The sequence below is a fragment of the Anomaloglossus baeobatrachus genome, chromosome 2, assembly GCF_048569485.1.
Source record: "Anomaloglossus baeobatrachus isolate aAnoBae1 chromosome 2, aAnoBae1.hap1, whole genome shotgun sequence".
Taxonomy (NCBI): domain Eukaryota; kingdom Metazoa; phylum Chordata; class Amphibia; order Anura; family Aromobatidae; genus Anomaloglossus; species Anomaloglossus baeobatrachus.
The window spans coordinates 380,268,669-380,340,757 of record NC_134354.1 but is presented as its reverse complement, the minus strand read 5'-3'; positions in this window follow the sequence as shown (position 1 = coordinate 380,340,757).

Below are 72,089 nucleotides of genomic sequence, written 5' to 3'. Positions count from 1 at the left end.
TATTGAGTAAAATGAAAAAAACTATATATGTTGAGCTCAGTGCATCCTTCTCTAACCCATGATGCCTTCAGAAATGGTAAGATACGAAATCTCACTTCACTTAATATGAGGAGTTGCACAAAGATAAGTCAGTATTTAAACACAGTTAAAATAATAATAAAAATAATAATAATAATAATAATTTATATAGCATCTGTCATGAAACCTGCATGGCTCTGCTGCTGCGGAACATGTGCAGGTATCCATTCTGGGAAGTGGGTCTCTGGGGAGTTGCCTGTTCGGGGTGGTCTCGTTCCCGGGTTACACTGCCATATCTGTGCTCTGCTACCTCCGGGATGCCACCAGTGATATTTCCGGCTTGGCGTCGTGCTACTCCTGTGAGAAGTGCTCTGCTCCATTTCCCTGCTACCCGGTACCTTTGTCCTGACCCTTGACCTGCCCGACTTCTAACTCTCTGGCCATGTCTGACCACTGTCCCACCTCCCCTGCCTAACCTCTGTCCCTCCAGCCTTGCCTGACCTCTGCTTTTCCTGCTTGCACCGTCCTCCATCTGTGTTGCCCAGTCTTACTTCTGTGTTCCCCCAGTTACCCGGTCTTCTGATCTCCCTGATGTCTCTCCTCCTGTGTAGTTTGTTTTCCGGTATCCAACCATGGCTTTATTTTTGACTGTGACTAGTTTTGCTCCCTGTTTCAAGACATGACATCCCGCCATTGACCCAGTTCTGTTTGACAACTCTGACTTGTCATTTTTACAACTTCTTGTGGGCTTCTGTAGTATTACATCCCGGTTAGTTTTCCTGCCTGAGTGTCATCGTCACCTAGTGGTAGCCTGACAGCGTTGACCTATTCGTCAGCGTTACAATTGACAGGGATCTTTACAGACATTAAAGATATTACAAATTAATATAGTTCTACAGTTACATGAGGAGTGAGGGCCCTGCTCGAAATCGTGCAATCTATATGGAGTCTTGAATTTTTTTTTTGCAACACTGCAATTTTCTGGTATTAATTTTAGGCCTCAAAAAGTTTGTTCCTGTCCCGCTTTTTGAAATCTGTACAGTGACAGCAAACTGCCTTTATTAGCTTGTGGGGATAGGATGATGGTTTTAAGTGCTTTGAAAAAAAGAAGGATGTGAAAATGCAGCCTGCAAGATAGATGGATGCCTGCTTTAGATGTTTAATGTAAGTGGAAATCAGGGGAATGTAAGATTATGCATATTGCAGAAAGATATCCCCATGAATACAGTAAAGTGTAATTTGTGTCAGTGAGGCCTCTGCAGAGAACATGACTCTGAATTATTGAATCATCAAAGAAACTGCTAAAACAAGAAGAACAAAAATGGATTGCACTTTTTATTTATTCATATTTGCTAGGATTTTTAAAGAGTCTAAATATGGAAAAAGAGGACTTCAAGAAAATCACATAAAGATAGAACATGAATAAATCATTATTTTTTGTAACTAGTAATCATCGATTGTGACTGTATGCAGATATAACTTGTGTATTGCTTCAAAATTTTCATATTTACATCTGAATGTTTATAGAATAAGCCATTGTTCTGTTGGACATGTCAGTGCAAGTGGCAGTGCAAACTACACTGTTCAAAAAGGATAAGGGAACAACGAAATAACATATCGGATCTCAATGAACAAAAGATTCAAATTAATCTTTACTGATATAATTGTGTAATTTTTAAAAGAACAAAATGTCATACCAATGGCCAACGAAAACCAATTTTTTTAACTAATTGATGGATAGCACTCGGAATTGAAAAGTAGAGATTTAAATCAGACAAAGGCTATTTCTGTGAATTTCATCATTTCAATTCCTACTGTGACTCATTATGTATGGCTCTGACATGACAGTATGCTCCCCCAGCAACATCTGAGCTTCCACCTGCTGAGGGGGCAAATGTAGTCCTGGAAGACAGAAGACCAGGGTATCAGTGAGTTCTTGGACAGTATGTTTTGGTACTTGGTCAAATTCACTGATGTCCCGAAGGTTTTCAATTGGACTCAGGTGTAAGGAACTTGAAGGTCAGTCAATGGCATGAATGCCTATATCATCCAAGAACTGCCTACATACTCTGGCCACATGAAACTGAGAATTGTCTTGCACCAGCAGAAATCCCAGTCAACTTCACCACTGTAAGGTCAGCCAAAAGATCCAAAATTTTCATCCCAGTACCTAACAGCTGTCAGTACTATTAGATACTACAGTGTAATATCTTCAAAGGATATGCCTCCCAAGATCATTATTGACCCATCTCTAAACTGGTCATGCTGGATGATGTTGCATGCACAATCACCACTCACCACAGCATCTTTCGGCTCTTTCAAGTTTGTCAGATAAGCTGTGAACCAAAGAGAATCAGGCATTAATGGCAGCCTTGCCTATTCTGTTTTTTTTTTTGTTTGTTTTTTGTTAAATGCCAATTGAACTGCATGGTACAGTGCTGTCAGAACAGGTACCATAATAAAGTTTGTGGAGCACCACTAGAAATAATTTTCTAGGACTCTGTCAGTACTACATCTGTTCCTTATAAAAAACAGAGCAGATACTGGTCATGTTCCTAGCTTGATGCGCTTATAAAGTCTTGTCCTGCTCATCTTGTGGAACAATTGCGTCCTGGTATGGACTCCAACTGCGCTTAAAGACAGAGCAAACCTTCTTATGATGGCAAACCGCAAACATGGATGTGCCATCCTGGAGGACTTGGACTAGCATTGCAACCTGAACGGGCTGTAGGTATTGCTTCATGCTACCAGCAGTGACAAAGGATACCAGCAAAACATGAAACTAGAGAAAAACCAGTCATAAAAGATAAGGAGCAAAGTCATTGTCTGATTCCACCATGAATTTTTTTCCCTTTTTGGGGACATCTACTGTTCAATAGTTGTTACTTTCATTTGCATCAAAGTAGATGAAATTGATTCACAATCATGTTTCCTAATTGATCCAATTAATATCCATGAATTATATTGACTTAGGGTTATTATTTGATGCTTAAATGGAACCTGTCACCAGATTTGGTGACTATAAGCTGCGGCCACCACCACTGGGCTCTTATATACAGCATTCTAACATGCGCAGGTGCACTTTGATCTGACCTGTGCAGGGCAGATCAAAGTATTGTAGTGTGACTGAGTGGGACCTCCATGCCCACCTGAATGCATGACGTAGGATGTGTCATGCACCCAGGCTTGAGAAGAAGGAGGACACAGATAGCGAAACAGGAGGTGCTACACCCGGAGAACGGAAACACTCATCTGACCCATCTGCTCCACACCGACCATTTAGGTAAGTATTATAAAGTCATTTTTACGCTCTACACAGCGGCCTGGGCTCTTATATACAGCATGTTAGAATGCTGTATATAAGAGCCCAGTGGTGGTGGCCGCAGCTTATAGTTGCAAAATCTGCTGACAGGTTCCCTTAAAGTGTTCTCATTTTTCTAAGCAGTAAAAATATATTGAAAAGGAAATAAATTTATCTTTTGCATGTAGGGGCATACCCACATGGCATTGCCTTACACAATAGTAATAAACAAGTATTGTTAACCTGATATCAACCAAGTGCTGTTAATTTACAGCGTTTGGACAGGGGCTTTAATCCCAAGCCATTGTAAACTTACATTACAGAATTAATGCTCCTGCAATATAGGAAAAATGGATCAGGTTTCCAGCTGTCATACACAGCAGGGAACTCCAAAAGGAAGACAAAAGCGGTTTATTAAGCCCTAGCTCAGTAGAGTTTCTGGACATCAGAATAATGAGGGGAGTGGACGGCTCTGTCGTGAGGGACATCTTTAGAAAAGGAACAGCAGTTAACTGCCTTCTTAGTGCAAAATCTTCTCATCCCCCACAAGTCATCAACTCCGTACCAACAGGTCAGTTCCTGAGAGCCCGTAGGGTTTGTTCGGACAATGTTCTGTTTGAGGGCCAGGCGGCGGACCTTAGGAGGCGGTTTAAGTCCCGCCACTATAGTGATAGGTCGATTGAATCTGGCTATGAGAGGGTAAGACATACCCCGAGGGATAATCTCCTCAAACCGAGTGTAAGAAGATCAGATCAAAAAGTCAGATTTATCACGGCCTATCACTCTCAGTGGAGGGAAATCAATGAAGTTGTAGCACGCTATTGGCCTATACTTATCTCTGACGGTGATCTAGCAAAAGCCATCTCGGCTTGGCCATCAGTTACGCCACGTAGGTCCAAAACAATAAAGGACATGATAGTGAAGAGCCACTATGTCCCACCCCCCTCTACATTTCTGGGTCTGACAAGGGGACCCAAATGGGGTTCTTTTTCTTGTGGAGACTGTGGGGCCTGTCCTCAAATGGAGAGGTCCTTTACGTTTCATGATACATCTAATACTAAGTCCTACAAGATTGTACATACCATTAACTGCAGGACAACATTTGTTGTTTATTGGGCAAAATGCCCTTGCGGATTAATATATGTAGGGTTGACCTCCCGGGAATTTAGAGTCAGGGTTCTCGAACACATTAGGGACATCAAAAAAGCTGCGAAAGTTGAAACAGCAGAAGAAATCGATGCCCTCAACAATATACCCAGGCACTTTCGGGAAAAGCACAGTTGCAATTGGCGTCTTCTTAAGTTCAGAGGGATAGATAGAGTTTATTTCGGTACGAGGGGAGGTGACCACAGAAAGGTATTGGCCCAGAAGGAGGTGAAGTGGATTACCACATTAGAGACCGTTAAGCCTCAGGGCCTAAATGATCTGGTTTCCTTTAAGCCCTTCCTGTGATCGCCTTCCCTGGGGATATATTTTTGTCCTGAAATCTTGCTCTAAACCCTGCTCTCATGCGTTTTTTGGTATATGTTGATTTTCCTTGTTTAATCATGTTCTGTGTGGTACTTACTGTCTGAGTCTGACTTGAGCTGCCTCTTTGGGCTTATTGCTCTCTGTTTGATTTTTATGGTCATTTTTTAATTTTCTTTTTTCTTTTGACTTTTATATACAGGGCTTGGCGAGAGCGAATTTCTGGAAGCCAGTTATGTGTGAAATGTACATTCTCTGCATATATGATGGAATCATACTCTAGGATTTATGTGCATCAATTTGTATATTAAACGTTTGAGCGACGTAATATGATGGAATTATACTCCAGGATTTATGTGCATCAACATGTATATTAAATGTTTGAGCGATGTAATCTAATCTTAGCTTGTATGGTACACATAGTGAGTGGTTTGGTTGTGGCTACGCAGCGCACGAGATGACCATAAAATAATAAATAATTTCTATGCTATAGATGGCTAAATAATGTCTTTTGGTATTTCTGTGTGCTGCGTTCTCCATAAACTTTCGGATTATGACATCTTGTATTCTTGTCAACTCTCTATGCGATAATGTATACTTATAATATGGTTATTGCTCAAAAAACAATATCCCAGCAAAATGTGTATGAGATTTTCTGATTTATGCTGGTTGCCAGTACTTTTGCCCTCATCCAAGATGGCGCTGGGCTCACTGATGCCCGTGCGCGCTCTGTGTGTTGGTGTCTGTCCCTCCCCTGCAGCCGGCGCCCAATGAGTGAAGCGATTAGCGCGCATGCGCAATGCGGCTTCCGGGACGCCGGCTGGAGTGGGCGGCATGGCCGTCGCCGCACACTGCGCGCCATTGATGGGCCTCAGGTGAGTCCTGCGCCATAAAAAGATGACCATTTCCCTGTCACAGCACCTCCTGACGAAGCGAGTGTGAAAAGCGCGTAGAGGTGCTGGGCAGTGTGGTTCAACAGGTAGTGGTCTCCAATAACTCTTAAATCTGCCTCCAGCAGTGTGCCAGGTTTTTGTCTCTCCCTTTTCCCCCCTCCCCCCTTCTGGGTGGCAGGATGGTATGGCATATATTTGGGGTTTCTATTTGCTGGCAAACCCTTACATGGGTAATGACTAAAATTCAATTGCAGAAATGTATGCTTTGACTTCTGTAATCCGCGGTGGTTCTTAACATGTACAATATGTATGCATTTGCATGGTGTGGTAACTCAAACATCAGTACCTAATTATGCCTGCTGGAGTGTCAGTTTTCTGTATGATTATTCTTGATGTATTTGTGATATATTCATACACCTTTTTCATGATTGCTACAGTATATTAGACTGTCGGTCTCATGAAATTACCCTTGATGTACTTTGGGGTGTATACATATATCCACTTTTTGACCACTACAACATACCAACTCTAATACCACACTGTCCCAGGATTGTTTTCTGTGTTTTTAAGGGGTAATGACTTTTTACTGTGTGTTTTTTGATATCCGTCTCTAATCATGTGATATACTGTGTTGTTGGTATCATGTTAATAAAATTTGTATACTATTTGAAATCTTGTGTATTATCTTTGATGCACTATGTGATTACGCAGGTCTAATGTAGGTTTATATACAGCATGTTAGAATGCTGTATATAAGAGCCCAGTGGTGGTGGCCGCAGCTTATAGTTGCAAAATCTGCTGACAGGTTCCCTTTAAGTGTTCTCATTTTTCTAAGCAGTAAAAATATATTGAAAAGGAAATCAATTTATCTTTTGCATGTAGGGGCATACCCACATGGCATTGCCTTACACAATAGTAATAAACAAGTATTGTTAACCTGATATCAACCAAGTGCTGTTAATTTACAGCGTTTGGACAGGGGCTTTAATCCCAAGCCATTGTAAACTTACATTACAGAATTAATGCTCCTGCAATATAGGAAAAATGGATCAGGTTTCCAGCTGTCATACACAGCAGGGAACTCCAAAAGGAAGACAAAAGTGGTTTATTAACACTTCTCCTTTTGCTTTTGCCAACTACAGTTCAGAGCACTTATTGAGCTTTACATAGTAAATTGATGCATTATCAATACAATAATTCTATTAAATCTGTTGATCACAGGATTGTCAGGTGTCTTCCTGGCAAAGCAGAGCTGTTAAACACAGGCAAACTAAGATCAGCTCTGCCAGTGTCTTGTGTCAGTGTAATGTACTGTTTTCCCATTTACATGAACCAGTTACAGTGGAAAAAAAAATGCACAATAATGGAAAAGAAAAACATGTTCCACAAGTTTTGGGGGATCACTCTGGGAATATATTTTGTAAAAAAAAGTAAAAAAAATATCAAAACAAGAAGGAAAAAATAAAAAAAACCCTGAAAAAATGAAGTATCTTTTTCCCCCAAAAAAATATGATTCTTCATATGAATTACACATTAGTACTAGAGTTGATTGAACCCACCAATATCCAGGACCGGCGGATCACTGCCAGATTGAAAAACAAATCCGGATCCGCCCAGTATTGCCACATCTATTAGATGTGACAATCCCGGTGCTTTACTAGCTCTTCTCGATTGCCCTGGTGCGATGGAAATCGGGGTAATAAGGGGTTAGTAAGCCCTAGGTTAGTGATAGCACAGGCGTCTATGAGATACCTGCATCACACTAACCTGTAAATGAAAGTAAATAAACACAAAGAGAAAAATCCTTTATTTGGAATAAAGTACAAAACACACACCCTCCTTCACCTCTTTATTAACCCCCAACACCCTGCAGGTCCGGCGTAATCCGCACGAGTTCCCACGATGCTTCACCCCTGCTACATACCACAGCCAGCGGCCATGGAGCACGACTGCTGGCTGTGTAAACAATGACTGATGCACGATGACTTCACAGGACGCAAATACTGTCAGGCTGGGGCGCTTGTGCCTGCAACCAATCACAGACGAGAGGATGGCCGGTGGGCGTGGAAAACACGGAAAGCTGTGTGTATACAATGCACAGTACAGGAAGTGAATCCGCGACTTGGAAGCAGTGTGTCTCCATGACACTGAGTCTTGGTAAGTATGAAACGCTGTTTTATTTTTGTTTTTCTTTATTATTCAATTATTTTCCAAAGTGCCAGATCCGGATCGTGCACCCGGACTTTTACAGTTCGCATCCGCTCAGCCCTAATTAGTACACATATCATACACTGACGAGCAAAAGGGTAGTAATGTTTTGAACTTTTGGCTTTTAGGCTCCATATCTCACATTTTACTACATCTTTGAGGTTGAAACTACTTTAATTTTATAAATAATCATCTTGGCTATCTCATACATAAATTTGACTTGTAGCTATTTAGCATATGATTAGTTATGCAGATTCTTATCATGTCACTGAATTGTAACGGTTTTGCTTCTGGTGGTAGAAAAATCTTTTTCTTCCTACATACTACAAATTATAACTTGTTCTCAGATTCCTTAATACATCAGTGTGTTATTAAGTTTATTCGTAAGTGAGAGGTCACTGATTTGAATCGAGGATCAACTATGAAAACGATTTCCCAAGAAAAGAGTAACAGCATCATCCAGTTCTTTGATAGAGGTCTCTCGGCCAAAAAAAATTGCCAAACTTCATCATGTAAATGACATGACAGTTGGAAGAATGCAAAATGAAGTCTGTACCTCCATTTAAAAAACAAGAGGTGGATGTCAAGGAAAAATATCAGAGTTAACAAATCGGCTCATCACAAGGTCTCTCATTTTTGGCACGACAAACACGGCAGTTGAAGCGGTTTGTATGCTTCATAATAGTGAGATCACAGGTGTCCATGCAAGTGTGAAGCCCCACAGGTGTTGTGTCGGTGCATTACCTTCAGGGACTCCACGTGGATGGGACGGTCTGGTTACAGGTTGGGAACCTTCTTTTAGGATTGTCGTGACGCCACTCTCGGTATTGCGGTCAGGATGACCGCCACTGCAGTTAAGGGATGCTTGGGGCTGATGGTGGGTGCAGTTAGTTGTAGTGGCCTCCCGAGAGTGAGGCAAGCCCCAGGGCCCTGTGTAAGTGTGTGGAACCACAAGGCGCAGAATGACTCAGGTACAGTCCAAACAGTCTTTCAGGGATTTTACTCACTGATGGTGGCAGGGTGAGTAACCCGGGCGTAGCTGAGATGAACCAGGCTGGAGCCAGGCGTCCTTCAGGCTGACTTGTGAGGGTGGCTACTGACTCGCCTTCTCTAGCCCTTCTGTTGTTTGTGATGACCCCGACTTGCAGTCCCTACGGGGGTCACCCAGGGAAGTTGCTGCTCCACTCGTTTCGGCCCGTTTGCTTGTAGCCAGGACCAGGTCACTTTGCTACGTGGCTGGGGACACTGTGGTGTTGTCTTGAGGGTCTGAAATGCCCCCTCAGGCAGGTTTGACAGAAGAAAGATGAATCTATCTCTGCACCAGGACCTGTTACCCTTTGCGGGCCTGGTACCTTCCCAGCAGTCCTCTTACTCTGCCACCCGTTTGCTCTCTCTTTAGCCTTGGGTGGATTTCGGGTGGCACTACAAGGTGACCGATCTCCCCCGTCAGTAGTCACTGCACGGACGCTGTTAGATTGCAACAGCTCAAGGGTCTGCTCCTCATGTCTGCTCTCCCTGAGCTGCACACTAAACTGGCTCACCCGTGGGTTCTGCATGTCTGCTCTCTCTGAGCTCCACTTCCCAACTCCTCACTCCTCAACACTCTGCTTCAGACTCTTGTTCCTCCTTCTCTTCCTCTTTTCTCCACTGTGCCTGCCTACGCCACCTAGCAACCAGGCTCTCCACCACACCCCTTGAGTAGACATGGAGGCCACGCCCCCTCCTGGAAGCTCTCAGGAGTCCTCCCAAAGGTACATGTGTGAGACCTGATTACTATGCGCCTGTGTAGTCACACCTCGGTCAGCCTTCTGGATTACCTGTATTGCACTGCCCCCAGCATGGGTGCAGTACTCAGTGGTGCCTGACCAGGTCAGGGGCGCCACACAAGCACTGTGCAATGCATGTTACACAAGTCTGTAAATGATGGCTTGAAAAAAGGTGAAGTAGCCTTGATTTCAATATTGTCATAAGAAGTGTAGGCTTGAGTTTGCAAAAAAAAATAGTTTAAAAAGTGGACAGTAGAAGATTGGAAACCAGTGATTTGGAGAGACGAGATGAAAGTCAATAGACTAGGCTCTGATGGGTGCATATGATTATGGACGAAACAAGGGGAAAAGGGGTTAAATGGTTGAGAAATTGAATTAAGTGCTGCCAGATTCGATGGAGGAAGCTTGATGATATGTGGTTGAGCCAAAGCGAAAGGCATTGGATACTTGACCAGGATCGATGGTGGTATCAATGCTCAACTATATGTGAGTATTCTGCAAGATGACTTATTTTGTTCACTTGAGTACTATGGGTATGAAAAGGTTGACATAGGGTTAAAGCAGGACAAAGACCCAAAGCATATGTCAAGATTGGCAAAGAAATGGTTCAATGACAATGAAGTAGAGCTGCTGGTTTGGCCCACGAAGTCCCCAGACCTCAACTCAATCAAAAACTTGTGGGTAGAGTTGAAAAAAAAGATGTATAAATACCCAAGTGAGTCGATCAGTATATACCAACATTGGGAATGTATAGAAAAAACCTGGGATCAGAATTCTGTCGAGACATTCTTGAATCTGATAATCTCATTTCACCACAAACTGGTCACGACCAGATGCTCCCTTCAAGATTTCTGACAAAGGAGTGAACATAATTATCGGAACAGATGTCCAAGAGCCAGGGATCACCTGTCGACAGCTACACAAAGACCTGAAATTAGCAGGGTAAATTGTTTCAAGGAGAAACCACCTGTGGAGAGCTACAGAAAGACCTGGAATAGGCAGGTACAATTGTTTGAAAGAAAACAATAATTAATGTATTCAACATCAATGACATGTATCCACGCCAACCACTCAAGACTCCAATGCTGAAGAAAAAGCATGTTCAAAAATATATAAAGTTTGCTTAACAACATTTAGACAAGACTATGAAATACTGGGAGAATATAGTCTGGATAGATGAGACTAAAATTAAGCTCTTTGCATGTCATAATATACACCATGTTTGGAGGCCAAAAGGCAGTGCATATCATTCCAAAAATGCCATACCAACAGTGAAGTTTGGAGGTGGGAACACCATGGTGTTGGGCTATTTATCAGCTTATGGTACTGTCAAACTTCATATAATCGAAGTAAGAATGAATGGACCAATAAACCTAGACACTCTTGATAAAAATCTTCATCCGTCTGCAAGGATAATGAAGATAAAAGAAAGTGGACATTTTAACAAGACAATGATTTCAAACATACAGTGAAGGAAACTCTTAATTGATTTCAGTGAAAGAAAAAAATCTGCTAGATGGCCCAACCAATCACCTGACCAGAATCCAAAAGAACATTTATTGAAGGAGCTAAAGCTCAGAATTCATAGAAGACAATGGAAAACTTTAGGATTTTAAAAGTGTTCGTGTAGAAGAATGGGTCAAAATCACACCTGAGCAACCACTTTCTCTATACAGGAGGCATCTTGAAGCTGTCATCATCAAGAAAGTTTTAAAAAAACTTCAGTAAGTGTGTGCAATACTTTTCCCTGTATCATTTCTCATTATTTTACATCACTAAATGTATGGACATCTAATGCTTGATTTTTTTAGCCATGTGTATTGGATATGTTGTCACCAACATCTGATGAAAAAAATCACATCAATAGCACCTTTAAAAATGTATTTACTTAGAAAATTACTCCTTTCACCAGCTATATATATATATATATATATATATATATATATATATATATATATATATATATATATATATATATATATATATAATATATATAAAGCTGAATGTGTGTATGTGTGTGTGTGTGTGTGTGTGTGTGTGTATGTCCGGGATTGGCATCTGCACCATCGCAGCTACGGCCACAAAATTTTGCACACTCACACTTCTGGACCCCGAGCATCATAGGCTATGTTTTGAGGGGGAAATTTTAACCCCGCGCTTTACAGTTATTCACCAAAAAACCTGCTTCCATTAAAGCGAATGGAGCTGGGAGCCACAGTGCAGCCAGAACTTCAGAAAAATGCACAGCCACGCCCTTATATGGAATGTTGGCGTGTCACAGTGCAGCCAGGGAAAGAGACAGACACAGACAGGGAAAGAGGCAGACACAGACAGGCTAAGAAACAGACATAGACAGGGTAAGAGACAGACACAAAGAGACAGACACAGGCAAAGAGACAGACTGACAAGGAAAGAGAGGGAAAGAGAGAGAGGTTAAGAGACAGACACAGACAGGTAAAGAGACAGACAAAGAGACAGAGACAGACACAGGGAAACAGACAGGGAAAGAGAGGGAAAGAGACAGACAGAGTAAGAGACAGACAAAGACAGGTAAAGAGGCAGACAAAGAGACAGACACAGGGAAAGAGACAAAGGGAAAGAGGGAAAGAGACAGACAGGGAAAGAGAGGGAAATAAGCAGACAGGGAAAGAGAGGGAAAGAGACAGACAGGGAAAGAGACAGACAGGGAAAGTGACAGAGATAGATAGATAGACAAGGAAAGAGATAGATAGACAGACAGGGAAAGAGATTGAGACAGACGAAGAAAGAGACAGAGACAGTCAGAGACAGACAGGGACAGAAACAGACAGACAAAGAGATAGAGAGAGAGACAGAGATATATATACACAGGGGAAGACAGACATTATAATTACATTTATATATATTTGTTTTGTGGTTTTTGTGTGCAGAATACATTTTTGTTAATACATTGTATTTTGTTAACAGCAGTTATTAACCCGGGCGAAGCTGGGTAGTACCGCTAGTATATATATATATATATATATATATATATATATATAATATGCTTTATGCCATATATGTGTATCTACAGTGTATATATATATACATACAAATATATATATATATATATATATATATATATATATGTATATTTATATATATATATATATATATATATATATATATATATATATATATATATATTTTGTGAAACAATGAAATGGATCCAGCAATAAGATCCGAAGTCCAAGTGGCAGTAATCATTTTTTTACTGACACCTGGACTTCAGATCATTTCATTGTTTGCATATATACAGTACAGACCAAAAGTTTGGACACACCTTCTCATTCAAAGAGTTTTCTTTATTTTCATGACTCTGAAAATTGTAGATTCACATTGAAGGCATCAAAAGTATGAATAACAGATGTGGAATGAAATACTTAACAAAAAAGTGTGAAACAACTGAAAATATATCTTATATTCTAGGTTCTTCAAAGCAGCCACCTTTTGCTTTGATTACTGCTTTGCACACTCTTGGCATTCTCTTGATGTGCTTCAAGAGGTAGTCACCGGAAATGGTTTTCACTTCACAGGTGTGCCCTATCAGGTTTAATAAATGGGATTTCTTGCCTTATTAAATGGGGTTGGGACCATCAGTTGTGTTGTGCAGAAGTCTGGTGGATACACAGCTGATAGTCCTACTGAATAGACTGTTAGAATTTGTATTACGGCAAGAAAAAAGCAGCTAAGTAAAGAAAAATGAGTGTCCATCATTACTTTTAGAAATGAAGGTTAGTCAGTCCGAAAAATTGGGAAAACTTTGAAAGTGTCCCCAAGTGCAGTGGCAAAAACCATCAAACGCTACAAAGAAACTGGCTCACATGAGGACCGCGCCAGGAAAGGAAAACCAAGAGTCACATCTGCTGCAGAGGATAAGTTTATCCGAGTCACCAGCCTCAGAAATCGTAGGTTAACAGCAGCACAGATTAGAGACCAGGTCAATGTCACACAGAGTTCTAGCAGCAGACACATCTCTAGAACAACTGTTAAGAGGAGCCTTTGTGCAGCAGGCCTTCATGGTAAAATAACTGCAAGGAAACCACTGCTAAGGACAGGCAACAAGCAGAAGAGACTTGTTTGGGATAAAGAACACAAGGAATGGACATTAGACCAGTGGAAATCTGTTGTTTGGCTGATGAGTCCAAATTTGAGATCTTTGGATCCAACCACCGTGTCTTTGTGCAACGAAGAAAAGGTGAATGGATGGACTCTACATGCCTGGTTCCCGCTGTGAAGCATGGAGGAGGAGGTGTGATGGTGCGGGTATGATTTGCTGGTGACACTGTTGGTAATTTATTCAAAATTGAAGACATACTAAACTAGCATGGCTACCAGAGCATCTTGCAGCTGCATGCTATTCCATCCGGTTTGTGTTTAGTTGGACCATCATTTATTTTTTAACAGGACAATGACAGGGCTATTTGACTAAGAACGAGAGTGATGGGGTGCTACTCCAGATGATGTGGCCTCCACAGTCCCCAACCTGAATCCAATCGAGATGGTTTGGGGTGAGCTGGACCGCAGAGTGAAGGCAAATGGGCCAACAAGTGCTAAGCATCTCTGGGAACGCCTTCAAGACTGTTGAAAGACCATTTCCAGTGACTACCTCTTGAAGCTCATCAAGAGAATGCCAAGAGTGTGCAAAGCAGTAATCAAAGCAAAAGGTGGCTACTTTGAAGAACCTAGAATATAAGACATATTTTCAGTTTTTTCAAACTTTTTTGTTAAGTATTTCATTCCACATACAGTCATATGAAAAAGTTTGGGCACCCCTATCAATGTTAACCTTTTTTCTTTATAACAATTTGGGTTTTTGCAACAGCTATTTCAGTTTCATATATCTAATAACTGATAGACTGAGTAATATTTCTGGATTGAAATGAGGTTTATTGTACTAACAGAAAATGTGCAATCCGCATTTAAACAAAATTTGTCCGGTGCAAAAGTATGGGCACCTCAACATAAAAGTGACATTAATATTTTGTAGATCTTCCTTTTGCAAAAATAACAGCCTCTGGTCACTTCCTGTAGCTTTTAATGAGTTCCTGGATCCTGGACGAAGGTATATTTGGCCATTCCTGTTTACAAAACAATTGCAGCTCAGTTAAGTTTGATGGTCGCCGAGCATGGACAGCACGCTTCAAATCATCCCACAGATTTTCATTGATATTCAGGTCTGGGGACTGGGATGGCCATTCCAGAACATTGTAATTGTTCCTCTGCATGAATGCCTAAGTAGATTTGGAGCGGTGCTTTGCATCATTGTCTTGCTGAAATATCTATCCCCTGCGTAACTTCAACTTCGTCACTGATTGTTGCACATTATTGTCAAGAATCTGCTGATACTGAGTTGAATCCATGCAACCCTCAACTTTAACTAGATTCCCGGTGCCGGCATTGGCCACACAGCCCCAAAGCAGGATGGAACCTCCCCCAAATTTTACTGTGGGTAGCAAGTGCTTTTCTTGGAATGCCGTGTTTTTTTGCCTCCATGCATAACGCCTTTTTGTATGACCAAACAACTCAATCTTTGTTTCATGAGTCCACAGGACCTTCTTCCAAAATGTAACTGGCTTGTCCAAATGTGCTTTAGCATACCTCAGGTGACTCTGTTTGTGGCGTTCTTGCAGAAACGGCTTCTTTCTCATCACTCTCCCATACAGCTTCTCCTTGTGCAAAGTGCGCTGTATTGTTGACCGATTCACATTGACACCATCTGCAGCAAGATGATGCTGCAGGTCTTTGGAGGTGGTCTGTGGATTGTTCTTGACTGTTCTCACCATTCTTCTTCTCTGCCTTTCTGATATTTTTCTTGGCCTGCCACTTCTGGGCTTAACAAGAACTGTACCTGTGTTCTTCTATTTCCTTACTATGTTCCTCACAGTGGAAACTGACAGTTTAAATCTCTGAGACAACTTTTTGTATCCTTCCCCTGAACAACTATGTTGAATAATCTTTGTTTTCAGATCATTTGAGAGTTGTTTTGAGGAGCCCATGAAGCCACACTTCATAGGAGATTCAAATAGGAGAACAACTTGCAAGAGGCCACCTTAAATACCTTTTCTCATGATTGGATACACCTGCCTATGAAGTTCAAAGCTCAATGAGGTTACAAAACCAATTTAGTGCTTTAGTAAGTCAGCAAAAAGTAGTTAGGAGTGTTCAAATCAAGAAATTGATAAGGGTGCCCATACCTTTGCACTGGTCAAATTTTGTTTAAATGCGGATTGCACATTTTCTGTTAGTACAATAAACCTCATTTCAATCCAGAAATATTTCTCAGTCCATCAGTTATTAGATATATGAAACTGAAATAGCTGTGCAAAACCCCAAATTGTTATATAGAAAAAAGGTTAACATTAATAGGGGTGCCCAAACTTTTTCATATGACTGTATGTTAATTCATAGTTTTCATGCTTTCAATGTGAATCTACAATTTTTTAGAGTCATGAAAATAAAGAAAACTCTTTGAATGAAAAGGTGTGTCCAAACTTTTGGTATGTCCTGTATATATATATATATATATATATATATATATATATATATATATATATATATATATATATACACACATGTATATATAATTTTCTTTGAGCAATAAAATCATCAATCTCTAAAAGTTGCAACTATTTTAATTTTCGACTATGGACCTGTATTGATTTTATGTTTTTATAGACTTGCTGTTTTATTGGTGAAAGCCAATTGAGTGTATATATGATGTTTCTTCTGATTTTCTTCAGGGGAGGCAGAATAAAGTAAAAAATCAATTATGATTTTGTTTCCCATTCCTTACAAAATTTTCAATGTCGCATTAATAATATGATGGTATGACCAATTTGTTTTGTTTTCTTATTTTACAATATTAAAGCATTTTCTATTTTTGAAATTGAAATTTTTTTAACACTTAGGTTTGTTCTCCACTTTTTAATTTGATGTAATTTTCCCAAAAATTAAAAAGAAAAAAAAAAACATGCACATTTTTCTGTGATTTTAAAAATTACATCAAAAACAAAATGTTTTTACTGCAACTTTGGAAACTGCGGTAAAAAAAGGCACCATGCTTACAATGTGAGAACACAAGTAGCTTAACATCCCTCAGATGGGAAGGTTATGTTTGACGAAGGCATGGGGAGAGCATTAAGAAATAAACTAAAGATGGGGATAGTGAGAGAAAAAGAATCCAAGAATCCCATTAGCAGGGATGTACTTGCCCCACATTGAGTAGGCCTTTGCCTGTTCTCTCTATTGGTAATATGCTTCTTGTCCATGTGAACAACTTGAATGTTTTCTTTTTCTACCAGCTGAATTTGATCCATTGTATGAGACTTTTCTACAGATTTTAATAAAAAAGCATGTTCTGTATATATATATATAATCTTTGATTTTGCATAAGCACAATGTGGACTTTAAAAAAAAAATGAAAGAATTTGATCATCTACTCAACACAATTGATGAAAACCCACCAGGTGCCCCATTAATCGAATCCTTTCTAAAAGACATCTATCTAGATATAGCAGCTTGTGGTGTAATGGAATATGCATAGCCCTAAAATTTAGGTGATTAAAGTGATGCTATTTATTTTCCTGTGATTATATGTAATAGCTCGATTTTCAGGATCAATAGCCCAACTGCAATCTTATTCATGAGTTTATTTTCTATCTTCTCTGAAAAGTACTGGATGAAATTTGCATGATTTGCATAACAATAGTAGTTACCTGTTCTTACATGGTAAGTTCCAGCTAAGCCTATTGATAAGTAGGGGTATTAGTTGCCACTTTACACATATTGCAAAGATCCCTTGAGCAACAGTAATCTGGATAGTCATGCACCATTATATTTTGGAAAGATTATAATGCATATATTCATGAATTGTCATATTATTAGTCATTTTGGCCCCATATTCTGGCTATTGTGCATATAGGTTTAGCTACAAAATTCTTTATTTTTTTGTAAGATAGTATGACTCCTACTATCCAGTTCAGAAAGGTAAGGCAGTCCATTGTGAATCTCCAATTTCGAATATAAAGTATATATGTGGATATATATCTACATTTATATATAAATATAGATAGATAAATAGACAGATAGATAGATAGATAGATAGATAGATAGAGGGATAGCGGGATATATAGATAGATAGCAGGGCTGGCCGGATCCAGACTGAAAAAGCCCAGATCCACGCGGTTTCAAAATTGCCTGGGTGTCGGACCCGGGCCCCGGATTCTAGGTGTTTGATCCAGATCAGGCACTCGAGAAAATAAAAAAATAAAGGAAAAATAAAGAAAATAAGAATGAAGCGAGCTTCATACTTATCCAGGCTCAGTCGGGCTGCTCACTGGTCCCATACTGCTGTACGCTGCTCCTGTGGCCTTCCAGGGCCGCTTATTTCATATGCACAGCTTTCCCCACCCACCGGTCAGCCTGGCCTCTGTGATTGGTTGCAGTCAGTTGCGCCCCCAGCCTGTGTGACACATCTCCCTGCATCCAGTCACCGCTCTTCGCTGCTCATTCATTCTGCACTCACAGCGGGCGTTGCTCTATGGCCACTTGCTGTGATATTCAGATGTAGCAGAGATGAATCATCGTGGGACCTCATGTGGATTACTTTGGACCTGCAGGGTGTTTATGAGGTTAATAAAGTGGTGAAAGAGGGTGGGTTTTTGTATTTTATTCCAAATAAAGGATTTTTTTCGTTTTGTGTTTGTTTACTTTCATTTACAGATTAACCATGCAGGTGTCATAGACGCCTGCCATCATTAATCTAGCACTTAATGGCAGCTGTGTGCTGTTAATAACCCCTTTTTACCCCGATTGCCACCGCATCAGGGCATTCGGAAAGAGCTGGTAAAGCACCTGGCTTGTCACATCTAATGGATGCGACAATTCTGGACAGCTGGAGGCTGATATTTTTAGGTTGGACTTCCCCTGCCTGAGATTACAACCCCAGCTCTCAGATTTATCTTGGCGGGCTATCAAAATTGAGGGGACCACATGTCGTTATTTTAGTTATTCAGTTAAAAAATTTATAAAAAAAATAAAGAAAAAAAAGCCACATGCGGTTCCTCTAGGCAGGAGTCACACTTGCGATTGACTTGCACAAGTCTCGCATTGCATCACCTAGCACAGCCATGCACGCTCATGTCTGGGGAGTGTCAGGCCATGCCAGGTGATGCGATGCGAGACTCGCGCAAGTGTGACTCCGACCTTACTCTACGCTCACAAGAGTCCTATTACTCGCACTAGTCTCGCATTGCATCACCTGGCAGCTACACACTCTCTGGACATGAGCATGCAGCTGCATAGAAATATATGCAGATGCACACTCCTTTCAGGAGACTGTGCAGCTGTCGGGTGATGCAATGCGAGACTCACGTAAGTGTGTGACTCCGGCCTTATGTTGATACACAGTCATGATAAAGCCCGACAGCTGGGGGCTGCAGCCGTGGGCTTAATCTGTGCTGGTATTAGAATATGGGGCCGATTGTTTTATTTATTCATTTATTTTTATACCATGATACTCCCCCGTAGACAATTACACTGCTTTCCCCGCCCACCCTGGCACTTGTGGTTGGTGCAGTCAGTTGACATGCTGCCACTCAGGGTGGGGGCGCATCTAACTGCAACCAATTACAAGTGCTGGTGGGCGAGGAAAGCAGTGAATATTAAATGAGGGTTAATTGTCTGCTCTGGAAGTGAAACCGTGACCTGGAAGTAGCTTGCCGCCATGACGGAGGTTCTGTAATTACACCACGCGTGCTCCTATCCCCATCTCCTTTTACCAACACTTTTAATCTCCGGATTCTGGTTCTCACAGACTTATATGGGTACCAGATTCCAGACCAGATCTGTTTTTTTTTTAAATTTAGCAGAGACCCGTCAGTCCCGGTTTTCTGTGATTTTGACCAGCTCTAATAGATAGATAAAATGAAGATAAAAACAGTCACACGCCATAATGGCAAAGATATAAACTACTAATAGAAAAGTTTTTAGAGGTGTTTAGAATATTAAAATGGCCATTATAACACTAGTCCTGCGCCACGTCATGGCAACCACCTTTGCTGGGTCCTATCCTACACTGCATCTGACTGGGCTCCTAAAAACCTATAATAAGATATATCAGGCTAATGGGCAAGGTGGGGGATGGAGTGTAATGCCAGTCTAAACGACATCACTCCATACTAAATATAATGAAAAAAGAGAGGACTGTCAGCATTTACCATAATGTGAATAGGTGTGTATCTTGTTCATGATACAAAAAAAAACGAAGATTAAAACCGTTGCGCACTATAATGGCAAAGATATAAACTACTAATAAAAAGGTTTTAGAATATTAAAATCGTCATTGTTGGTTTTTTTTCCTCCATGGTTTTGTCAGTGAATGAGATTGTGGAAGTATCATTTTTTTTTTTCCTGTAGATTTGCAGCAGATTTAAATCTGCAGCTTGTCAATTATTTCTGCGATTTGCAGATTTCACTCACAACAATGAATGGGAAATGATCTTCAAAATCACATGTCAGAAATAGAGAGGAGCGATGTTCGATTCAAACCGTTCACCAATTTCAAATTCGAGTGATTTTGGGCAGTGTTCGAGTCGTTCGACGAACTCAAACGATTTGTTTCAAGTTTGGCAGTTTGATAATGGTTCAATCACCAAAAGTGTGGCTTTTCACAGTAAGGCTATGTGCGCACGTTGCGTATCTGCATGTGTCCTGCATCCCCAGCACAATCCCTCTCTCTTTCCTACTCACCGATCACGGGCACGGCACTGCACGGCTGTCACAAAGTGGCTTTTCCTCTTTTGAAAATGCCTGCCGTTCATTATTCAATCTGGTATTCCCTGCTTTCCCTGCCCACCGGCGCACATGATTGGTTGCAGTCAGACACGCCCCCACGATGAGTGACAGCTGTCTCACTTTAACCAATCACAGCCACAGGTGGTCGTGTCTATATCGTGCCGTAAAATAAATAAATAAATAATAAAAAAAAACAAACTGCTGTTCCCCCAATTTTGATACCAGCCAAGATAAAGCCACACGGCTGGAGGCTGGTATTGCCAGGATGGAGAGTGCCACGTTATGGGGAGCCCACCACCCTAACAATATCAGCTAGCAGCCGCCCGGAATTGCCGCATCCATTAGATGCGAATGTCCCGGGACTCTACCCGGCTCATCCCGAATTGCCCTGGTGCGGTGGCAATCAGGGTAATAAGGGGTTAGTCATGGCAGGTGTCTCCCCGAGATACCTTCCATGATTAACGTGTAAGTGAAAGTAAATAAACACACAATGAAAAATCCTTTATTTGGAATAAAAGACAAAAAAACCCTCATTTGCCTCTTTATTAATCCCCAAAGACAAACAATCCAGGTCCGAAGTAATCCACACAACACTTTCAGCTCTGCTACATCAAGCTAACAGGGAGCGCCATAAAACAGGAGCGCTCTGTGTCAGCTCCGCGCAGCAAGTGACGTGAGCTGCGCTGTCACCGGAGACTTCACACAGGTAGTGCCTGCGTGTGATATATCTCTACTGCAATACAGAGGTCAAGATTACCAAATCTTCATATGCATTTCACTAGAGGCAGTGGCTCAATGGGTAGAGCTACTGCCTACGGCAAAGTAGTTCACAAGCTTAACTCCCGACCGTTACGGTAAGGAATTTAATTGATTTTTTTCACTTTAAATTATAATTATTATTTATTTATAATTATGCACTGAGGGGAGGAGCCAGACATCAGCTGTGAGCCATGGGACACACCTCTAAAATCCGAGCAGTTCATGGAATGAAGCTGCATTGCTCTCTCCTCTCTCTTCTCTCTCTCTTCTCTCTCTCTTCTCTCTTCTCTCTCTCTTCTCTCTCCTCTCTCTGTCTTTTTATCTCTCTCTTGTTCTCTCCTTTTCTCTCTTTTTCACTCTTTTTCTCTTTTTCTCTCTTCCTCTCTCTTTTTCTCTCTTTCTACCTCTCTCTCTTTTTGTCTATCTTTTCTCTCTCCCTTTTTATCTCTCTCTCTCTTTCTCTCTCTCTCATTTTCTCTCTTTTTTTCTCTTTTTCTCTCTCTCTCTTTTTCCCTCACTCTCTCTCCCTCTCTCTCTTTTACTCTTTCTCTCTCTTTTTATCTTTCTCTCTCTCTCTTTCTCTCTTTTTTTCTCTCTCTCTCTTTCTATCTCTCTTTTTCGCTCTCTCTTTTTCTCTCTCTCTTTTTCTTTCTTTTTCTTTCTCTCGTTTTCTCTCTTTTTCTCTCTCTTTCTCTCTCTCTCTTTTTCTCTCTTTCTCTCTCTCTTTGAACCTCTCTTTCTCTCTCTCTTTCTCTCTCTTTTTTTCTTTTTTCTATCTCTCTCTCCTCTTTGTAGCTGAATAATTCACTTCTGGATTCTCTACTGCAATACAGAGGTCAAGATTACCAAATCTTGCTATGCTTTTTATTAGAGGCAGTGGATCAAAGGGTAAAGCTGCTGTCTAAGGAGACTTAGTTCATGAGTTTGAGTCCCGGTAAAGAATTTAATTTTAAATTATAATTTTTATTTATTTATAATTATAATTTAATTTAATTATGCACTGTGGGGAGGAGCCGGACATCAGCTGTGAGCCGCGGAACACACATCTAAAATCGGAGCAGTTCACGGGATGAGGCTGCATTGCTCTCTCCTCTCTCTCCTCTCTCCTATCTCTTTACTCTCTCTCTCTCCTCTCTCTTTCTCTTTTTCTCTGTCTCTCTCTTTTTCTCTCTTTTTCACTCTCTCTTTTTCTCTCTTTCTCTCTCTCTCTTTTTCTCTCTCTCTTTTTCTCTCTCTCTTTCTCTCTCTTTTCTTCTCTCTCTCTTTCAATTTTTTTCTCTCTCTCTTTTTCTCTTTTTCCCTCTCTCTCTCTTTTTCTCTCTTTCTCTCTCTTTTTCTCTCTCTCTTTCTCTCTTTTTCTCTCTCTTTCTCTGCCTCTTTTTCTCTCTTTCTCTGTCTCTCTTTTTCTCTCTCTCGCTCTTTTTCTCTCTTTTTTTCTCTCTTTCTCTCTTTCTCTCTCTTTGTTTATCTCTCTTTCTCTCTCTATCTTTCTCTCTCTTTTTTTCTCTCTTTTCTCTCTCTCTTTCTCTATTTTTTCTCTCTCTTTCTCTTTCTCTCTCTCTTTTTATCTCTCTCTTTTTCTCGCTCTCTCTTTTTCTCTCTCTCTCATTTTCTCTCTTTTTCCCTCTCTCTCTCCTCTTTGTAGCTGAATAATCCACTTCTGGATTCTCTACTACAATACAAAGGTTAAGATTACCAAATCTTCCCATGCTTTTCATTAGAGGCAGTAGCTCAATGGGTAGCGCTACTACCTAAGGAGAACTAGTTCACGAGTTCAAGTCCCGGCCGTCCCTGTAAAGAACATATTTTTTTGTTATTTAAAATTATAATTATTATTTATTTACAATTATAATTTAATTTAATTATGCACTGAAGGAAGGAGCCGACATCAGCTGTGAGCCATGGGACACACCTCTAAAATCGAAGCAGTTCAAGGAATGAGGCTGCATTGCTCTCTCCTCTCTCTCTTCTCTCTCCTCTCTCTTCTCTCTCCTCTCTCTCTTCTCTCTTTTTCTTTTCTCTCCTCTCTCTCTCTCCCTTTCTTTTCTCTCTTTTCTCTCTATTTTCTCTGTCTTTTATCTCTTTTTTCTCTCTCTCTTCTCTCACTCAGACCTGGCGATGATCAGCTGATGCGGTCACCTGACGAAATCAACTGATACTATAAGTCGAGCGGTGAGGCCGGCTTTTACCACCCGGTCGGCTAAACTATCAGCTGCTGCTGTCGGATAGGAGTATGCACAGAAGTGTGTAGTTTGTATTTTGTTTGTTTTTTGCACTGATGCAGAAGCTGATTGTATAAAAGCCGTTTATACAATCAGCTGCTGGGTCATGTGATTCAGGCCCTTGAACCTGACATATCATCTGAGCGCTTTCCCTTCCAGCAAACCGATCAGATGATATTGGATCCGGATTGGATGGCGCGGGACCCTTGACCTAGGATTACTGCGGAGGGGGGTTCTTTATTTCAATAAAAATGGAGTCACTAATTGTGTTGTGTTTTATTTTTAATAAAAATATTTTTCTGAGTGTTGTGTTTTTTTTTATCTGTACTAGAAATTCATGGTGGCCATTTCTAATATTGGCGTGACACCATGAATTTCGGGCTTAGGGCTAGTTGATAATATACAGCTAGCCCTAACTCTATTATTACCCAGCGAGCCACCCGTCACCAGGGCAGCTGGAAGAGTTGGATACAGCGCCAGAAGATGGCTCTTCTATGAAAGTGCCATTTTCTGGGGCGGCTGTGGACTGCAATTCGCAGCAGGGTTGCCCAAAAAGCTTGGGCACCCTGAGCTGCGGATTCCAATCCCCAGCTGCCTAGTTGTACCTGACTGGACACAAAAATGGGGCGAAGCCCACATCATTTTTTTTTTAATTATTTAATGAAATTCATAAAATAATTAAAAAAAAAAGGGCTTCCCTATATTTTTGGTTCCCAGCTGGGTACAAATAGGCAGCTTGGGGTTGGGGGCAGCCCGTAGCTGCCTGTTGTACATGGCTAGCATACAAAAAGATGGCGAAGCCAACGTAGTTTTTTGGGGGGGGGCAAAAAACTCCTGCATACAGTCCTGGTTGGAGTATGCTAAGCCATGTAGTTCTGCAGCTGCTGTCTGCTGTCTGTCTGTATGGAGGAGAGCAGACAGCAGCTGCAGAACTTCAAGGCTCAGCATCCCCCTTCCAGGACTGTATGCTGGTGGGAGAGGCAAGGGGAGCAGAACTGCAAGGCTCAGCATACTTCATCCACTAGGGTATGCAGGAGAGCTGACAGCAGCTGCAGAACTACAAGGCTCAGCATGCTCCATTCACTAGTGTATGAAGGAGAGCAGACAGCAGCTGCAGAACTACAGGGCTCAGCATACTCCATCCAGGACTGTAAGCAGGAGTTTTTTGCCCACCAAAAAAATGGCGTGGGCTTCGCCACATTTTTGTATGCTAGGCAGGTACAGCAGGCAGGTATGGCTGCCCCCAACCATCAGCTGCCTATTTGTACCCGGCTGGGAACTAAAAATATAGGGAAGCCTTTTTTTAAATTATTTCATGAATTTCATGAAATAATTAAAAAAAACGACATGGGCTTCGCTCTATTTCTGTGTCCAGCCAGGTACAAATAAGCAGATGGGAATTGGAATCTGCAGCAAAGGTTGGCTTGAGCTTTCTGGGCCCCTCTGCTGTGAATTGCAGTCCGCAGCCACCCCAGAAAATGGCACTTTCATAGAAGCGCCATCATCTGGCGCTGTATCCAACTCTTCCATCTGCCCTGGTGATGGGTAGCTTGCTGGGTAATAATAGGTTAATACTAGCTTTGCTTTACTAGCTAGTATTAAGCCAGAGATTCTAACTCTCAGGCAAGGTTGACCCGCCCATTAAGAATCCCTAATAAAGGGTTAAAGAAAAGACACCACACAGAGAAAAAAAATACTTTAATAGAAATAAATACACAGACACACTTAGAGACTCCATGTTTATTACTCCCTCTCACACCTCCACAATCCTGGTCTTCTGTCTTCTTTCTCCTTTAACCCATGCAGCTCTGCTACATCAGACAGCACTGCATGGGAGGAAGACACTGCTGCTCCCGTGCAGTCTAATTTCTCATTGAGTGAGCAGAGGCTGCGGGTTGTAAGCGGTGACGTCACCGCTGCCACCATTGAAATAGTAATCTGACAGGCGGGTTACTATAGCAACGGTAATCTCAATTATTCACCGGCTTTGGCATCCAGTTCTTGCATGTGGGCTGACTCTGTAAAGAGCGCCCACATGCTGGAACGGGGAGCCAAGAATGTGCCCAAGCATCTCGCTGGTACATGGAGATGCTCAAACAAGGACCACGTATCAGAGAGATGCACGGACAGGACCTAGCATGACGTCTAGCCATGTGACCAGTCTGTAGCCAATGAGATAATACACACGTGACTCGTCACATGCTATGATGACGTCACGGAAGGGCCTATCATCAGTGCTGGTTACCGGTAGGGCACAGCAATGATCGGAAGGAAAAGCCGCGGGAGACAGAGTTCAGGACGCGTCGCGGGGACCTGGAATGTAATGGCAATGTTTAATAACTGTTTGTGTACATGTATAATGTGTTTGTATGTGTTTGTGTTTGCCTGCCATTGTTTTCAATGGGGTTCGAAGATGTTCGAACGTTCAACGAACTAAGCCGCCGTTCGACGAACCTAACTCGAACACTAAGGGGGTGGCTCAACACTAGTCAGAAACATTACAAAAATTGGTGCATGTGCTGACATTTTACTCTACTGCATTTACCTAGTTGTAACCAACATAGCAGTGTTTTGGTAACAATTATTTTGCAATTTGCATGGTGTGCTTCCTGTCCATGAGAGTCACCTAACTCTGTCCCCTAACTGAAGAATAAACCAGATTTCTTTTTTTTTTTACTTGGAAAGTCCAGCAGACTTTTCTGAGTGTTTATCTAGATACAGTGAGTACGGAAAGTATTCAGACCCCTTTAAATTTTTCACTTTTTGTTTCATAGCAGCCATTTGGTAAATAAACCCTTTTGAGCTAGTACAGCAATGAGTCTTCTTGTGAATGAAACAACAAGTTTTTCACACCTGGATTTGGGGATCCTCTGCCATTCTTCCTTGCAGATCCTTTCCAGTTCCATCAGGTTGGATGATGAATGTTGGTGGACAGCCATTTTCAGGTCCAGAGATGCTCAATTGGGTTTAGGCCAGGGCTCTGACTGGGCTACTCAAGAATCGTCACAAAGTTGTTTTGAAGCCACTTCTTTGTAATTTTACCTGTGTGCTTAGGGTCATTGTCTTGTTGGAAGGTGATCCTTTGGCCAAGTCTGAGGTCCAGAGCATTCTGGAAGAGGTTTTCTTCCAGGATATCTCTATACTTAGCCAAATTCATGTTTACTTCAATTGCAACAAGTTGTCCTGTCCCTGCAGCTGAGAAAACACCCCCATATCATGATGCTGCCACAGCCATGTTTCACTGTTGGGATTGTATTGGGCAGATGATGAGCAGTGCCTGGTTTTCTCCACACATACCTCTTAGAATTATCACCAAAAAGTTATATCTTCGTCTCATCAGACCAAATAATCTTATTTCTCATAGTCTGGGAGATTTCATGTGTTTTTTTGCAAACTCTATGCGCGCTTTCATATGTCTTGCAGTGGGACCACTCTGCCATAAAGGCCTGACTGATGGAGGGCTGCAGTAATAGTTGACTTTGTAGAACTTTCTCCCATCTCCCTACTGCATCTCTGGAGCTCAGCCACAGTGATATTGGGGTTCTTTTTTACCTTTCTCGCCAAGGCTTTTCTCCCACAATTGCTCAGTTTTGCTGAATGGCCAGGTCTAGGAAATGTTCTGGTGGTCCCAAACTTCTTCTATTCAAGGATTATGGAAGCCACTGGGCTCTTAGGAACCTTGAGTATTGCAGAAATTCTTTTGTAACCTTGGCAAGATCTGTGCTTTGCCACAATTCTGTCTCTGAGTTTTTTGGGCAGTTCCTTTGACCTCATGATTCTCATTTGGCCTGACATACACTGTGAGCTGGGAGGTCTTACAGTCATATGAAAAAGTTTGGGCACCCCGAGTAATGTTAACCTTTTTTCATTATAACAATTTGGCTTTTTGCAACAGCTATTTCAGTTTCATATATCTAATAACTGATGGACTCAGTAATATTTCTGGATTGAAATGAGGTTTATTGTACTAACAGAAAATGTGCAATCTGCATTTAAACAAAATTTGACAGGTGCAAAAGTATGGGCACCTCAACATAAAAGTGACATTAATATTTTGTAGATCCTCCTTTTGCAAAAATAACAGCCTCTAGTCGCTTCCTGTAGCTTTTAATGAGTTCCTGGATCCTGGATGAAGGTATATTTGACCATTCCTGTTTACAAAACAATTCCAGTTCAGTTAAGTTTGATGGTCGCCGAGCATGGACAGCACGCTTCAAATCATCCCACAGATTTTCAATGATATTCAGGTCTGGGAACTGAGATGGCCATTCCAGAACATTGTAATTGTTCCTCTGCATGAATGCCTGAGTAGATTTGGAGCGGTGTTTTGGATCATTGTCTTGCTGAAATATCCATCCCCTGCGTAACTTCAACTTCGTCACTGATTCTTGCACATTATTGTCAAGAATCTGCTGATACTGAGTTGAATCCATGCAACCCTCAACTTTAACAAGATTCCCGGTGCCGGCATTGGCCACACAGCCCCAAAGCATGATGGAACCTCCACCAAATTTTACTGTGGGTAGCAAGTGCTTTTCTTGGAATGCCAAAAATATAGAAATGTGGCACTCCTTCTTTGATCGCTGGTGCTTGAATAGGGTCCCACCCCAGATCAAAATATTGAAAAAAATCCAGCACTCAAAGCATACAACTGAAATTGTTTTGTATTTTATTCATTGAAAAGAACACAATTCCGTGTAACTATTAAAGACGTTTCGGTCATCCGACCTTCATCAGATTACACTACTATGAAAAGATACATAAAAGATTTTTAAATATACAGAAATAATGGCAATATACAATTATGGTAACAAAAAAGCAGAAATATTCACCACATTGTAATGCATGAACCTACAAAAAATGTCAACAAAAGGACAAAAATGAGAAATCTGACAGTTGAGCCGCTTCACTGGCAGATATAATATCCTCCTAAAGATATAAAAGAAACACAGATAATATGTAGCATAACCATTATAAAAAGAAAAGGGGACCAAACAGGAAGCCCAAGAATGTATCCAAAAATTGGGTATCTTTCTCATATAAAGAAACAAAGTGCCAAAGTACTAGCACTGAGTCACTATTCTACTCTAGTAAAACAGGCAATACACAGAAATATCATACAATGAACACTCACCAGAAAGGGCTCTGAAGAAATATGTAAAAAAGCTGGACCAGAGGAAAAAGCTGCCCGTCCGGGTCTGCTGTCAATGTGATCTGACAATCCAATGCTCAGATTTAAATAGACCGCTCAATTAGCTCATTAACTAATCACGGAGCGTCACTTCCGGTCCGAAGACCGGAAGTGACGTTATTAAAGACGTTTCGGTCATCCGACCTTCATCAGATTACACTACAATGAAAAGATAATATTATTAATATTATTAATATATTAATTATCTTTTCATTGTAGTGTAATCTGATGAAGGTCGGATGACCGAAACGTCTTTAATTATCTTTTCATTGTAGTGTAATCTGATGAAGGTCGGATGACCGAAACGTCTGTAATAGTAACGTCACTTCCGGTCTTCGGAGCGGAAGTGACGCTCCGTGATTAGTTAATGAGCTAATTGAGCGGTCTATTTAAATCTGAGCATTGGGTTGTCAGATCACATTGACAGCAGACCCGGACGGGCAGCTTTTTCCTCTGGTCCAGCTTTTTTACATATTTCTTCAGAGCCCTTTCTGGTGAGTGTTCATTGTATGATATTTCTGTGTATTGCCTGTTTTACTAGAGTAGAATAGTGACTCAGTGCTAGTACTTTGGCACTTTGTTTCTTTATATGAGAAAGATACCCAATTTTTGGATACATTCTTGGGCTTCCTGTTTGGTCCCCTTTTCTTTTTATAATGGTTATGCTACATATTATCTGTGTTTCTTTTATATCTTTAGGAGGATATTATATCTGCCAGTGAAGCGGCTCAACTGTCAGATTTCTCATTTTTGTCCTTTTGTTGACATTTTTTGTAGGTTCATGCATTACAATGTGGTGAATATTTCTGCTTTTTTGTTACCATGATTGTATATTGCCATTATTTCTGTATATTTAAAAATCTTTTATGTATCTTTTCATTGTAGTGTAATCTGATGAAGGTCGGATGACCGAAACGTCTTTAATAGTTACACGGAATTGTGTTCTTTTCAATGAATAAAATAAAAAACAATTTCAGTTGTATGCTTTGAGTGCTGGATTTTTTTCTTGGAATGCCGTGATTTTTTGCCTCCATGCATAATGCCTTTTTGTATGACCAAACATGTGCTTTTTCATACCTCAGGCGACTCTATTTATGGCGTGCTTGCAGAAACGGCTTCTTTCGCATCACTCTCCCATACAGCTTCTCCTTGTGCAAAGTGCGCTGTATTGTTGACCGATGCACATCGACACCATCTGCAGCAAGATGATGCTGCAGGTCTTTGGAAGTGGTCTGTGGATTGTCCTTGACTGTTCTCACCATTCTTCTTCTCTGCCTTTCTGATATTTTTCTTGGCCTGCCACTTCTGGGCTTAACAAGAACTGTACCTGTGTTCTTCCATTTCCTTACTATGTTCCTCACAGTGGAAACTGACAGTTTAAATCTCTGAGACAACTTTTTGTATCCTTCCCCTGAACAACTATGTTGAATAATTTTTGTTTTCAGATCATTTCACAGTTGTTTTGAGGAGCCCATGATGCCACTCTTCATAGGGGATTCAAATAGGAGAACAATTTGCAAGTGGCTCCCTTAAATACGTTTTCTCATGATTGGATACACCTGCCTATGAAGTTCAAAGCTCAATGAGGTTACAAAACCAATTAAGTGCTTCAGTAAGTCAGTATAAATTAGTTAGGAGTATTCAAATCAAGAAATTGATAAGGGTGCCCATACTTTTGCACCTGTCAAATTTTGTTTAAATGCAGGTTGCACATCTTCTGTTAGTACAATAAACCTCATTTCAATCCAGAAATATTACTGAGTCCATCAGTTATTAGATATATGAAACTGAAATAGCTGTTGCAAAAAGCCAAATTGTTATAAAGAAAAAAGGTTAACATTACTAGGGGTGCCCAAACTTTTTCATATGACTGTATATCAAAGTGGCATCCACATTATTGGTATGGCCTAATATTTTATTCACATCATAGCCAAGGTCGTTCAAACTGCCTTTCCTGTAATGTACACCTAACTATTTACATGATTTATCAAACCTGATCACCTTTAACCATTGATCTATGGCAGTGTTTCCCAACTACAGTCTTCAAAAGCCACCATCTGATCATGTTTTTAGGATTTCCTTAGCGTTGCACTAGTGATGAAATCATCCACAGTGCTGGTGTCCCATAGAGTTTTGCACAAACTTCACCAACTATCATGGTGCCGTCAGCCTCTGTTCACGGCAGATTCTGACTCTCTGTTCAATAATTTCTCTGATGTCAGACTTGGGCATTGATCTGCTGTGTGCTGAATCATAGGCAGGCGAGCAAGTGGTAATCTCTATAAGACCTGTTTCAGACATCAGTGATTCTGGTACGTATGTGCTTTTTTATATGTACCAGAATCGGACATACGCAGACCCATTATATTCAATGGCTCTGCTCACACATCAGTGATTTTTCACTGACCATGTCTGTGTGCGGCGTACATGCATGTCCGTGATTGCCGCATGGAGACAGGTCAGTTTTTTTCTGTCATCACTGATGTCCCATGGACCACACTATGGTGTGATCCATGAAATATGTACCAGAAAAACACGTACATTGAAAATAAAAAATATTTTCAACTCACCTTCTCCAGCGATGCTCTGATCTGCCTCTGCTCTCTGCTGCTTCCTGGCTGGCTCATTATAGCATGCATATTCATGTATGCAGCCAGAGCTGATCTGGAAGTATCTGCAGAGGTGAGAGACAGCGGGGGCCGGATGCTGCAGAGCTGGAGACTTCAGTAACACGGACAGCAGGAATGGGACAGGTGAGTATAGATCTATGTGCAGTCACGGAAAACGGATAACGTATCACAGATTGCACATGGACAACCCACATGTGCCGTGAATCACGGCACACGGAGAGACATATGCGTTTTTAATATGTCAGTGAAAAATGTCTGTTTTTCACTGACGTGTAAAACAGGCCTAAGCCTGCTTGTTACGTTCCTTTGATCACATGTAGTGGGGAAGCCAAAGACAGCTGCTCCCCTTCCATTTAAGCTAGAGGAAATCTTCTACCCATGTCAGCTACAGTTTCTATTTCGGTCTTTGAGGTGTGGTGTTCGAGATTCTCTGGTGAAAATTGTGTTATTTGTTTTTTGCGGTTGTAGACGTTTACCTCTGTTTATTTTGTAGCTTCCTTCCTTCTTTTATGCTTCCTTCTTAATCTCTTATTGTTTTTATCCTAAGGCTATGTGCGCACGTTGCGTACAGTCACTGCAGAAATTTCTGCAGCGATCTAAAGAGCACATGTGCGCTTTAAATCGCTGCAGAAATGTCCGTAGTGAAAAAAAAAAAGCCGATTCCATGCGCTCTGCCTGCAGCTACTGCCATAGACAGAGCAGGAGCTGCCGGCAAAGCGCACGGAAGAAGTGACATGTCACTTCTTAGAACGCAGCGCTTCGGCAGAAGCCGAAGCGCTGCGCTCTAAAACTCCACGTGCGCACGGCCCCTGCACAATCTCCATAGACTGTGCAGGGGACGCAGGACGCATGCAGTTACGCTGCGCTACAAAGCGCAGCGTAACTGCATGTATTTACGCAACGTGCGCACATAGCCTGAGTGTGTGCAAGCTATGTGACTGAGTTATGTTTTTTCCCATGTTTGCCTATATCTGTCACTTTCATTACACTCCTGGGTAAACAGATCTGGATTGGTGAGGATCAGGATCAGGAAGGAGACTCAGGCATCCCCACCATTAAGGGTACACCTGAGAATAACAATAGCATGGAGCCCCCTAGCTTGAGGGAAAGCTTAGGGGCCCCCGTTAACACAGGGTCATCGTGACAGCAGGTGATTAACTGCTTAATGATTTTGTATTTTGCTCTCCTTTTTTTGAGAGCCATAACTTTTTTATTTTTCCATTAATCTTGCCATATGAGAGCTTGTTTTTTGTGGGACAAGTTGTACTTTTAAATGAAACCATAGGTTTTACCATACAGTGTACTGGAAAATGACAAAAACATTCCAATTGTGGAAAAATTGCAAAAAAAAGTGCGATTGCATGATTGTTTTTGGGATATTTTATTTACTGTGTTCACTATATGGTTAAACTGATGTGTCGGTGTGATGCCTCAGGTCAGTATGAGATCATAGATACCAAACATTTATAGGTTTACTTTTATCTAAGGGGTTTAAAAAAATCAGACGTTTGTCCAAAAAAAGTGGCACACTTTTTGCGCCATTTGCAATTGGTTGCGTTCTCAATTTTTGGGGATATGGAGCTCAGTAATGACTTATTTTTTGTGTCTCGAGCTGATGTTTTTAATGATACTATTTTTGCGTAGATGTGTTTTGATCGCCTGTTATTGCTTGTTGCGCAAAAGTTGCAAAACAATGAAACATAATTTTGGCGTATGGAATTTTCTTGCTGCTAGGCCGTTTACCGATCAGAGTAATTGATTTTATATTTTGATAGATCTGGCATTTAAGAAAGTGGCAATACCAAAAATGTGTATTTTTTAACCCTTTAATTTTCAATGTGGTGAATGGGGGGTGATTTGAACTTTTAGGTTTTTGCTTTTGTTGTTGTTTTTTTAAATTTAAACTTTTTTTACTTTTTTTTATTTTACTAGCATAGCCCCCCTAGGGGACTATAAGGATCATCAGTCACATCGCTGATTCATTTCAAAAGATGAGAGATGCACAGCTCAGAGCAGCAGAAAAGCTCGTCTTCTGTTACAGCCAGCGCTCTGCCGGCTGTAACAGGAAGTGAGTCATAATAGCGACAGGAAGGATCACATGACCCTTTAACACCATGGCAACTATTGGTTCCCTGTAATCACGTTACGAGGCCTCGGATGGTGATGGGTAAGTGCGTGTTACCTGCTGTGGGCATTTAAATCGCACTGTCACAGTTTGACAGTGCGATTTAAGAGGTTGACAGGTGCACGTAGATCATGGATCCACCTGCAACTGCGAGGCAAACATGTCTACTATACAAATCAGCAGACATGTGCAGGAATCACCACTGGCTCACCACATCAGCCGGTGGTGATCACCCCTTCAAGACTTAGGACGTACCGGTACATCCTCGGTCGTGAAGGGGTTAAATTATCACCTGTATATAAAAAAAGAAATCCTGAAAACATGACCTTTTTTTGCGCCTTGAGGATTGGAGTACACTGTTCTGTGGTTTAGGTCTAACCTTCCCTTCCCATGCACATGGAGACACTTGATAACTTATGACCCTTTTGCTATTTTGAAGGTGGTTTTGGTTACACCACTTCTGGTAAGTATTATTCACCACAAACCGGAACAACCCACTAGACCTGCCACTTTGAAGGTGCTCTGAACCAACCAGAGTATCAGTATTTGGACCCTGTTAGTCGCTCAGATCGGTACCCTTACTAATTCTCCTGCTTCCAAAACATCAAATGCAGGAACTTGTTGTTCACTTACTGCCTAACACACCAAATTAAGAAATACTATTGTAGCAAAATATTAAATATTAACCCCTTCAGCCCCCGGACACTTTCCGTTTTTGCGTTTTTGTTTTTTGCTCCCCTTCTTCCGAGAGGCGTAATTTTTTTATTTTTCCATCAATCTTGCCATATGAGGGCTTTTTTTTTTGCGGGACGAGTTTTACTTTTAAATGAAACCATAAGTTCTACTATATAGTGTACTAGAAAACGGCAAAAAAATTCCAAGTGCGGAAAAATTGCAATAAAAGTGTGATCGTACAATAGTTTTTGGGATATTTTATTCACTGTGTTCACTATATGGTAACACAGATGTATCTATGTGATGCCTCAGGTCAGTGCGAGTTTGTAGACACCAAACATGTATAGGTTTACTTGTATCTAAGGGGTAAAAAAATTTCACAAGCTTGTCCAAAAAAGTGGCGCACGTTTTGTGCCATTTTCCAAAACCCGTAGCGTTCTCATTTTTCGGGATCCAAGGCTCAGTGATGGCTTATTTTTTGCGTCTCGACCTGACGTTTTTAACGGTACCATTTTTGTGCAGATGCTACGTTTTGATCGCCTGTTATTGCATTTTGTGCAAAATTTGCGGCGACCAAAAAACGTAATTTTGGCGTTTGGAATTTTTTTGCCGCTACGCCGTTTACTGATCAGATTCATTGATTTTATATTTTGATAGATCAGGCATATCTGAACGCGGCAATACAAAATATGTATGTATTTTTTATTTTTTTCACTCTTTAATTTTCAATGGGGTGAAAGGAGGGTGATTTGAACTTTTAGGTTTTTTTATTTTTTTTAATTTTGTTTAAAACTTTTTTTTTTATTTTTTTTTTATTTTACTAGTCCCCCTAGGGGGCTATAGCGATCAGCAATCCGATCGCTCTGCACTATCTGCAGATCTCAGCTACAGAGCTGAGAACTGCAGATTTGCTGCTTTACTTTTAATGCCGGCTGTATTCCGGCATTGAGAGGAAGTGAGTCATGTTACCTACAGGCGTCATCACATGACCCTGTGCTACCATGGCAACCACCGAAAGTCACGTGATCATGTCACGTGACTTCCGGTGGGGTGGGGTAAGTGACTGTCATGGCGGCGCCCATATACATATTGCTGCCAGATTTTGACAACGAAATGTAAGGGGTTAATGGTGATTCCACCCGCGGCTAGCAGGCACACATGTCAGCTGTTGATAACAGCTGATATGTGCGCAGATCGCCGCCGCCTGCCGGCGGCAGGGGGCGGGGCTTACCAGCACACGATCCATGACGTACCCAGTACGTCATGGGTCGTTAAGGGAGGGGTTTCATTTTTACGGCTGATTTAAATATACTGCATTTAAAACACCCTCAGATATCAATGATAATCGTTAAGACTTGTTTTTTCTATTAATGACTTATACCTTCATGTAGTATGCATCAGTGATTAAATATTTTAAATATTATTGCTCATAATGGCACGTGCACAAAGATATATTATTCATGCTGATAAATTACAGTATCTACATTTCACATGAATATAGTAAAATGATTTATTGTACTAAACTCATGTGGATACTCTAATTATTAAGATACTTTTTCACTTTTCTGAAAAACCATAATAGAAACAACCCTAAAATATAATACATTACCATGTTATTATAAATATATTACTTAAATTATGAAGTATAGCACTGATATATGATGGTAAGAGTCCGCTGCACTATTTTGAAGGCATTAACCCCTTTACTACCCAGCGATTTTCCGTTTTTCATTTTTCTCTTTTTCCTCCCCTTCTTCCAAGAGCCATAACTTATTTATTTTCCATCAATATAACCATATCAGGGCTTGTTTTTTGTGGAAAGAGTTCTACTTTTGAATGACACTGTAACACTCATGCCGTCGTCCTTGCACGCTCCTACTCTTATCCTCCTATCAGCAAGAACGTCATTTCCATCACCTGTCCAGGTGTCCTGCGGCGGTGGTCACGTCTCCGTCCCATGCTACAGCCTCATGGAGCGTCTTTACTCCTCATTGGCTCCAGGCCTCTACTTCTAGGGCCCGCCTACAGCCATGCCCCCTTTCTTAGGCCGTTGTCACACTTGCGAGTGCCTCACGTGTATCTCATGCAAGTCTCGCGTTGCATCAGCCGGCAAGGACTCACACTCTCCTCACAGGAGCAGGTTGTGACTCGCCCACCCCAGGGCTATGGGACACCCGGTGCCGGACCGGACTAGTCCGGTGGTAGTCAGTGGTGGCTGGGCCCGGCTCCGTGGCCCTGGTGGGTGTCAGTTGAATATGTGGCTTGAATTAAAGTTTGTGTTCGTGACGCCACCTGTGGTATGCGGCTACTAAGCCGCCGCTGCTGTGTGAGGCCTCCGGGATGATGTTATGGCAGCAATGGTAGTACTGCTCCCCACAGGTGGAGCAATGCCCGGGGCACGGTTGGTGTTTGTGGAAGTCTATGGTGCTGCGTGACTAACACGGTGCAGGGCCGACCAGCAATGAAAGAAACAGGCACAAACAGTAGTCTCTTTACCTTTTCCTCTTTTACTCGGCAGAAACTTAGTCCAGGGAGACCGTCACAGATGGTAAAGATGGTCCGGCCGGCCTGGAAGTGCCTGGGGTGATCTTTGGCCAGTTGAGTATGAGGCCTACTCCTTAATCTTTCTCTGCTGTGTTAGGACACTGCACTTTGGGTTTGCAATTGCCCTCTTGCTGCTGGGACTTGTTGTTCGTCCCCTTTTCTGTGTGGTAGACTGCGCAGGCCCTCTCTGGTGATTCTCTGCTGGAGTCTACACCGGGCCCTTGGGATGCAGCTGTACCTTCAGATTGCTTCTGGGACAGGGGGCTTACAGCTCTCCTGCCCTCCGGATTCAGCTACCAGGGATGGATTTTATGCCCTGGCAACTACAGACTCCGATGTCCGAGTCCCTGCTGTGCCTCTCTGCTCCCCTTGCTTCACTGGGCCAAGCTATCCCAGCTCTAGGCCCCAGTTTACAAGGCAGCACTACTCTGCGTCTGCACTCTTTCACTCCTGTCTCCAGACTAACCACCACTTCCTCCTTCCAGCCAGACTTAAGGAATGCTCCCTGAAGTTCCAGGTTCAGAGCTCCCCCTGATGGCCGGAGGGAGAACTGTGTTGAGTGTTAACTTACTGGCCAATAGATCTCCCAATTACCTCCAGGCTCAGCATTAACCCTTTTGGGAGGGCAATGCTGTTGTGGCGACCAGGTCCTGGGGCGCCACAGTTGGTTGCATGCATGTCTATGCAGCTGAGATGCTCCTGTCCAGAGAGTGTGTGGCCATGACGGATGATGCAACGCGAGACTTGTGCGAGAGACACGTGAGGCACTTGCAAGTGTGACACTTTTTTTAAATTTTTTATTGATTTTACTTGTCGCTTTAGGGGTCTTTATGCCTGTACTATTCAATAACGTCTGTTCAGAGTAATGTATCAGGATCGGTCTGAACGGCAGGAATGCTGTTTTCCTGTGAATGCCGGCACTCTGATGGCATTTACAGGAAGTGAGTTATTATAGTGACAGGGATCAACAGCTGATCTCACGCTGTCATGGCAACCATTGGCACCCCATGATCACGTTATGGGGCCACAGATAGTGGTGGCGAGCAGCGTGATCCCAGCCAGAGCGTGTTACATCGCGTTGTCAGAGTTTGACAGCACAGTCTAACTGGTTATCAGGCGAGGGTTTTTCTCCGATTAGACCTGTCAGCTGAACAAGTCTGCTGATAAGATCAGCAGACATGTACAGTAAATAATATGGGCTTGCCACATGAGCGCACATTATATGGACAGAGGGGACCTAGGAGGTATAGGTACGTCCTAGGTCATAAAGGGGTTAAAGTCAGCTGGGTTGGTCAGTGTTTGTTCAGGTCAGAAACAGAAGTCATTGCTGCGATATGATGTGTTACTTACACAAAAGGTATCACTTCACAACTGGTTATATTTATTGTTTCAGAAAATCTAAAATACCAAATGCGGTTTATTTTTATTTCTTGTTGTATAGCCCCTACATTTTCTGTTCACCATGGACAAATTCTCATCACTTCTAGCAGCCTTTCTGCCCATTAAGGCTCACAATGTAAATCTCAATGCAAAACAATAGGCACATTTTCTGTAGCAACTGGCAATTCTCACTAGATACCTGAGTCTTGAAAAATGATCATTTTTGTCCCGTTCCCAAATGTAACTTATATTTTTCGCATATCAGATGTTTGTGTATTGAACCAGCTCAGAAGCTGAGTCTTCTCAACAACCTCGTAGGCTCCTGCTATGTTTTATATGTGGCTCTTCCCTAAAACAGCAGGTATCTCTGTTTGCTGCTGCATAACTATTTATAGTGCTCTGCTTAAAAGAGTACACCCCCATTGCATAAGTTTCTGCTTGATTCTTCAGTTTCTTCTTACACTCCAAATACATGCTGAAAGGGAATTTAGGTTGTAAGCCCCAATGGGGACAGTGATGATCGAAAATATAAAGCGTTGTGGAATCAATGGCACTATATGAGTGAGTAGAATAAATAAATTACAATATGGATAAAGTAAATTCTGCATTTTTAAAAATACAGAATGAAAATTTCGTTGTTGCACTGTCTAAATGGATTTGGATAAAAGGCAATATAAAATGAATACCAATTTTTTATGACTAATACTGTACTATACTCTTTTTGATTAAAAGCGTGCTCCTACGAAGATTTTTTTTTAATAAATCTGTATATATGTGTATACAATATACTGTATGTGTGTTAATATACTCAACTACTGCCTTCTTCTCCAGTATCCAGCGCTATTCTGTTCTACTTCTCTGTGACATCTCAATCTATGCTCTATTAATCAGCCAGAAGTCCAATTTATAATGTAAGCCAATGGGGCCTTTTTCTTACCTGGTAAAAGCCATTTTTGGGTCACACGTAGCGCAGCTTGTCCTGGAGAATCTGATGAACGATGACATCACTAAGAAGAGGCACAGAACATTGCTAGATACTGGAGAAAATGGTGATAGAGTTGGATATTAACACACACTACACTACATACACATATAAATAGATTTATTAGAAAACAAAATCTTCATGAAAGTGCTTCTTTAAGGAGTATAACATGAAAGAACTGGCACATTTTCAAACAAGTGTGCATCAAGTATGCATCATAAGTATGATGCGATGAATTAGACCCAAATTATTTCTATGATGCACTTGGTCATCTATCATCACTTCTCAACCATCATCTAATCATCATGCCTATCTTCCTACAGGTACTGTATGTTTGCGCAACCACCAAACTTTCACATGAACTGATTTCCCTTCTCTATCGCCTGCATGTGCAAATCTGGCATGTTTTTAACTGACCACTCCATTACCCCACTTTCTTTTTGACCTCCTTGTTTACACTGCATATACAACCCCTGGCAAAAATTATGGACTCACCTGGCTCTGAAGATGTTCATTCAGTTGTTTACTTTTATTTTAAAAAGCAGATCACAGACATGGCACAAAACTAAAGTCATTTCATATGGCAACTTTCTGGCTTTAAGAAACACTAAAAAAAAAAATCATGAATACATAATGTGCTAGCCAGTAACGGTTACTTTTCAAGACCAATTGGGGAAAAATATGGAATCACTCAATTCTGAGGAAAAAATTGTAGAATCATGAAAAACAATCAAACAAAAGAACACTCTAATACATCACTAGTATTTTGTTGCACCACTTCTGGCTTTTATAACTAGAGATGAGCCACCACCCTAGTGTTCGTCAAACGGCGGGTGTGTTCGTCGAACTTTCAAACACCTTCAAACACCATTGAAAATAATGGCAGGGAAACACAAACACATACAAACATGCACAAACACGAACACACACACACATATTATGCTCGCCTTACCTTCCATTCCATCGCCGGCCTCCTGGGACTTGCAGTTCGCTGGTACAAGATGTGTATCGAGTAACCATGTGACCAATGCCCTAGAGCTTCCTCTGCCAGCAAGCTGACGTCAAAGGCAGGAGCCACTTGCCTCTGATTGGCCAGCACGCTGCCTTTGAGTAGCGTCTGACAGAGGAAGTTCCTCCCTTGTCGCGATGGTTACCCAATACACATCCTGTAGTGGCTAACTATGTGTATCGGGTAACCATCGCGACGAGGGAGGAACTTCCTCTGTCAGACGCAACTCAAAGGCCTCGCGCTGGCCAATCAGAGCCAAGCGGCTCCTTCCTTTAACGTCAGCACGCTGGCAGCAGAAGCTCCGGAGCATCGGTCGCAAGGTTACCCGATACACATCCTATACCGGCGAACTGCAAGTCTCAGGAGGCCGGCAATGGAACGGAAGGTTAGGTGAGCATAATATAGGTTTATGCGTGCATATTTGTGCATGCTTGTGTGTGTTTGTGTGTGTTTGTGTGTGTTTGTATGTGTGTGTACGTGTTTGTATGTGTTTTTGTGTGTTTGTGCATGTGTGGAATGGCACAATAGGGAACCAGGATGGGACATTTAACAAGTTGTGGAACGAATTGTCTGCATTGCAATGATTTCTTATGGGACATCTTGCTTTGCTGAACGAGTAACTTGCTTAACAAGCACACTCCCAGAACTGATTGTTCTCATTAACCAAGGTTCCCCTGTATTAACTTTGAATGACAGTATTACTGTGAAAAGCCAGTTACGCTTTTGGTGATCGAACCATTTTCGAACATAACCTCGAACTGTTGAACTTGAAGCTAATTGTTCGTGGTCGTCGAACGACTCATACATCACCTAAAACAGGTCGAATTTGAGATTGGCGAACAGTTCGATTCAAACACTGCTCATCTCTATTTATAACAGCTTGCAGTCTCTGAGGCATGGACTTAATGAGTGACAAACAGTACTCTTCATCAATCTGGCTCCAACTTTCTCTGATTGCTGTTGCCAGATCAGCTTTGCAGATTGGAGCCTTGTCATAGACCATTGTCTTCAACTTCCACCAAAGATTTTCAATTGGATTGACATCCAGACTATTTGCAGGCTATGTCATTGACCTTATGTGTCTTCTTTCAAGGAATGTTTTCACAGTTTGTGCTCTATGGCAGGATGCATCATCATCTCGATAAATGATTTCATCATCCCCAAACATCCTTTCAATTGATGGGATAAGAAAAGTGTCCTAAATTTCAATGTAAACTTGGGCATTTATTGAAGATGTAATGACAACTCCCCAGTGCCTTTACCTGACATGCAGCCCCATATCATCAATGACTGTAGAAATTGACATGTTCTCTTCCGGCAGTCATCTTTATTTTGTTTAGTTTTTCTGTATGTAAATCCCATTTCCTTTAGGCAGCTTCATATAGTACGGTCACAGACATTGACTCAAGTTTCCTCCCATTCATTACTCATTTGTTTTGTTGTGCATCTCCTGTTTTGGAGACATATTGCTTTAAGTTTCCTGTCTTGACTCTTTGATGTCTTCCTTGGTCTACCAGTATGTTTGCCTTTAACAATATTCCCATAATTTTTCCACCCTGTTTGGTCTTGAAAAGTAACTGTTGCTGGCTAGCACATTATGTTTTCATGATCTTTTTTAGTGTTTCTTAAAGCCAGAAAGTTGACATTTGAAATAACTTTAGTTTTGTGCCATGTCTGTGATCTGCTTTTTTTAAACAAAAGTAAACAACTGAATGAACATCCTCAGAGCCAGGTGAGTCCATAATTTTTGCCAGGGGTTGTAGTATCCCACATCTGGGCTCAGATTTGGTTTGAGTGATCTAGATAGGTTACAACCCCTCCCCTTCACAGCTGATTTCACTTGTATGTGTATATATTGTGGCACTAAAGTCTGCATAAGACTTTAGTCTTCATCAATACAAGTATGAATCATATAAGTATGATTCAATGAAAAATACCCACATTGGACCAGAAGCGACCAAAAGGTAACTGGATACATAGACACTGTAAACAATGTTTGTGTTTCTCTTCACTTTCACCCCTCTAATACTTCATTTTTTACTTACCCCACTGATCCATAAACCCAGTAATGACCGGGTCATCTCTCTCTCCCTCCATCTTCCCCACCCATCTCATCTCCTCCTCAGATCTGTTCGTCCACATAACACACTCTGTCTCCAGACACACACATCCATCTCATGGCCTCTCCTGCTCCCACCTACTAACACTCTCTCTGCTTCTCCTCATTGCTGGAGATATCTCTCCAAATTCTGGTGCTCCTCACCACATTCCTACTCAAATTGTCTCTCCAGTAAAGGAGACAAACTCTAGCGCAGCGCCACCTATTCTGATTTGGCTTATATATCCTGAGTCATATTGCAAAGGATTGTTAAAAATCCACTTGTGACTTTTAGGATCGCTACTTCCAATAGGTGGCGCTGTGCTAGAGTTTGTCTCCTTTACTGGAGAGACAATTTGAATATTTCCCAGAGGGGCGTGGCAGCTATAAGTCCCCTTACTTGACAGCCAGACTGGCTTGCAAAGTCTCCTTAAGGAGAATAGTGTTACCCCGTGGTCCCCACATAGCTTTCTCATGAGCCAGATCAGACACCCCATACTTTGCACTGACGAGGGGCAAGCACCCCGAAACAGCATGTCTGCAAATTGGGATTCTGATCTGGCTTATATATCCTGAGTCATATTGCAAAGGATTGTTAAAATCCACTTGTGACTTTTAGGATCTCCAATAGGTGGCGCTGCGCTAGAGTTTGTCTCCTTTACTGGACAGACAATTTGAATATTTCCCAGAGGAGCGTAGCAGCTATAAATCCCCTTACTTGGCAGCCAGACTGGCTTGCAAAGTCTTCTTAAGGAGAATAGTGTTCCCCCGTGGTCCCCACATAGCTTTCCCATGAGCCAGATCAGACACCCTATACTTTGCACTGACGTGGGGCAAGCACGCTGAAACACCATGTCTGCAAATTGGGATTCTGATCTGGCTTATATATCCTGAGTCATATTGCAAAGGATTGTTAAAAATCCACTTGTGACTTTTAGGATCGCTACTTCCGATAGGTGGCGCTGCGCTAGAGCTTGTCTCCTTTACTGGAGAGACAATTTGAATATTTCCCAGAGGGGCATGGCAGCAATAAGTCCCCTTACTTGGCAGCCAGACTGGCTTGCAAAGTCTCCTTAAGGAGAATAGTGTTCCCCCATGGTCCCCACATTCCTATTGTCACTTCTAACCCTCATTCACAAGCTATCACAAATTTCCACAACCCTTCTAACCCATATCTATTCACCCAGCCCTCACTTCCCCAGTCCCCCTTACAGGAGCCCTATGGAATGTTTGTTCTGTCAGCAATAAATTTTCCTACATTCATGATCTTTTCATCACTAACAAACTTCCCTTCCTCGGCATCACTGAAACCTTGCTCACCTCCTCTGACACAGCCACTCCTGCTGCACTCTCCTATGGTGGTCTCCATCTCTCTCACACCCCCTGCCCCAGTAACAAACATGGTGGAGGAGTTGGTTTTCTACTGTCTGATAAATGTTCCTTTACCCCAATTCCACTACCATCCTCCGTTACTCTCCCCTCTTTTGAGGTGAACGCTGTCCGCATCTACTCCCCCTCCAACCTCCAACTGGCTGTCATTTACCACCCCCCCCCCCAAGGCCAGCCACCACCTTTTTTGACCATTTCACCACCTGGCTACATTTCCTTTCCACCGACATCCACATTATCATCAAGGGCGATTTCAACATCTCCATTGACACCTCTCACTCATCGGACTCTAAACTTTTAACACTTACTTCCATCAGCCTCAATGGTCTTCTGAAGCTACTCACAAAGAGGGCCACACACTGGACCGCATGTTCACCCCTCTCTGTTCACTATCTAACCTCCCTAACTCACCTCTTTCCATGTCTGACCACAACCTATTCACATTCTCTTCCCTCGTTCTCCAATTACACAACGCCCCTTCACAAACTTTCAAAAGCTCTCAGAAATCTCAAACACCTTGATTTACACTCACTTTCTCATTCCCTTGTCCCTCTTGCAGACATTGCTTCCTTACATGACGCAGATGCTGCTACCACTTTATATAACACCAAAAGGTAGATCTCGAATCAGCCGCGCCCCTCACGCATACCAAAACTCGCATGATCAACAGGCAACCTTGGTTCACAAGCCAGACTAAAGAACTTAGATTGGCTTCCAGAATTGCTGAGCGGAGATGGAAGAGGTATCACTACACCAAGCACTTCATTGCATATAAACAGTCCTTAACCAATTTCAAGATCACACTCAGTGCTGCAAAACAAGCCTACTTCTCATCTCTCACATCCTCCCTGTCTCACATCTCTAAACAACTATTCAACACTTTCAATTCTCTACTTTGTCCTCTAGCACCACCTCCCTCTCATCTCATCTCAGCTGAAGACTTTGCCTCTTTCTTCAAACAGAAGATTGATAACATCAGAGCAAGCTTTGGACCACAATACCCACAGCCCCTCCTCATAACTACTCAGCCCTCTTCCTCCAAATCCAGCTTCACAACCATGACAGAAGATCATCTCTCCTCTCTTCTCTCCAGATTGCATCTCACCACCTGTGCACTTGACCTGCTCCAGTCCCACCTCACCCCCAACCTCACCACAGTCTTTATCCCGCCCCTAACCCATCTATTTAACCTATCACTAACATCTAGTGTCTTGCCCTTATGCTTTAAACATGCCTCCATCACACCCATCCTCAAATAGCCCTCCTTGGACCCAGCCTCTGTGTCTAACTATCGCCCCATATCACTTCTCCCCTATGACTTAAAACTACTGGAACAGCATGTCCATCTTGAACTGTCTTCCCACCTCTCCTCCTGTTCCCTCCTTGACTGGCTACAATATGACTTCTTACCTCTTCACTCCACTGAAACTGCCCTAACTAAAGTCACCAATGACCTACTAACTGTCAAACACAAGCGACACTACTCTGTCCTCCTCCTCCTTGACCTGTCCTCTGCCTTCGACACAGTGGACCATTCTCTCCTATTACAGATTCTCTTATCTATTGGTATCACAGACTTGACCCTATCTTGGATCTTCTCATACCTAACAGACCGAACATTCAGCGTCTCACACTCTCACATCACTTCCTCAACTCACCCCCTATCTATTGGTGTCCCCCTAGGTTCAGTTCTTGGAGCTCTCCTCTTCTCCATCCACACCTTCGACCTGGGACATCTCATAGAGTACCACAGCTTTCAGTATCACCTCGAGGCCGAGGATATGCAGATCTACCTTTCGGGACCTGACATCACCTCCCTACTAACCAAAATCCCCCAATGTCTGTTTGCTATTTGATCCTTTATCTCTTTACAATTCCTAAAGCTTAACATGGACAAAACTGAATTTATTATCTTTCCTCCTCCTCTTTAACCCCCCCCCCCAAAAAAAAGCCTATCCATCAAAGTTCATGGCTGCTAACTCTCCCCAGTCTTGCAAGCTCATTGCCTTGGAGTAACCCTCGCCTCTGATCTATCATTCAAGCCACACATTCAAGCCCTCTTTCCCTCCTGCCGACTACAACTCAAAATTATCTCCAAGATCCTTGCATTCCTTAACCAAGCATCATGAAAACCACTAGTGCATATGCTCACCATCTCCCACCTCCTCTACTGCAACCTTCTGCTCTGTGGCTCACTTCAGTCACTCAAGGGATTTTCGGTGTCCGGTGCATTCTTCATCGGTGACCGCAAATCAGGCGGCGACACAGACAGAGCCGTAGGATGACAATGAAGTCGAGTGAAGTTCATTCAAGTTCATTCTCATCGTGCGACTGTCTGTGTCTGCTGTCAGCGGACATGGAGCCGAGCTGAATGGCAGAGCAAGCATCCAGCGCGCATACATTCTGCATCAATTCTGCAGTCACAACATTCACATGTGCTGCCAAATCACTGCAGAATTATACGCATGGACACTACGCAATGTGAGCAATGTTAATAATAATATCCAAATCCAGTGTATAGTGTGCGAGGGGTCTGGGCTTCCTGAAATAATGTCGATATCCATTTTTTTTTTCCTAACCGCGAGTAATGTGCGGCGGTGCAGGATGTCAGCCAATCTAACACACACACACACACAGCAAAGTACATTTTTTGCACACAAGCAAGGGCATGTGTCATCTGCTGTGTATGTCACATGTCCTTGCCCTATAAGGACTTCTGAGTAGTTTCACTTTTGGACACCGTAGAAGGATTTTTCTCTGTGTATACGTACTTCATACCAGAACTGGCTCATCTGGATCGATCCGCGCACCTCCTGATTTGTCCTGTGGCTTCTACGCTGGTAAGCTGAACTTTTTTGTGTGTTTTCTATGTGTTTGTATGTGTTTGTGTTTGCCTGCCATTGTTTTCAATGGGGTTTGAAGGTGTTTGTCGATTGTTCATCGAACGTTCGACGAACACACCCGCCGTTCGACGAATCAAACTCGAACACTAGGAGGGTTGCTCATCTCTAGTCCTCACTTACTGTATCCTCACCCATCCCCTGTAGACTGTGAGCCCTCGCTGGCAGGGTTTTCTGTCCTCCTGTACCAGTCTGGTTTTGTAATATTCATGATTGTTATATTTGTCTTTTATGTACAGTGGGCACGGAAAGTATTCAGACCTCTTTAAATTTTTCACTCTTTGTTTCATTGCAGCCATTTGTTAAATTCAAAAATGTTAATTTGTTTTCTCATTAATGTACACTCTGCACCCCATCTTGACAGAAAAAAAACAGATGTAGAAATTTTTGCAAATTTATTAAACAAAGAAAACTGAAATATCATATGGTCATAAGCATTCAGACCCTTTGCTCAGACACTTAAATTTAAGTCACATGCTGTACATTTCCTTGTGATCCTCCTTCAGAAGGTTCTACTCCTTCATTAGAGTCCAGCTGTGTTTAATTAAACTGATAGGACTTGATTTGGAAAGGCACACACCTGACCTCACAGCTCACAGTGCATGTCAGACCAAATGAGAATCATGAGGTCAAAGGAATTGCCTAAGGAGTACAGAGACATAATTATAGCAAGGCACAGATCTGGCCAAGGTTACAAAATAATTTTTGCAGTACTCAAGGTTCCCAAGAGCACAATGGCCTCCATAATCCTGAAATGGAAGAAGTTTATGACCACCAGAACTTTTCCTAGACCTGGCCATCCAGCCAAACTGACCAATCATGGGAGAAGAACCTTGCTGAGAAATGTAAAGAAGAACCCCAAGATCATTGTGGCTGAGCTCCAGAGATGCTGTAGGGAGATGGGAGAAAGTTTCACAAAGTCAACTAACTCTGCAGCCCTCCACCAGTTGGGTCTTTATGGCCCGACGGGAGCATCTCTTCAGTGCAAGACATATAAAAACCATCATAGAGTTTGCAAAAAAAAGACACATGAAAGACTTCCAGACTATGAAAAATAAGATTCTCTGGTCTGATGAGACAAAGATAGAACTTTTTTGTGATAATTCTAAGCGTTATGTGTGGAGAAAACCAGGCACTGCTCATCACCTGTCCAATACAATCCCAACAGTGAAACATAGTGGTGGCAGCTTCATGCTATGGGCGTGTTTATTAGCTGCAGAGACAGGACGACTGGTTGCAATTAAAGGAAAGATGAATCTGACCAAGAACAGAGATATTGTCGCGGGCGGGGAGGACACCGCCGCTGCTGCGCGCTCGCTAACGCTCGGGTCCGGCGCTGGTGCGGCTGCTGCTGCTCGGAGGCTTGAGCGGTGGGCCGGATCAAGGGACTTGAGCGGCGCTCCTCGCCTGTGAGAGAAAGGGGTGGTTGGTTTGGGGGATTTAGTCTGTGACGCCACCCACGGGTCGTGGTGAAGATGGGCACCACCGCTGCTGGTGACGGGAATCCCGGGAGCGATGGTAGGGAGCAGCTGGGATGTTGTTCTCCCCCTCCGTGGGTAGGGCCTGGTGATGATACGGGGAGGCTGGATGGCTAGGGTGCAGGGTTGCAGGGGCAGCGCGGCGTGGTGCCGGATGGCACTGGTGTACTCAGGCAGTCAATGACAGAGTCTCTGGTAAACCAAACGGCTGGATGGATGGGTCCCGCAGCCGGCTGTAGTGTCTCTCCCCGGACAGGTGATGGCGGCTGTCTTTCCCTGCACCTTGATGTACTCAGTTGACTACTATGGATCCCCAACGGTAGTCCGCTCCCCGGTGGATGGATGACGGAGGAGCCCGTTTGCCCGCAGGCGCTGGCCCTTGGGTCTCTAGCCTTAGGCGGTAGCTGTATACCCTCACGGTGTGGGCTGTTGCCTTCTATCGGGTCTTTGGTTGTTAGGAAACCCCTGTGGTTCCGGTCACATTCGGATTTGACTATTGTCGGCAGCTCCAAGCCTGGTCGGGGTCCGATGGCCCTGCCTGTGTGTGCTGGCTTCACTTTGCTCCCCGGTCGGTACCGGGGGGCCAATGCCCGACCCCGGTCCTACGGTTCCGCATTGCTTCACCCCTCCTGCAGACGGCCACCACCATCTGCCAACCTTGCAACCTTGCTGTCAGTGCCTGGGCCACAAACAAAGACACTCAGTGCTTGCTCCTCTCACTTCAAACTCCAACACTAGACTGTCACTTTTCCCGCCTCCAGGCCTGTGAACTCCTCGGTGGGTGGGGCTAACCGCTTGGCTCCGCCCCACCTGGTGTGGACATCAGACACTGGAGGGAAGCAACAAGAGTTTTTGTTTGGCTGGTGTCCCTGTCTGATGAGGGTGGGGATGTTTGTGTGTTATCTGTGACGACCTGGCTAGTCCAGGGCGCCACAATATCCTGGAAGAAAACCTCTTCCAGAGTGCTCTGGACCTCAGACTTGGCTGAAGGTTCACCTTCCAAAAAGACAATGACACTAAGCAGACAGCTAAAATAACAAATGAGTGGCTTCAGAGAAACTCTGTGACTATTCTTGAATGTCAGCCAGAGTCCTGACCTAAACCCAATTGAGCATCTCTAGAGACCTGAAAATGGCTGTCCACCAAAATTTCACCATCCAACTTGACGGAACTGGAGAATGGCAGAGGATTCCCAAATCCAGGTGTTAAAAACTTGTTAAATCATTCCCAAGAAGTCTCATGGCTGTACTAGCTCAAAAGGGTGCTTCTACTCAATACTGAGCAAAGGGTTTGAATACTTATGACCATGTGATATCTCAGTTTTTCTTGTTTAAAACATTTTCAAAAAAGTTTACATTTCTGGTTTTCCTGTCACGATGAGGCGCAAACTGTTCATTAATGAGAAAAAAAATAAACTTTTTTGAATTTACTTGCAATGAAACAAAGAATGAAAAATGTAAAGGGGTCTAAATACATTCCATACCCAGTGTATGTGCCGAAAACGTTATATCCGTTATAGAGCATACTATTATAATACTGTAAGAGTATACATTAATGAGAAAAAAATGAACTTTGAATTTACCAAATGGCTGCAATGAAAGAAAGAGTGAAAAATTTAAAAGGGGTCTGAATACTTTCTATGCCCACTGTGTACCCCTTTTGACTTTTTGAAACGCCATGGAATAAATGGTGCTATAATAATAATAATAATAATAATAATAATAATAATAATAATAAAATGCTAGAACCAGTTTCTCCAGATTAGCCTCATAGCTTATTGTAGAACAAGATTCACAGAGACTTTCTATCACATAGCTGTATAAAAAGTAGCAATAAATCTTTGTCGTCAGGTTTAAAGTTTTTTTTCAATGTATTAGTTTTAGGACATGTTAGGAAGCATGACATTAATAAAAATTCTAAATATGTTTTTTCAGTACTCACTACATGTAATAGTAAGTTTGTTATCTACATTTTAGAATGCCCTTGAAGTCTATATTATATCGTCCACACAGCGTGAACATTGAAAAAGAGAATTGCTGAACATTGAAATAATATTTGCAAAGGGAAATTAGACCACAGTGTACAATTCCATTAAAAATGTGAAAACACCAAACACTAGGGGCAAATATTATTATATCAAATTAGTGACTCTGAATTGGAGAGGTGAGGATCACATAAAAAATGTGTCTAAGAGAAAGTTTGTGGATTTTCCAGTTAAATGAAATAAATACCGTTGTTACATTAGGTTTAAACATAGATTTTGAACTTAAATGCTTGGTTAAGTAATGTGTACCTTCACATTTACATTTTTTTTTAATTTATTATGAACATTCACCATGTTGATTTATTAATGCATTACTTCTATAGCAAAGGTCATTATGTGGAAATACCAATTATGCATACTATTTTATTTTATTTTACAAAATAAAGCATATTTTTCCTTTTTATTCATTTTCATTTTTCTATACACTTTGCTAAATTGTAATAGGATCATGCCCTCTTTTGATTCTCATATAGTACACTGGTATCCTGTATTGCAGTGTACCATGCAGTATTGGACTGGCCCATTGGAGCATCGGGGAATCCTTCAGTGGGCCCCCGGTCCCGAGTGCCCTCCATGCTTTATATTGTGCGGGGTACTGGGGGCTTATTACTGCAGGTTGGGTAGGGGTGCTTCTCAGGGCCAGTATTAGAGTGAACAGACTGGGCTCCCATGCTCTGAGGGCCCCCCAGCCTTTCCAGGATAAACAGCAAAGATCGCACAAATTCTGTGCGATCTCTGCAGTTTCCACGGTTATATCAGGACCTGTGGTGACATCACAGTCATGTGACTCACCAAAGGTCCTTGCACTGTGGGAGTCTTCAGGCCTGCTCAAAATGAGGAGCGCGCAGGACCTGGAGACTCCTCCTTATTCAAATGTATGAGCGTTTTTCAGGTGCACATACATTTAACAGTGTGGCACCAGGACTGAAGCGCAGGAGGGCTGCTCAGCCCCGCACCAACATACTGTTATTACCTGGGACGCATGAAAGAAGAGGAGGAGGATATGCAGGCACCAGGTAAGTGCTCCTGTGGAGCCGAAGATGACATAGAAAATCATTTTAGATGCAGGAGCCGCAGTGGGGGAGGAGCGGTGTCACTTTACAAGTGACAATATCGGGCAGTGGGGAACAGCATAGGGCAATGTAGGACATGATAGGACAATGTGGGACAGGATAGGGCAATGGGGGACAGAATAAGGCAATGGGGGACAGGATAGGGCAATGGGGGACAGGATGAGGCAATGGGGGACAGGATGAGGCAATGGGGGACAGGATGGGGCAATGTGGGACAGGATGAGGCAATGGGGGACAGGATGGGGCAATGTGGGACAGGATGAGGCAATGGGCGACAGGATGGGGCAATGTGGGACAGGATAGGGCAATGTGGGACATGATGGGGCTATAAGGGACAGGATGGGGCAATGTGGGACAGGATAGGGCAATGTGGGACATGATAGGGCAATGTGGGACAGGGTAGGGCAATGTGGGACACGGTAGGGCAATGTGGGTCATGATAGCGAAATGGGGGACAGTGTTGGGCAATATGGGACAGGATGGGGCAATGTGGGACAGGATAGGGCAATGTGGGACAGGATAGGGCAATGTGGGACAGGATAGGACAATGTGGCACAAGATTGGGCAATGTGGGACAGGAAAGGGCAATGTGGGAAATGATGGGGCAATGTGGGAGATGATGGGGCAATGTGAGAGATGATGGGGCAATGTGGGAGATGATGGGGCAATGTGGGAGATGATGGGGCAATGTGGGAGATGATGGGGCAATGTGGGAGATGATGGAGCAATGTGGGAGATGATGGGGCAATGTGGGAAATGATGGGGCAATGGCGGACATAATAGGAAAATGTGGGACATGATAGGGCAATGTGAGACAAGATAAGACAATGTGGGACATGATGGGGCAATGTGGGACAGGATGGGCAATTTGGGACAGGATGGAGCAATGTGGGACAGGATTGGGCAATTAGGAAGGAGATTGTGAAAGGCGGCATAGTATAATTAGTATAATGAGGAGCAGGGGGACTTTATGCAGAGACATAATATGGGGGAGATATTATAGAAAGGGCAAGTTTTTGGGGGACTTAATGGAAGACTTTATCAATAAAAGGTGACCAGGATGAGGACATTATTAAAAAAAGGGGCCCAGGATGGGAGATATTATTACTATATGAGGCTAGAACGAGGAACATACATTATTGGTTTATGGTGAAAATAGTGGAGATAATTACTGTAGGGGCACATTAGGGGACATTATTACTGCTGCAATATAATTTACTTTTGAGGATACTGTCTTCCATGGGGGGGAACAAAAGTCTGACGTGGTGTAGAAATTGGGGGAAAAGCGTGGCATGTGGAATGTGCTCTGGGAGTGATCAGCTATAGGTGACTGTGTCTTATTTTCTACAGAGTCGCGTCATCATGGCAGTCAGTGCCGTATGAAGAGGAAAAGCGAAGATGAATAACTTCAGCTAGAGACATCACTGGTAAGTCAGTGAATTACATGTACACACACACACACACACAATACACTGTATATACAGCTCCAGTGTATAATGTCACTAATTAATGTCACTGGTGATTACTGTATTACCTGTACACTGACACTATATACAGAGCTTCTGTGTATAATGGCACTGATGGTAAAATTAATGTTATTAGTATTGTAGTTTTTATTCATGATCACTATTGTAGTATTATTTGGGCACTGCGTGGTGGTAATATGTGGTCTGGCCACAGTGTGGTGGTATTTCTCTGTTGTATGTGGTATTATTTGATGATTTATGTTGTCTGGTCATAGGATTGAGGTATTTCCCCCTTGTATGTGGTAATATTCGGTCATTATGTGCTCTGATTAGGTGTGGCGGTATTTCTTTCTTGTATGTGGTTGCATTCGGTTACTATGTGGTGGTCATATGTTATTGGTCACGGTGTGGCGGTATTTCTTCCCTGTATGTGGTATTATTTGTGTTGGTATAGTGGATTTTGTTGTGTTTGGAGGTCCCTTTTTCTCTCTATTAATAAAGAGAAGATTATTTCCAGTACAGATTAAATACTTGAATGTTTAACCCCTCCCTGTCCTGTGACTATTACACTGTAGCAAATATGCTAAGTAATCGTCTATTCTAAGGCCATGTGCCCATGTTGAGTATTTGGTCAGTATTTTACCTCAGTATTTGTAGCCAAAACCAGGAGTGGTAAAATCAAAGGAAAAGTATAATAGAAACACCTCTGCATTTTTAACCCACTCCTAGTTTTGGCTTAGAAATACTGATAATAATAATAATAATAATAATCTTTATTTCTATAGCGCCAACATATTCCGTAGCGCTTTACAATTCAGGAGGATCATATACATACAAGTAACAGTTATAGAAATAGTATGATGTAACATACTGACCAAATACTGAACGAATGAACGTGGCCTAAGGATAAGTGATAACTTATTCATCTGTGGGGACCGATTGCTTAGACCTGCACCGATCGTACAACTTTTATCCCCTTGAAAGTGGAGCTCATGTCTCGTCCCCTGATCCATTCATTCAATAATTGATCACCTACCTAACCTGTGGATAGGTGATCACTTGTTTTCACCAAAGATCCACCTTACTGCAAACTACTGTAATTGCACATCAGTTATTGTGTACAGTAGATGTGCAGGAGCAGCCTGTTTTCACAGTTAATGCTCCACTATAATGGGGATAACGGCAAACAGGTATTTGCATATTGCTGTAGGGTGGGCCCCTGGAGTCAATTCCTCTGGTGGGACCAGACACCCCAGTCCGACCCTAGTACCATGTCTGTCAATGTGTACTGTAAAAATGGCAGACTTGCCACAGCTGCCATTACAACTCACTGGTAGCGATCACCAACTAACTGTCTCGAATTGGAGTGCAAGGGCAGAAGTGCATATGCTTAACCCCCATTCCATTCATTATCCATTTGACTGTCAGAAATAGCTGAGTGCTGTGATGGATTTTTCTGGTAGACCCATTAACAAAAAGTAAAGCAGAGACTGAACCTGTGCTCTTTTTTCCTCCATTCAGTACAATACTTTAGAGCCCTGATCTTAGGATTACTTTGGATCCCTGTGGTTGGACCCAACCACAACCTTTCGATGTGCAATTCTTTGAAGTACCAATAAGATCAATATATTAAAAAGCATAGTTGTCAGCTCTTTTGGAATAAGCATCTGGCGTCGTCCAATCTAAATCCAATCAGTCAAAACTACACCTTATCCAGAATTAAAGCAAGCTCCATTTAGAAGATAAAAAATTGTTTTTTTAAAAAAGGGAGAGAAAGAAACGAATATGCAAAAATGGAAAATTGCATGGTCTTGAAAAGGTTACACATATTTGTCTCGATTTACTGTATCTACTGCAATAACCTTGTCTGCTGCATACCTTAATAGATGAATAAATATGAAGATAAACACATCTAACACAAACATATTTTTTTTTACAAATAAAGTTAACAAACTATACATTGTAAACCTCTTAGTGTTGGAGACCATTTTCACCGTAATGACACAGCTTCAGTTTTCAAATTTGATCTGTGTCACTTTATGTGTTAATAATTTTATAAGATTTAAATATGAAAGTGAAAAAATATTTTTTCCAAGTGAAATGCTGTTATAACTAAATTTAGACTATTCATAAGGTATAACAGGAAAAAGGGAACCACATGGTTTATTACACAATGTCTGCTGATTGTGTTGATACCCCACACGTGGTCAATACCTAATGTTTGGTGACATGGCAGAGCTCGGAAAGGAAAGGAAAATTGTATTTTTTGGAGCTCAAATTTGGCTAGAACATATGTAGACACTATAATGAATTAGAAAAGCTAAAAGCCGAAATACTCTACAATTTACACAAATTTATAAGCTAGAACCTTCAAAAACTTCAACTAGGGGTATGATGAGCATTTTTAACTCACAGTTGCCTCACAGATCATTAGAATATTTAGATGTGAAAATGAAAAATTACATTTTCTAATAAAATATTGTTTTACCTACAATTGGTTATGTCATTTTTTACAAATCTAGCAATATCATGTGTGGTTGTACATTACTGTTTGAGCACGCAAATGTGAATGTTTTCCAATTTGATTCACAAGGACTACAGAGAAAAGCCAGGTAACATTTTGATGAGCCGTAAAAGGCTTTGATAGTAACCGTGCAGGAAAAGGTGGTGACATCATTATGTAAAAAAGTGGCACTGATTAATAGAATTGAGCAATATTCGATTCGAGCAATTCGCTAATTTCAAATTCGAGTGATTTTGGGTGGTGTTCGATTCGTTCGACGAACTCGAACGATTTGCTTCTAGTTCGGCCGTTCGAGTCACCGTTCGATAACGGTTCGATCACCAAAAGCGTAGCTAGTTACTAATAGTGTCAGTCACTGCTAATAATGATATTATCAAAATTCAGCGCATAGTGTGCGGGGGGGACGGGGTTTAGATCAGTGCTGCTGAGTGCTGAAAGTGCGATCACCATTTTTTTTTTCCTAACCGCGCGTACAGTGGGGCGGGCCAGGCTGTCAGCCAATCACAGAGACACACACTGCAAAGTTGATTTTTGCCAGACAAGCAAGGGCATGTGTCATAGGCTGTGCATGTCACATGTCCTTGCCCTATAAGACCCGGCCATTTTCCCCTTCGCCGCCATTATCTCTCTGCTGTGGGTGTCTGACAGTCACAGCTCCCGCTGCTGCCGCTGCTGATGTGTGCTCTATAGACTTATACAGTGCAATCTACACATCAGTTTAGGGATTAGGGACTACTTGTAATTTCAGCCCTTTTCAGGGCTACATTACAGCACTTCATAGCCATTTTTGAAAGGCAGGTCTGGGACAGTGCTGTGCAAGGTTTTATCATAGGGTCTGTCTAACTCAGCTCAGGCAATTCCTTGGGGCTTAGTTTCATTGTCAGGGATAGTATGTGAGGTTTCTCTGCTGACAACCAAGCTACACCACCTCTGCATTGTACACCACCTGTCCATTTTTGCTACGCAATTTTAATTGCAAAAAGTGCTGCCAGTTTTAGGGACATATTTTCATTGGCAGGGATATTACGTGAGGGTTCCTCTAATGACAACCAAGTTACACCACCTCTGCATCGTACACCACCTGTCCATTTTTGCTACGCAATTTTAATTGCAAAAAGTGCTGCCAGTTTTAGGGACATATTTTCATTGGCAGGAATATTACGTGAGGGTTCCTCTAATGACAACCAAGTTACACCACCTCTGCATTGTACACCACCTGTCCATTTTTGCTACGCAATTTTAATTGTAAAAAGTGCTGCCAGCTTTAGGGGCATATTTTCATTGTCAGGGATAGTACGTAAGGGTTCCCCTGCTGACAATTTTTCTATACCACGTCTGCATTGTACCCCACCTGTCCATTTTTGCTACACAATTTTAATTGCAAAAATTGCTGCCAGTTTTAGGGGCATATTTTCATTGTCAGGGATAGTACATGAGGGTTCCTCTGCTGACAACCAAGCTACACCACCTCGGCAATCTATACCACCTCTCCATTTTTGCAATGACATATTAAGTGTCCAATTTGGTCACAAACAAAATGAGTGGCAAAAGGACAGATGCTGGTGGAAAGGGAAACAGGCGTGTTGGAAAGGAAAAACAAGTTTGTGCCTGTGGGATAGGTGGTAAAGCAACAGTAACATCTGCTGAAGAAAGGCCATCTTCCAGCAAAAGTAAGATGTCTACTACTTTCCGTGGACAAGCTGATATGATCCCTTTTTTACGGAAATGACCAACTCTACTAAAGGTAGATGATGCACAAAAAAAGCACATGCTACATCAAGTGCTCCATCAAGTGGCCTCTCCTCCACCTCAACTTCAAAATCACAAAGACTCCAGTCCTCTGTGTTGTCACCCTAATCAAACTTGCTTTCTAACAGTTCTCAAGTCTCCATTTTCCCTGCAGAGTATGGGGTAACAGAGATGGTTGAGTCTGCAAAGCTGTTCAGTCACACTATAGCCTGGGAATCAGAGGTCTGCTCCAACGTTACAGTGAGTACAGACCAGGAAATGGTCTGCAGTGATGCCCAGAACCTTTGTGACTCTGATTCAGGCCGTGAGGACCAAGTTTCTGAGCATAATGTTGACCCTTTTTCACAAATTATAACACCTGTTGTTATAGACAATGAGGAACATACTGATGACGATGAGACGCAGATACCAGATAGGGATGACAACTTAACTATTTGGTCAGGGCAAGAAGAGGCTCGGTCTGAGGGTGAGGGGAGTGCAAACACAACAATTGATGAGGAAGTTCTAGATCCCACCTACTGTCAACCCACAGTCAGGCACTCGAGGAGGTCAACAGAGGCGGTGGAGGAGGATGTCAGATTCAGGCTCTGACCAAGTTTCTGAGCATAATGTATACCCTCATTCCCAAACTGTAACACCTCTTGGTGGAGACAATGAGGAACATACTGATGACGATGAGACTCAGATACCTGATTGGAATGACAACTTAACTATTCAGTCAGGGCAGGAAGAGGTTAGGTCTGAGGGCAAGGGGAGTGCAAACACACAGGTTGATGATGAGGTTGTAGATCCCACTTACTGTCAACCCACAATCAGGCACTCGAGGAGGTCAGCAGAGGCGGTGGAGGAGGATGCGACTGACGACGAGGTTAGCTTGCACCTTCCTGTACAAAGATGGAGTACTGGAAGCACATCAACAACTGCATCCTCAGCCACAACTCTGCCTCTGAGCACAAGTCGGGATGACTCTGCAGGTTGCATGGGCTCTAAGCCTTGCCTAGCCTGGTCCTTTTTTGACATCGCAAAGGATCTCCCATTTTATCTCATCTGTAAGATTTGTCGCTAATCTCTAAGTAGAGGCCAAAACCTCACTAGTTTGACTACTTCGTCCATGAACCATCACATGGATATCAAGCATAATGCGGGCTTCACATGGGTCGATCTATCGTGCGATCGCACGAGCGATCGTGCCCGCCCCATCGTTTGTGCGTCTCGGGCAATTAGTTGCTCGTGGTGCACAAAGTCGTTTAGCCCCGTCACACGCACTTACCTGCTGAGCGACGTCGCTGTGGGCGGCGAACATCCTCTTCCTGAAGGGGGAGGTTGTAGATCCCACTTACTGTCAACCCACAGTCAGGCACTCGAGGAGTTCAGCAGAGGCGGTGGAGGAGGATGCGACTGACGACGAGGTTAGCTTGCACCTTCCTGTACAAAGATGGAGTACTGGAAGCACATCAACAACTGCATCCTCAGCCACAACTCTGCCTCTGAGCACAAGTCAGGATGACTCTGCAGGTCGCATGGGCTCTAAGCCTTGCCTAGCCTGGTCCTTTTTTGACATCGCAAAGGATCTCCCATTTCATCTCATCTGTAAGATTTGTCGCCAATCTCTAAGTAGAGGCCAAAACCTCACTAGTTTGAGTACTTCGTCCATGAACCATCACATGGATATCAAGCATAATGCGGGTGTCACATGGGTCGATCTATCGTGCGATCGCACGAGCGATCGTGCCCGCCCCATCGTTTGTGCGTCTTAGGCAATTAGTTGCTCATGGTGCACAAAGTCGTTTAGCCCCGTCACACGCACTTACCTGCTGAGCGACGTCGCTGTGGGCGACGAACATCCTCTTCCTGAAGGGGGAGGGACGTTCAGCGTCACTGCGACGTCACACAGCGGCCGGCCAATAGAAGCGGAGGGGCGGAGATGAGCGGGACGTAAACATCCCGCCCACCTCCTTCCTTCAGCATTGCCGGCGGCCGCAGGTAAGCTTTGTTCATCGTTCCCGGGTGTCACACGGAGCGATATGTGCTGCCCCGGGAACGATGAACAACAGGACGTACAATTTTTTGAAAATGAGCGACGTGTCAGCGATGAACGAGAAGGTGAGTATTTCTGCTCGTTTATAGCTGTCACACGGTACGATATATCAAACAATGCCGGATATGCGTCACTTACGACATCACCCCGCCGACATATCGCCCAATATAAAGTTCCGTGTGATGCCCGCGTAAGTCCCAGTGGGAAGCTCACTGTGCTACAATGCGGCCTTGCGGAGCGGGCCAATCACCGTCTGCCCCTTCAAGTGCATCCGCGCGCTCTTCATCCTCTATGACTGTGAGGACAGCAGTCACACATGCTTTGCGACGCAGACCTTCCACCTCTTTAACCGCAACAGGCAGTGTGATTGGCAGGTCGTCAGTTGTTTTGGAAGTAGAAACAGCTTCTGGTGTTGAGCTCTCTCAGACATCGAGAGCACCAACTTTGGATGAAGGCAACATTATGTCTCCGCCTGCACTTTCCTCACAGACCAGCAGTTTTCCAGGAACACCCTACTCAATGTCGTTTTAGCACAGCAGCCAGCCCTCGGTCCCTCAGATGTGGACAAGTAAAAGAGCATTTCCTCCTAGCCATGACAAAGCTAAGAGGTTGACTTTCACCCTCTGCAAGCTGTTGGCTACAGAAATGCTGCTTTTCCGCCTGGTGGACATAGAGGATTATCGAGACCTTATGTTCGTCGCAGTGTCCCAGTACTAGATGCCCAGTCACCACTACTTCTCCAAGAAAGGTGTGCCTGCGCTACACCAGCATGTCGCACACAACATCACCGCTTCCTTGAGAAACTCTGTGTGTGACAGGGGGCATTTCACCACCGATACTTGGACCAGTAAGCATGGACAGGGTCGCTGCATGTTGCTGACTGGGCACTGGGTAACTATGGTGCGAGATGGAGAAGGGTCTTCTGTACAAGTCTTATCATCCCCACGAGTTGTGCGTCAATTCTCTGTATGTAGAAGTTCCTCCACTGCTTCTGCTTCCTCCACCTCATCTGGGTCCTTCACCTCCACCCAAAGCCTGTCTGGTCAGGCCACCCGCGTAGTAACTGAGCACAAGGAATCCCGCACACCTCCTTACTATGCTGGCAGCATAGCTCAACGGCATCAGGTGGTCTTTACGTTGAAATGTCTGGGAAATAAGAGTCACACAGCTGACCAGCTGTGGTCAGCTCTGGAAACCGAGTTTAGGAAATGGTTGTCTCCACTCAACCTGCAGCCAGGGAAGGCCGTGTGCGACAATGCTGCAAGCCTGGGTGCGGCCCTTCGCTGAGACAAGGTGACACACGTGCCTTGTATGGCTTATGTGTTGAACCTTGTTGTCCAGCAATTTTTAACACACTATCCCGGCCTAGATGGGCTTCTGCACAGAGCATGGTCACTATCTGCTCACTTGCGCCATTCAAATGGCGCAGGTGACTGACTTGCATCGCTCCAGAAGTCTTTCGGCCTGCCGGTTCACCGCCTGAAATGCGATGTGCCGACACGCTGGAATTCGACTCTACACATGTTGTAGCTACTGTGGCAGCATCGCAGACCCTTGGAGCAATATGTTATGATGTATAGCCTGGGCCAACGAGATACAGAGGTGGGGCAGATCTCGCTGATGGTGTGATCTCAGATCAAGGACCTATGCACCCTTCTGCACAGTTTCAACATGGTGATGAAGATGTTTAGCACTGACAATGCCATTATCAGCATGACATTTCCAGTCATTTACATGCTGAAGCACACTCTAAACAGTATTTGGAGCCAGGTGGTGGGACAAGAGGAAGGGGAGGAAGTACAGGAGGATTCATATGTGGAAGGGATACCAAGATCCACAAGGTCCAGACGTTCAGCATCACCAAGGCGGCAGGCATGGGACGGTGGGGGAGAGGGATTAATAAGGGCACATGGTAGCAGCCAAACTGTTAAGGAAGGTGCAGGAGCCCAGGAAGAAATGGAGGACGAACTGGCGCTGGGCATGGAAGACTCAGCAGATGAGGGAGACCTTGGTAAAATATCGGTTGTTCAAGGTTGGGGGGAGATGTCAGAGGAAGGAAGCACGGTTATCACCTCGCCGACACAAACACAGCAGGGACTTGGTCCGCATGGATGTGCAAGACACATAAGCGCCTTTTTGCTGTACTACCTACAACATGACCCTCGGATTGTTCGAATTAGAAGTAATGCTGACTACTGTGTTGCCCCACCCTTAGATCCCCGGTACAAGTCAAAATTTTCCAGCCATGGAAAGGGACGCACGTATGCAGGATATCAGCAGAAGCTGTTATGCAATCTTAGCTCGGCTTTTCCACTAAACACCAGTGGTGCACAGAGTGAATCTCACAGTTGTAACTTGCCAACCAAGGGACTGTCTACTCAACATCAGTCAAACCGTACCAGCAACACCGTATCTGGTGGTAACAGCAATTTTATGGAATAGTTTCATGATCTTTTTAAACCATCCTTTGCAAGGCCACAAGAGACAAGAAGTCTGACACATAGTCAACGGCTGGAGAAGAAGATACAGGAGTATCTCCAAGTGAATATAGATGCCATGACTCTGCAACTGGAGGCTTGCTCATTTTGGGCTTCCAATCTTGAAAAATGGCCTGAGCTCGCCAGTTACACCTTGGAGGTCTTGTCATGTCCCGCAGCCAGCGTTCTCTCGGAACGTGTCTTCAGTGCTGCTGGGTGTGTGCTGACAAATAAGCGCACGCGTCTGTCCAGTGACAATGTGGACAGACTAACGTTCATCAAGATGAACAAGTCATGGATCCACAAGGACTTTTCTACCCCTGTGTCATCCTGGGGAGAGTAAAGGCTTGTGGATTTGGATTGAGCTTCATGCAAATCAACATGTCAAGTTTGCAACTGGGGGACAACTGATGCCACTGAAGTGGTGTCTGTGGCCCAATTTTTGGAAAAAAGGGAGACTCTGGTTGGAGTCCCCTTTTTGTTTTTTTTTAAATGTTGCAAGATGAACAAGTCATTGATCAGCAAGGACTTTTCTACCCCTGTGTCATCCTGGGGAGAGTAAAGGTTTGTGGATTTGGATTGTGCTTCATGCAAATCAACATGTCAAGTTTGCAACTGGGGGACAACTGATGCCATTGAAGTGGTGTGTGTGGCCCAATTTTTGGAAAAAAGGGAGACTCTGCTTGGAGTCCCCTTGCTGTGTTTTACATGATTTTAGAAGGGCATGACATGGCTATATCTGTGTCTCCTCCTCCTTTTACTCATCCAGCTCTTTTATTTTCACATGAGTATATGTACTTGTCATTTTTCCATGTGTTTGTGGTGTCTTGTGAGTTGTTTGTCACCTTTTGGACACCTTAGGGGCACATTGCACACTACGACATCGCAGGTGCGATGTCGGTGGGGTCAAATTGAAAGTGACGCACATCCGGCATCGCAGGCGATATCGTAGTGTGTAAATCCTAGGTGATACGATTAACGAGCGCAAAAGCGTCGTAATCGTATCATCGGTGTAGCATCGGCGTAATCCATAATTACGCTGACGCGACGGTCCGATGTTGTTCTTCGCTCCTGTGGCAGCACACATCGCTGTGTGTGAGTCGCAGGAGCAAGGAACATCTCCTACCGGCGTCACCGCGGCTCCCGTAGGATATGCGGAAGGAAGGAGGTGGGCGGGATGTTTACATCCCGCTCATCTCCGCCCCTCCGCTCCTATTGGCTGCCTGCCGTGTGACGTCGCAGTGATGCCGCATGACCTGCCCCCTTGATAAGGAGGCGGGTCGCCGGCCAGAGCGACGTCAGACGGCAGGTGAGTACATGTGAAGCTGCCGTAGCGATAATGTTCGCTACGCCAGCTATCACAATGATATTGCAGCTGCGACGGGGGCAGGGACTATCACGCTCGGCATCGCAGCATCGGCTTGCGATGTCGCAGGGTGCAAAGTACTCCTTAGAAGGTGTTTTCTATGTGTTTGTATGTGTTTGTGTTTGCCTGCCAATGTTTTCAATGGGATTTGAAGGTGTTCGTCGAATGTTCTTCGAACGTTCGCCGAATTGAGCCGCCGTTCAACGAACCGAACTAGAACACTAGGGGGGTGGCTCAACACTACTGATGAATACCACTACATTAAAAAAAATATCAAATGTTATTAAAAGGAGTCTATCAGCACAGAATAATTGTTCAAACCACGTATGGCCATCCTTGGTGAGGGTAAATATTTAAGCGCATCTTCCCATGTACTGATGATACATTTTTTTCCTCTTCTCTGGCTCTATGAAGACTAAACTGTGAGTCAAAGATGAGGGAGGGAGGTGGACATAGAGGGAAGTCAATAAGGTGGTAAAGTAAGCTAAAATATTTGGCTTCTCCTGTCCTTGACAGTCATTCTGTGCTCATAGATTAACTTTTAGTGGTTTAACCTCTTATTTGATCCCTTTTAGCCACCATAACTCAATGTAGTAACTTTACGTTTAGTTTTACACTGACATTGCTGTGTGAGGTATTTTGTCATAAAGGGGTTGTCCGGTCTAAAACGACAAGTCTGCCGTCACTTTATGTGACAGCTGAGTTGTGAATCCTTGCAGTGCGAGCATTGCGTTCTGTGAGGATTATCTTATATCAGTGCTGGGAACAAAAGGTCAAATGACCAAAAGTACGGTATGTGATATGCAAACTCCCAGCCAACATCTGACTAGACTGTTTCTGGCAAGCTTAACACTCGTGCATTGCACAAGGTCAGAAACAGTCTGGTTGGAAACATGAAATACAGTCCTCTTAGACCTTAGAGCAGGGGTCTCAAACACCGCCCCTCAGGCGGCTTCGTGCGGCCCCCATGCCCACGCCCCTGTTCACTATTGCGGCAGGTGCAGGTGCCGCAGCCACTGTCTGCGCTTTATGTCAGATGAATGTATTGCCGGCCCTGCGCTCTCGCGCCGGCAATACAATCATCTGACATAAATCACTGAGGGGCTGCGGCCCCCTCACCTGCCGCAATAGTCACCGGAGGTACGGGCCTGGGGGTGAGGCAACGGAGGGAACTCGAGACAGGTGAGAAGAATGGTGGTTTTATTTTGTGTGTGTATGTGAAGGACGGCTTAACCCCTTAGTGACCGATGACGTACTGGGTACGTCATGGCTCCCTGTTACTTAAGGACCCATGACGTACCCAGTACGTCATGGAGAAATCACGGCCCCGGTGGCTGCGATCGCTTTGCAAGTACCTTAGATTCGGGGAGGAGGGGACTTCTGCCTGACCCCAGGAGGAGTGGTGTCTCCTCCCCGGACCTACGGAGGCTGTGATTGGCTGACAAACGCCGCTCAGCCAATCACAGCCACTGTAATGTTTCAGCCATTGAAAATGGCTAAAACATTAAAATCCAGCCAAGATCAGTGCAGCTATAGCACCGATCATTGGCTAGAGCTGGGTGACGTGTTTCACCCGCCCCCAGCTCTGATTGGAGAGACCGGCCTTGTGACCGATCTCTCCAATCACTGTGGATCTGGGGCCAGAGAACGCTCCCTCACCTTCACTCCAGAGTCTGTGGAAGCGGAGGAGAGTGATCGGTAAGTTACAGCCACTGCCCCCTTTGAGCCGCCACTGCTGCCCCCCCTTCCCCCTTCCCCATTACTACAGGATGGGGACAACATGCGCACATTACTATGGGATGGGGATAAGGCTGGGGACATTACTATAGGATTGGGACATTACTATAGGATGGGGACTAGTGATGAGCGAGTACTAAAAAGCTCGGGTGCTCGAAGCTCAGGCCGAGCCTCCCAAGATACTCGTGTACTCGGCCCGAGCAACGAGCCCAATGTTATCCTATGGGAGACCCGAGTATTTTTGTGAAATGACCCCCCGGCAGCATGGAGAAACCCTAAAAATGTCACAAAAGTCTCAGAAGAGTGCTCAAATGACATTGCAACAGCATGGGAAAGACCCCTTGAAGCATTTATCACTGAAAAGTCACAGCTGTGAACAATTTTGTCCGCGTTTTACGCCATTTTTACGGACTCACCAGAAAACCTTCCAAAATGACCCCAAAATGATTTTTCATGGCGGAAATGTTAAGGGCACATACCCAATAGTGAGATAGAGCTGGTGTATGTTACTTTTTGAGATTAATACATGAAAGATTTTACGTGAAAACATTGTGTGGCACTCCGATGTCCCTGAGAAGAGACGTACATGAAGGCCTCTTGAGTCTAATGTGCCCATTTTGAGGAAGTGAGTCTTTGTAGTATTTTCCTTTGCCAGGGCAGTCCAAAATTGTGAGGTTCACCAATGCCCCTGCATACAGACGTGCATGAGGGCCTGTAAACCTGAAGTGCCCATTGTAAGGAAGTGGGTCTATTGTAGTATAGCCCTTAGGCAGGGCAGCCAAAAATTGGGAGGCTCCACGTTGTCTCTGGGTAGAGACGTGCATGAGGGCCTGTAAACCTGAAGTGCCCATTGGAAGGAAGTGGGTCTATTGTAGTATAGCCCTTTGGCAGGGCAGCCAAAAATTGGGAGGCTCCACGTTGTCCCTGGATAGAGACGTGCATGAGGGCCTCAAAACATTAAGTGTCCATTGTCAGGAAGTGGGTGTATTATAGTATAGCCCTTAGGCAGGGTAGCCAAAAATTGGGAGGCTCCACATTGTCCCTGGGTAGAGACGTGCATGAGGGCCTGTAAACCTGAAGTGCCCATTGGAAGGAAGTGGGTCTATTGTAGTATAGCCCTTTGGCAGGGCAGCCAAAAATTGGGAGGCTCCACGTTGTCCCTGGATAGAGACGTGCATGAGGGCCTCAAAACATTAAGTGTCCATTGTCAGGAAGTGGGTGTATTATAGTATAGCCCTTAGGCAGGGCAGCCAAAAATTGGGAGGCTCCACGTTGTCCCTGGGTAGAGACGTGCATGAGGGCCTCAAAACATTAAGTGTCCATTGTCAGGAAGTGGGTGTATTATAGTATAGCCCTTAGGCAGGGCAGCCAAAAATTGGGAGGCTCCACGTTGTCCCTGGGTAGAGACGTGCATGAGGGCCTCAAAACATTAAGTGTCCATTGTCAGGAAGTGGGTGTATTATAGTATAGCCCTTAGGCAGGGCAGCCAAAAATTGGGAGGCTCCACGTTGTCCCTGGGTAGAGACGTGCATGAGGGCCTCAAAACATTAAGTGTCCATTGTCAGGAAGTGGGTGTATTATAGTATAGCCCTTAGGCAGGGCAGCCAAAAATTGGGAGGCTCCACGTTGTCCCTGGGTAGAGACGTGCATGAGGGCCTCAAAACATTAAGTGTCCTTTGTCAGGAAGTGGGTGTATTATAGTATAGCCCTTAGGCAGGGCAGCCAAAAATTGGGAGGCTCCACGTTGTCCCTGGGTAGAGACGTGCATGAGGGCCTCAAAACATTAAGTGTCCATTGTCAGGAAGTGGGTGTATTATAGTATAGCCCTTAGGCAGGGCAGCCAAAAATTGGGAGGCTCCACGTTGTCCCTGGGTAGAGACGTGCATGAGGGCCTCAAAACATTAAGTGTCCATTGTCAGGAAGTGGGTGTATTATAGTATAGCCCTTAGGCAGGGCAGCCAAAAATTGGGAGGCTCCACGTTGTCCCTGGGTAGAGACGTGCATGAGGGCTTCAAAACATTAAGTGTCCATTGTCAGGAAGTGGGTGTATTATAGTATAGCCCTTAGGCAGGGCAGCCAAAAATTGGGAGGCTCCACGTCGTCCCTGGGTAGAGACGTGCATGAGGGCCTCAAAACATTAAGTGTCCATTGTCAGGAAGTGGGTGTATTATAGTATAGCCCTTAGGCAGGGCAGCCAAAAATTGGGAGGCTCCACGTTGTCCCTGGGTAGAGACGTGCATGAGGGCCTCAAAACATTAAGTGTCCATTGTCAGGAAGTGGGTGTATTATAGTATAGCCCTTAGGCAGGGCAGCCAAAAATTGGGAGGCTCCACGTTGTCCCTGGGTAGAGACGTGCATGAGGGCCTCAAAACATTAAGTGTCCATTGTCAGGAAGTGGGTGTATTATAGTATAGCCCTTAGGCAGGGCAGCCAAAAATTGGGAGGCTCCACGTTGTCCCTGGGTAGAGACGTGCATGAGGGCCTCAAAACATTGTTCCCATTGCAAAGGAGCGGGTCTCCTGTCGTTGTAATGTCCATTCTGCAAAGAATGGGCGAAAAAATTTACCACTGGGGGTATACCTGAAACAAAGGCCTAAGTATTGCAATTTGTAACGGTCATCATCATGGTGGCGCATGAGGAGAAGGAGGAGCAGTCCAGCGATTATCCAAAGTCCAGAAGTGTGTACCCATGGGTGAGTGGAGGTACATGGCAAACTTTAAATTCCGCTCTCATTTGCTGGTGGTGTGGTGAAGTCTGGCCCAATCCAACCCTTGTTCATCTTGATCAGAGTCAGCCTGTCAGCATTTTCAGTTGACAGGCGGGTGCGTTTATCTGTAATGATTCCACCTGCGGCACTAAAAACACGCTCTGACAAAACGCTAGCGGCAGGGCAGGCCAGGACTTCCAAGGCGTAGAGAGCCAATTCATGCCATGTGTCCAGCTTGGATACCCAATAATTGTAAGGCACAGAGGAATGTCGGAGTACAGTTGTTCGATCTGCAAGGTACTCCTTCAGCATCTGGGCAAACTTAGGATTTCTTGTGGCACTACCCCGCACCTCAGGGGCTGTGGTACGTGAGGGGCTGAGAAAACTGTCCCACATCTTAAAGACTGTTCCCCTACCTCTGGCGGATTGGACTTGTGCCTCTCTCGGCTGTACGCCTCGGTTGTCCACTGATTCATGACCTATGCCGCTAGCGTTTTGTGAGGGGAATGCTTTGCCTACTTCCGTGACTATGGCCTTCCGGAACTGCTTTATTTTGGTTGACCTCTCCTCCACGGGAATAAGAGACAAAAAGTTCTCCTTGTAGCGTGGGTCTAACAGTGTTACCAACCAGTAATGATTGTCGGCCAAGATGTTCTTAACGCGAGGGTCACGAGACAGGCAGCTTACCATAAAGTCAGCCAAGTGCGCCAGACTCTTAACAGCCAGGACTTCAGTAGCCTGACCAACAAGATGACTGAACATGCTGTCCTCCTCCTCCTCGTCCTCCTCCTCATCTACCCTGTCCTCTGGCCAGCCACGCTGAACCGAGGATATGACTGGTGTGCATGTCATATCCTCAATTTGGCCGGAGAGTTGCTCCATGTCTTCATCCTCCTCCTCGTCATAGTCCTCCACTGCACGTTGTGATGAGACGAGGCTGGGCTGTGTGTTATCATCACCCACACCCACTACTGTTTCTTGCTGCAACTCATTGCGCTCCGCCTGCAATGCATCATGTTTGTTTTTCAGCAGAGACCGTTTTAGAAGGCAGAGTAGCGGTATGGTGACGCTAATAATGGCGTCATCACCACTCACCATCTTGGTGGAGTCCTCAAAGTTTTGGAGGATGGTACATAGGTCTGACATCCATCTCCACTCCTCAGGTGTTATGTGTGGAGTTTGACCCATTTCCCGACGGCTTAGGTGATGCAGGTACTCAACAACTGCCCTCTTCTGCTCACATATCCTGACCAACATGTGCAGAGTTGAATTCCAACGCGTGGGGACATCACACACCAGTCTGTGAGCCGGAAGATGCAAACTGCGCTGAAAGCCAGCAAGGCCGGCTGAAGCAGTAGGTGACTTTCGAAAATGTGCAGACAGGCGGCAAACTTTTACCAGCAGATCAGACAGCTCTGGGTATGACTTTAGAAACCGCTGAACCACGAGGTTGAGAACATGGGCCACGCATGGAACATGTGTCAGCTGGCCTCGCCTCAAAGCCGCCACCAGGTTCCGGCCATTGTCACACACGACCTTTCCTGGCTTTAGGTTCAGAGGTGTGAGCCAGTGATCTGCCTGCTGTTTCAGAGCTGTCCACAGCTCTTCTGCATTGTGGGGTTTGTCACCTATGCAGATTAGCTTCAGCACAGCCTGTTGCCGCTTCGCCGAGGCAGTGCTGCAGTGCTTCCAGCTTGTGACTGGTGTGGAGGGTACAGTGGATGAGGATGCGCAGGAGGAGGAGGAGGCTGAAGAGCATGACATTCCGGAGCTGTAGAGTGTGGGTGAAACCCTGACTGAGGTAGGGCCTGCAAACCTTGGTGTGGGAAGGACGTGTTCCGTCCCTCGCTCAGACTGGGTCCCAGCTTCCACAATATTAACCCAGTGTGCCGTCAACGAGATGTAGCGGCCTTGCCCACAAGCACTTGTCCACGTGTCTGTGGTTAGGTGGACCTTGGGTGAAACAGCGTTGTTCAGGGCACGTGTGATGTTTTGTGACACGTGGTTATGCAACGCGGGGACGGCACACCAGGAGAAATAGTGGCGGCTGGGGACCGAGTAACGTGGGACAGCTGCCGCCATCAGGTCACGGAATGCTTCTGTCTCCACCAGCCTAAAAGGCAACATTTCCAGCGCAAGCAGTCGCGAAATGTTAGCATTTAGAACTGTGGCATGTGGGGTGTTGGCAGTGTATTTGCGCCTGCGTTCAAAGGTTTGCTGAATGGATAACTGAACGCTGCGCTGGGACAAGGACGTGCTTGATGATGGTGTTCTTTCTGCGTAGGCAACTGCAGGTGCAGGAGTGGAGGAGGCTTGTTCGCAGGCAGCATGGACAGGGGATTGGCTCGCATGCACAACCAGCGAAGACGTAGCAGTGACATCAGCAAGCACTGCTCCTCAACTCTGTTGTACTTCCCACAAAGTCGGGTGCTTGGCTGACATGTGCCTGATCATGCTGGTGGTGGTCAGGCTGCTAGTTTTGGTACCCCTGCTGATGCTGGCACGGCAGGTGTTGCAAATGGCCTTTTTTGAATCATATGGATCCAACTTAAAAAACTGCCAGACTCGGGAAGACCTAACATTTGTACAGGCACCTTGTGTCGTCGTGTTGTTCCGGGGAACGGTTGCCTGACTTCTGCCTGGGGCCACCACCCTGCTTCTTACTGCCTGTTGTGATGCTACGCCTCCCTCCCCCTGTGCACTGCTGTCCTCGCTCTGCATATCCTCCTGCCAGGTTGGGTCAGTTACTGGATCATCCACCACGTCGTCTTCCTCTTCCGCACCCTGCTCCTCCTCCTGACTTCCTGACAATTGTGTCTCATCATCGTCCACCACTTGTTGAGACACGTTGCCAACTTCGTGAGAACGTGGCTGCTCAAATATTTGGCCATCTGTACAGACGATCTCCTCATGACCCACTTCAATATGAGCTGGCGAGAGGCCAGAATGTGTGAATGGAAACGTGAACAGCTCTTCCGAGTGTCCAAGTGTGGGATCATTAATGTCCGAGGAGGACGTGTACTCAGCCTGGTGGTAGGAAGGAGGATCAGGTTCAGAAATGTGCGGTGCAGTATCACGGCTACTGACACTTGACCGTGTGGAAGACAGAGTGTTTGTGGTGGTGCCAATCTGACTGGAAGCATTATCTGCTATCCAACTAACAACCTGTTGACACTGGTCTTGGTTCAAGAGCGGTGTACTGCTGCGGTCCCCAAGAATTTGGGACAGGACGTGCGAGCGACTAGATGTGGCCCTTTGTTGTGGCGAAATTAGAGCTTGCCCACGACCTCGGCCTCTGCCTGCACCACCATCACGTCCACTTCCTTGTTCCTTGCCAATGCCCTTGCGCATTTTGCAATGCTGTGCACTGCTGACGTGTATATTCACTACTTGTGCGTTATATCAAAGTTTGTGGAAATTGCACACAAGTGCACCTGTACGCTGCCACCAACAGGCACACACGTGCGGTTTTAAAAACCAAGCACGGACGCAATAAGAACCTAACAGGTTTTTTTGGGGAGCGACAATTACAGACAAGTCAGACACTATCTGGACTGTTTTACACTGTGTACACCAGCCCCAGATATGATGAAGGCTGGTATACGGTCACCACTAGGAATGGCTATATATACCCTGCCTGCCTGCCTGCCTGTATACTGGTACAATAGTCCTGACAAGGACTCTTCTGGTCACTAGCCTGTATTCAGACCTGGCTATACCCTGCCTGTATATAGCAACAATAGTCCTGAGAAGGACTCTGCTACTGTACTCCGACCTGGCTATACCCTGCCTGCCTGTATACAACTAGAATAGTCCTGAGAAGGACTTTTGGTCACACTGTTTGCAGCCCTGCAACTGAAAAAGCTATAAAGGGCCGCAAAGCTTTCCCTGAATCAGCGACACTCTCCCTGCACTGACTGTCTGGATAGCTGTGAGCAGAGCACAGCGCGCCGGCCGGTATAAAGGCTCGGTCACGCTGTGCAGGCCGGCCAATCACTGCAATTCCACAACTAACAGGGCTGTGGCATTGCAGTGGTCTGCCAGCCAATCCCTGCATGAGGGCTGGCTCTCAAAAGAGCGCCAACATGCAGAAATGAAGACCACGAGTACAGCACGAGTATCGCGAGATTACTCGGTCCCCGCCGAGCAGCCCGAGTACAGCGATACTCGTGCGAGTACCGAGTAGTTACAAGCATGCTCGCTCATCACTAATGGGGACATTACAAGGATAGGCACAATACTATTGGATGGGGACATTATTACTACAGAATGGGGACAAGGCTGTGGACATTCCTATAGGATGGGGACAAGGTGGGCACATTACTATAGAATGGGGATATTACTATAGGATAGCACAGTACTATAGGATGAGGACATTACTACAGGATAGGGACATTACTACAAGGGGATAAGGATGGGAAACATTACTATAAAATAGGGATAAGGCTGGGGACATTACTATAGGATGGAAACGTCTGAAAATCTGTTGGAACAGAGCCCTCCTTGTCAAATATATTGACAGGGGATTGGTTCCCCGGGGGCTAAGGGTCCAGATCTTCCCATCCTTTGGAGTAGAAGAGGAGGAATTCAAAGACAAATGGGAGGACCTGGCCCAAAAATGTTTCACAGGGTTTCTGACTCTTCTGTGTGAACATAACACGAAAACTCTGTCAACCATGGAGGTGGAGCTAGATATTTGGAGAGGACTCTTAAAGAGAGGTTGCCTGCTGAAGGCATTACCAAGTTGAATAATGAGTTGGAACAAGAATTGTCAAAAGTGGAGAAAGAAATTAAAGATTATAAATTACGCAAGTTTAATAGAGACATCTTAGATTACTCCAGCCATAGGGTATATAGGTGGCGCCATAGACAGGATAAGACTCGAGCCTCGGGTTCCAGGGACACGACCACGAGCAACAGATCCTCCTCTATACAATCACGAGCTTCAGACAATGAATCTTCTTCTGGGGCATCAGGAGGGACATGTGACTGGGACCAAGGTATTGGAGCCAGGGTCAAATCCAATCGATCCAGACAACAGACTACTTGGAAAAAAA